We start from the raw sequence: 72089 nt of genomic DNA, 5'->3' as shown, positions 1-72089 counted from the left end.
CCGGTCCTCCGAATAAACTGGATTAGGAGAAAAGTAGTCACTGAAAAGTCGTTCTGCAGTTTCTTCACGGTCACGTCTCACATATTTGTTGAAACACTTTTCCACGTGATTTTCATTTGACAAAATTATTTAAGTTAATCCATGATTAAGATAATTAAATTTATGTGCTTTGATTTAATTGTACTAATGCGTTTGTTCAATGTTGAGAATAAAAATATATACATATAAGAACAGGAATCAAAGTAAGACAGAACGTAGTCAGCATGATAACATAGCATGAGCTGAGTAAAGTATAACTCAGTATGAAAGAAGGAAAGTCTTCTTCAGAACTGAAACTTGCAGATAAAGCTGACCACAGAAACTGAGGAGAACTTAACTCAGAAAAGTCTTCTTTGGAACAATATCTTGCACAACGAAGCTGACCATGGAAGCTGAGTAAAAAGCAACTCAGTATCGTAAATAGCAACGATCAAAGACAACGGCTATCAAAGTAAAGTTGAGTGCTCTTCAGGACAGCACCAATGATCCGTTTGCTAAAAGACAAGATCCGATAGTGATCTGCGCCAATTCAGAAGCTTTGGAATCATGCATGGATATAGTTTCGAGACGCATGGGTCAACTGTCCTCTAACTAAAAGACGAAACTGGCGCTAGAAGACGAACCTGCGAGAAGAAGACAAGCCTGACACCTGCCAAATTCAGACAACATGATTGGCCTACAAATCTGAAGCTGACCAGAACATTGTCGCATGAAGAGCCGTTTGAATCCAACGGATAGATCCAGATTCAAATGATTTAGTCTTCAGATTTCAACTATAAAAGAAAAAGTTCATTCTTGGATCCTAAGCCGAATTACAAAGAAAAAAAAACAATATACATAAAAAGCACATCAAAACAAGAAAGAGATCTTACACCAAATTTCCATTTCTGTGTAAAAGCTAGATTGATTTTATAATCATCTAAAGTGTTCTTTGTCTGAGAAAAGAACAAATTTTTATCAATTGTAAAATTGAGAGCGTGGTGCTGAGTACTCGGTTTTAAGTACTCAGTGGTAGAGAAAATCTAAGTGCTGGGTTGTAGCGCTTAGTGGAGTTGAGTAGACGAATAGAGGACGGTACTCTTGCATATTCAACTGCCTTGTAAACGGTTTGTGCTCTACCTTTAAAGAGCTCAGTAGTGGATTGAAAAAGCCCGGAAGGATTCTGGGGACTGGACGTAGGCGGAGAGGCCAAACTAGGATAAGTCTGCTGAGTTATTTCTAACCCTTTCTCTCATTATATATCTGTAGGTGTTGCTTGCTATATTTACTCAGTACATAAATTGTTTAAGCTGACACTGAGTAAATCAAAGTGCTGAGTTGGAAGCTGACCACAAAGTGTCAATTCCCAACTCACAAGTAAAACAGTTCTAGTCAGTCTTGACTAAAGCTGTCTTACATCTCACTCGGCCGTGCTGACCAAAACTGAGTTAAGAAACTCAAAGCATTATTTTAAGTCAACATAATTAAAACGAGAAAAAGTATATTAGTTCCTAACCCCCCCCCCCCCCCCCCCACTTGGAACTAATCACATGAGACCAACAAGTGGTATCAGAGCTAAGTAGCTCACTACTCAAAGATATAACTATCTTGAGCTGATCCCGATAAATGGCTGAGAACAGCACTCGTTTCCTTCCAAGAAATCAAACAACACAGATACTCCCTGAGGGATTATCAATTAGTCAGCCACCCTTGTTTTTCGGATCAAATTATACATTTTGGAAAAACAGGATGAAGAACTTTATTCAAGTTACAAACATGAGTGTGTGGCTTGCAATAGTTCAATGCCCATATGTGCCTTACAAAACTGTTGATAATGAAAAGGTTGTCAAGAGTGAAACTGAGTGGTCAGAATATGACCTTAAAAAATTACAAAATAATGCTTCGGCTATCAATATGCTTCATTGTGCACTAGATGCTGCAGAATACAATAAGATTTCAGGTTGCGAGTCAGCACAGGAAATATGGAAGAAGCTCGAAGTGACCTATGAAGGCACAAGCAAGGTCAAAGAGTCCAAAGTGAACCAACATATGAGATTATACGAACTATTCGAGATGAATGAAAACGAAGACATCTCGGAGATGAACTCAAGGTTCACCAATATTATAAATGAGCTTCAGAGACTTGGAAAGAACTTCATAGAAGAGGAGCAGGTGAAGAAAATCCTAAGAAGTCTCCCTAAGAGCTGGCAAGCTAAGAAAACAACTGTGAAAGAAGCTCAGGACTTGACTACGTACAAATATGACGAGCTGATCGGATCTCTGCTGACTCATGAGATCTCTATGAAAAATTTTGAAGCTAAAGAAAAGTCAGAGGACAAGAAGCAGAATTCACTTGTCATGAAAGCTGACTCAACCGAAGCTGACTCATCAGATGATGAGGAGATGGCCATGTTTGTTGAAACACCTTTCCACGAGATTTTGATTTGACAAAATAATCCATGATTAAGAGACAATTAAATTTAAGTGCTTTGATTTAATTGTACTAATGTGTTTGTTCAATGTTGAGTATAAATATAAATACAAATAGAAATAAAAAGTAAGACAGGACGAAGTCAGCATAAGATCACAGCACAAGCTGAGTAGAGTGGAACTCAGTGTACGAGAAGTTAAGTCATCTTCAGAACAGAAGCTTAAAGATCAAGTCAATCAATGAAGCTGAGTGGAACGGAACTCAATATCAAAAGAAGAAAAGACTTCTTAAGAACTATGTCTTGCAGAATGAAGCTGACCATGGAAGCTGAGTAAAAGAGAACTCAGTATCTGAATTGGCAACAATCAAAAGACAACGAATAAACAAAGTCATGCCGAGTGGTCTTCAGGACAGCACCAATGATCCGTTAGCTAAAAGACAAGTCTGACAACTGTCTGAACCAATAATAGGAACCTCAGAATTACGCACAGAAATGATTTCGAGACGCATAGGTCAAACGTCCGTTAGCTAGAAGACGAAACCTATACAAGAAGACAAAACTGCAAGAAAAGGACAAGCCTGGCACCTGAGGAAATCAGACAACAGGATTGGCCTGCAAGCCTGAAGCTGACCAGAGCCTTGTCTCCCAAAAGAGCCGTTTTGGATTCAACAGACAAATCAAATTCAAATGATTTGATCCTCAGATTGCAACTATAAAGGGACAAGCATACCTCTTGGATCATTGCCGATTCGCAGAAAATACAAGAGAGAAAAATACAAGCAAAAAGCACGTCAAAACAAAAAGAGATCTTACACCAACTTTCTATTCTTGTGTAAAAGCTAGAGTGATTTTTGTAATCATCTAAAGTGTTCTTCATTCGAAAAGAACAATTTGTATCAATTGTAAATTGAGAGTGTTGTGCTGAGTGTTTGGTTGTAAATACTCAGTGGTAGAGACATCTAAGTGTTCGGTTATAGCACTTAATAGGAGTTGAGTAGACGAATAGAGGAAGGTACTCTTGCATATTCAACTACCTTGTAAACGGTTTGTGCTCTACCTTCAAAGAGCTCAGTATTGGATTTAAAAAGCCCGGAGGGATTCTGGGGACTGGACGTAGGCGGAGAGGCCGAACCAGGATAAGTCATACTGAGTAATTTCTAACTCTCTCTCAATATATATATATATATATATATATATATATATATATATATATATATATATCTGTATGTGTTGCTTGTCATATTCACTCAGCATATAAAATTGCTTAAACTGACACTGAGTAAATAAGAGTGCTGAGTTGGAAGCTGACCACAACAGTGTCAATTCCCAACTCATACGTAAAGTAGTTTTAGTCAACATCTGACTAAAGCTGTCTTACACTATAATCGGCCGTGCTGACCAAAGCTGAGTTGACTAACTCAAGAAAATAAATTAAGTCAGCTTAATCAAATTACAAAAAAAAAAGTTATATTAGTTCCTAACCCCCCCCCCCCCTTGGAATTAATCACACGGGACCAACAAGTGGTATCAGAGCTAAGTAGCTCACTATTCAAAGATTTAACAATCTTGAGCTGATCCCGATAAATGGCTGAGAACAGCACTCATTTCCTTCTCGGGAACCAAACAACACATATACTCCCAGAGGGATTATCAATTAGTCGGCCTCCCCTATTCTTTGGATCCAATTATACATTCTGGAAGAATAGGATGAAGAACTTTATTCAAGCCACAAACATGAGTGTCTGGCTTGCAATAGTTCAAGGCCCATATGTGCCATATAAAACTGTTGATAATGAGAAAGTTGTTAAGAGTGAAACTGAGTGGTCAGAAGATGACCTTAAAAAACTACAAAACAATGCTTCGGCTATCAATACGCTTCACTGTGCGTTAGATGCTGCAGAATATAATAAGATTTCAGGTTGCGAGTCAGCACAGGAGATTTGGAAAAAGCTTGAAGTAACCTACAAAGGTACAAGCAAGGTCAAAGAGTCAAAGGTGAACCAACATATGAGATTATGCGAGCTGTTCGAGATGAACGACGATGAGGACATCTCCGGAATGAACGCTAGATTCACCAATATCATAAATGAGCTAAAGAGGCTCGGCAAGAACTTCACTGAAGAAGAGCAAGTGAAGAAAATCCTGAGAAGCTTACCAAAGAGTTGGCAAGCTAAGAAAACTGTCATGGAGGAAGCTCAAGACTTGACCACTTATAAATATGACGAGCTGATCGGATCTCTGCTGACTCATGAGATCTCTATGAAAATTTTTGAAGAAAAAGAAAAGTCAGAAGACAAGAAAAAAAAATCACTTGTCATGAAAGTTGACTCAACCGAAGCTGACTCATCGGACGATGAGGAAATGGCCATGTTCACAAGGAAGATGAAGAAGCTGTTTAGAAAGAATGAAAAGAACAGCAAGAGGCCATTCAGAAGAGGCGACAGGTACAAAGCAGAGTCCAGTGACAAATACAAAAAGGACAGCTCCAAGCCTGTCACGTGCTTTGAGTGCCATCAAACTGGACACATTAAGTCAAGATGCCCTAATCTAAAGAAAGACAAGAAGGGAAGCAAAAAGGCTACGGTGGCCACATGGAGTGACAGCGACGACTCAACATCATTTGAAGCTGATGCCACCGAGTCAGCAAACATATGCTTCATGGCCGATGACGCTACTGACCACACTCGATCTGAGCAAGCTGACCTCTCTGAAGAATCTGAACAGGAGGAATACTCAAATGAGGTAACATCTATACACTTGCTTAGAAATGAAATGATTAACGCCCTGAGTGATTTATATACACTGACTAAAAAGTATAATAAGAAAATAAAAGCACTCAGCATGCGATGTGACGAGATTGAAGAGGTCAAACTTAGTGACCTTCGATATCTTCTGCAAGACAACTCAGCTTTGCATAGTAACATGGAAATTATGCACAAGTTCATCTCGGAGGTCCAATCAGATTCAAAGAAACTGAAAAAGGATGTCACATACCTACAGAGCCAATCTAAAGGCTCAAACAAAAATAAATCCCATGCTGAGTACTCAGGTACTAGTCAGCATAGACAGTTCACTCAATGTAATTGTTGTGGGAAAAGGGGGCACACAAGAGATGTGTGTTGGTATAACAAGCGGATTGTCCAATGTGACTTTTGCGGAAAGAAAGGGCATACCACTAAGGTATGTTGGCATGCTCAGCACAATGGTGCTGACCAAAAACTGAGTCACCCAAAAAGGGTAACTTCTGTGGTAAACAAGGCAACACCATAAATATATGTCGTCACAAGTTGAAACATGACATAGCACCTGCTTATGCTAACAAACGAGGACCCAAAAAGAATTGGGTACCTAAATTTGAATGGTTTGAAATACATTTGAGCCTGAGATGCGTGGAGAAGTCAAAGCTTTGGTATATTGACAGCGCATGCTCGAGGCATATGACTGGTGATGAAACTCAGTTCATCACACTTGAGCTTAAACGAGGTGGAAACGTAAGCTTTGGAGACAATAAGAAGGGTAAGATAGTAGGGTCAGGTACTATCGGAGGTAACCCCACTATTGAGTCAGTCTCCTTAGTTAAGGGTCTCAAATATAACCTATTGAGCGTAGCTCAGCTGTGTGATAGCGGTAGACAGGTTATATTTGATGCTACTCAATGTCGGATACTCGAGGGAAACAAACTGATTTTAACTGCCCCTCGTGTTGACAATGTATATATGTTGAGTTTAGAAAAACAGTTTTCAAAAAATATATGCTTAGTGTCTAAAGAGGATAACTCCTGGCTATGGCATAGGAGACTTGGTCATGTAAGCATGGACCTCCTAGCCAAATTAGCTAGAAAGCAACTAGTTAAGGGTTTGCCCAAATTGAAATTTGAAAAAGATCAATTATGTAATGCTTATCAGCAAGGTAAACAAACGAAAAAGTCTTTTCAAAGTAAAAACATTGTCTCAACCAAGAGACCATTGGAATTACTACATTTGGACCTTTTCGGACCTGTCCAGCCACTCAGCTTGGGCGGTAAGAAATTCTCCTTAGTCATTGTAGATGATTTCTCTCGGTATACTTGGATCATCTTGCTGAGTAGCAAGGATGAAACGTTTGAGATGTTCACAACATTGATTAAAAAGCTTGAAATGACAAAGACCTAAAAGTAGCTTATATTAGAAGCGACAATGGTGGAGAATTCAAAAACCAACAGTTTGACGAATTCTGCGAAACCAGTGGTATTGACCACAATTTCTCTGCTCCTAGAACTCCTCAACAAAATGGGGTTGTTGAAAGGAAAAACAGAACAATTGTCGAAATTGCTAGGACAATGCTGAGTGAAAATAGGCTTCCAAAGTATTTTTGGGGTGAAGCTGTCCACACAGCATGCTACATACTCAATAGGGCTTTAGTTAGACCTATTCTTAAGAAAACCCCATACGAACTTTGGAAAGGACGAAAGCCCAACATTGGCTACTTTCGTGCCTTTGGGTGTAAATGTTTTATACTCAATACAAAAGATAACCTTGCAAAATTTGATGCTAAAGCTGATGAAGCGATCTTTTTAGGGTACTCAACTAACAGTAAAGCATATAGAGTATATAATAAACGAACTCAAGTTGTTGAAGAGTCTGTCCATATAGAGTTCGATGAAACTGACCCTGCAGGAAAGACAACTCAGTCCGTCGAAGATGAACCAAGCTCAGCTTCCGCTGACCAAACAGGAGCTACTGAGTCATCAGTACAAGGGCTGACCAAAGGTAAACACAACCCAAAATTACCTTTGATGACCAATCTATTCCTGTAGATGTTGTAGAAACACCTATTCAAGACAACTCAACATTACCTAAAGAAATAAAAATCCCAAGAGGACATTCGGAGAAGTCCATTCTTGATGCCGCTGACAACAAGCTGATGACAAGAGATCAGCTTAGAAAGTATCTCGGAAATGTTGTATTCGTCTCAGTAAATGAGCCAAAGAACTTTGCTGATGCTGAGCATGATGAATATTGGATCAATGCTATGCAAGAAGAGCTTGATCAATTCATAAAAAATGAGGTATGGGATTTAGTACCAAAACCTAGGAATCAAAAGACCATAGGAACTAAGTGGGTCTTTAGAAATAAACTAGATGAGCAAGGCAACATAGTCAGAAACAAAGCCCGACTTGTAGCTCAAGGCTATAGTCAGCAAGAAGGCATTGACTACGGTGAAACCTTTGCACCCGTTGCTAGGTTAGAGGCTATACGTATATTGTGTGCATATGCTAGCTATATGAATTTTAAATTATATCAGATGGATGTTAAAAGTGCTTTTCTTAATGGCTTTATAAACGAAGAGGTATATGTTAGTCAGCCTCCAGGGTTTGAAGATCCAAAATTTCCAAACCACGTTTATAAACTCAAGAAGGCCCTATATGGCCTAAACAAGCTCCAAGAGCTTGGTATGAGAGGTTGACCAACTTCCTGCTGACCAGGAATTATGTCAGAGGCAAAGCTGACACAACCTTGTTCATTAAGAAAAAGGGTAAACATACCCTGTTGGCACAAATTTACGTAGACGATATAATCTTTGGTGCTACTGATGAATCCTTGTGCAAAGAATTTAGTAAACAGATGCAAACTGAGTTCGAGATGTCCATGATGGGTGAACTCAACTTCTTCCTTGGACTTCAAATCAAGCAAGGTAAGAACGACATCTTCATTAGTCAGTCCAAATACGCCAAAGAAATGCTGAAGAAGTTTGATATGAAAGATTGTAAACCCATATCAACCCCAATGGGTACTGACACTGTCCTATGCAAAGATGAGAAAGGTAAATCTGTAGATAGCAAGCTATATCGAGGTATGATTGGCTCTCTACTTTACCTTACCGCTAGTAGACTTGATATTCAGTACTTAGTATGTTATTGTGCAAGATATCAAGCTGACCCCAAGGAATCTCACCTTATAGCTGTAAAAAGAATCTTTAGATATTTGCAGAGCTCAGTTAATGCAGGTTTATGGTATCCAACCTCAAATGACTTCACACTCATTGGATACACTGATGCTGACTATGGATGAGATAAGCTTGAACGTAAAAGTACTTCAGGAGGATGTCACTTCCTTGGAAGTTGTGTGGTATCTTGGTTCAGCAAGAAGCAGTCATCAGTTGCCCTGTCTACAACTGAAGCTGAGTACGTAGCTGCTGGAAGCTGTGTTGCACAAGTTCTATGGATTAAGCAATAGCTTGAGGATTATGGAGTCAAGACGGAAACAATTGAAGTCAAATGTGACAACAAAATCGCCATTGACCTATCTAAAAATCCAATCCAACACAGCACGATGAAGCATGTCAGCATAAGGCATCACTTCATTAGGGATCATGTACTCAAGGGTGAGATCAAGCTGACCTACGTTCCAACAGATGAATAGCTTGCAGATATCTTCACCAAGCCTTTGGCTCGTGAGCAATTCAACAGACTAAGGGAAGCTATCGGTATGTCTAATCCTCTTCAATAGAACGATGTGCTTAATTGAATGTTGAGTGATATGTGCTAAATTAGTAACTTCTACATGCTGAGCTTAATATGCGTTATAGAAAATCACCCTATGCTGAGTAAGACATACATGCTGAGTGATTATTCTAGGCTGAGGTACTAAAGCAGTATGAAAACCCCCTACGTAAAAACTATGCACTCAGTACCACAAAACGTTTAATATTCTAACAAACTGAGTAAAAATCACTTGCCCAATTAATGCTAGCACACGTGCCATAAATAGCCACCTAGGGTAACGTAATCGCAATAATGTAAACGCACCGAACATGTCATAAATGCCAGAATCTTTATCGATTGATCATCTCGAGGTAAAACGGCTAGTTCAAACGTTTAGGATCATTCGAAATTCTATAAATAGTGGAAGAATCCCCACTTATCAATCTTTACACTCAAAATTCTTGGTAAAAAGATTATCTTCTCTCTCACTCTCCAAATCCCAAAACCTCTAAAAGAATCTCTAATCATGTCGGATTCACAAAATCTCTCCGGTGGTGATTACGACAGAAATCACTCCGATGAAAATCCATCGTAACAAACTGAGCAAGAACACGAGGATACTTCAACTGAATCTCAGGAAGAAGGTCAACATGACCATTCTAAGGTCACAACACCAAGCAAGAACCCCCAAGCTGACCTCGCAACCTCTTCAAAGAAGAAAAAGAAAAAGAAGGACAACCAGCCCAAAGAAAAATTTTTCCTCAAGGTTTACAAAAGTGTTAAGAACCACGAAGTACTCCGCTGTCGATGGTTTTCTCCGAGCTTTGTAACGGTTGAGCAACCGTTTTGTGAATGGATCTCGAAGAACGAATGGGCCGGACTCTTCTCCCTTCCTGGTAAAGCCTACCCGAGGTTAGTAAGGGAATTCTATTCCAACCTTTGTGTTGACGAAGAAGATGCTGACCATCTGATAACTCATGTCAAAGGCCAGAAAATAACGATTACCCCATCCTATTTAGCAACCCTGCTAAACCTGCTAGCCAAAGGGAAAGAATTCAGAACAACAAAGGAGAAACTTGACCACCCCGTGATGTTCTGTAAGCCGAAGGACCACAGAGGGGAAATTTCTAGTACATGCATGAGCCAGAATCAAAAGATGGCTCACTACCTACTGACCAACTTCATCTTCCCTAAAATCAACTCAGCATCATCAGCCTCAAACTTCGAGCAGTGCTTCATTTGGCACATGATGACCTATCAACCACTCAATATGCCGGTATTTCTTATTGGAGCACTTCAACGAAGTACTGGGAAGCTCAGGTTGGGGTCTCTCATTACCAGAATACTTGAAGATCATCAAATAGACCTGATTAATGAAACAGAGACTTGGGGAACTGAAATCACAGAAGCGTTGCTGTTTGGGTTAGTATACAACCAACCACTCAAGCCTAAAAAGGGAAAAGGGGCTATTGAGGAATATGAGGAAGAAGCTGATGTTGCACAGGAGGTGCAAACCAAGAAAGAAAAGAAGAGGAAAGCTATCCAAACTTCTTCCAAAGATGTTGATGCTGTTCCGAAGAAAATCAGGTTTGTGTCAAAGGGGAAGAAAGTTGATGCTGAGCAAACTCAGGACACACCTAAGTCAGCAGAGAAGTGAAAAAGGCAAGATGAGCCTGAAGAAGAGAGTGAGGAAACTCCAAAGTAACCACTACAGAAAAGGAAAAAGAAATCCTCAGGGTTAAGTCCTATTGACGCTGCCCCTCTGGGTTTAGTGATCTCCGATGACTCACACTTCGCCAAAAGTCAAGACATTGATCTTGAGAAAATCCCTGCTGACCAAGATGAAGATGAATTGGGTAATCTTGGAGGACAGTTTGATGCTGAGGAGACAGCAAATGTTGAGCAACATGAGAACGTGGATGTCGAGCCAACAACAGGTGCTGAGCATGAACAAGAAATCAATACTGAGCTGATTGAAGAACAAGCTGAGCCTACAGCAAATGAACATGCTAACCTAGGGGTACATTCACTTTCTGACTCTCTTAATTCTATTCAAGCTGACCCCTCTCCTCCAAAGGCTAAGAAATTGAGAAGGCTTAAGAAAAAGGCTCAGAAGTCACCAGTTATTGATCTCTTAGGTGATTCTCCTCTGCGGGATCCCATTACTGACCTATCGGATATGCAGTTCCAATTCTTCTCAAATCCCACTGAGCCTTCTCCAACAGACCTTCAGAAAAATCAAGCCTCTGTTACTCATCCTGAGGAACAAGCCAAGTCTCCTGAAAATCCAATTCCTGCCGAGCAAGAGCTCGAAGTCCAAGCTGCTCCAAGAGAGAAGCATGCTAAGGAAAATCCTGCTCAGCCTGAGTTAACTCCTCCTGCACCAACTCAAACCAACACTGAGCAGGTCAATATCTCTGTCGATCCATCTCCTTCCCATCCAATATCGCAGAATGTTGAGCAGTCAGTTCCTGCTGCTAATCAAAGTCCAGTTGTTAACCATGCTAGCCCCTCTACTTCCACCAGAATTCCGGCAACTGAGTCAATTCCTGAAACAACATATACCTATCTTCATGCTACTGAGTCCGGACGTCGCATTATTGACTCCGCTCAAACTATTCTTCAGGATTTGAATACTTCTCATGCCGATGCTGTTGGGTCTGCTAATATTCAGTCACCCCAAATCTCATCTATCACTCAGCTCCTCAATGAGATCAAGGGTCTCAAAGATCTGGTAAGTGTAATGGCAACGGTCCAAACACAGCAACCCAAGCAAGAATCCATCGTCAAGCTGGCCGAACTGCAGTTAATGATGGTAAATCACTTGAATTCCCTTCAAGGCCAAATTAATGCTCTTTCTGCAGTCAACACGGGCTATGCTACCTCTGCTAAGTTGAATCAACATTTTACCAAGTTGAACTCTGAGCTGATCGGCACTCACGAGCTAATCTCCTCAACTTCTCAATGTTCGGTCGAACAAATTAGCGAAGCTGTACGTCTACTCAACTTGAGTAAAGAGGAAATGGAAACTGATCAACTAAAGACCAATGAACTATTGCAATACTCTCGAGCCACTTACAAACATGTGCGTCACACAAACGCTCAACGTCAGTTTTATGATTCAGGTCTGCTTAAAATGTACTATCAAGCCTATGCCCAGCTGACTAACACAATCACATGGCTTGGAAAATCCCAGGAGTATATACTCAGTATGTTCAGTGCCTCCATCCGAATTCCCCATGATACATTGGACGATGGCATTCCAGTTTTTGATGGGTTAAGGGAAAGCACAAAAAAGCTTAAGGCTTATTCAATGAGATTAACTCGTGCTGTTCTCAATGCCACTTTCGTTCCTCCTCCGCCTGATGGTGGCAAAACGGGGGAGAAAGAACAAGCTGATAGAACTCAGCATGCAGGAGAAGCGTCTGGCAGTCAACAGCAACAAAAAGGAAAAGGCAAAGTGAATCCTGCCCAAGTCCAAGTCAATAGGAAGAAATAGTCTGGCTAGATTTGCTAGGATTTATTCTTGACCTGTATTTTTTTTTGCGCATGTTGTCTTGCTGACTAATCTATAGAACTTATGCATCTCTTATTTCAAATTGATTAATCTTATGCGATGCTAACTTCCGTATTATGCTGATCTGTCTTAATTGAACAAACAAACAAAAGAAAAAGAAATGAACTCAGTAAACGTTAGACTTGATACATTTGCTCTGAAAAAGTTTTCCCATAACTGTGTTATCAAACTAACCATGTATCAAAACTGAGTTAAAACACATTGACCTCTTCTGAAAAGCTGACCTAGGCTCATCTGAATTAGATTTTGGAAGGTCTAGAATTGAACTAAGTCAGTATAAGCATGCCTTAATTTTACTCAATTGAATCTTAGAAGGTTTAGAGTTAAGTTAAGTCAATAGATGCAACCCTTACGGGGGAGTAATTTCAGAAGCATAAAAAGAATTTCAATCATGGGGAATCTCAATGCTGAGTTCCATCAATTAAATATTTTGCCAACATCAAAATGGGGGAGTTCATTGAAACACCTTTCCACGAGATTTTGATTTGACAAAATAATCCATGATTAAGAGACAATTAAATTTAAGTGCTTTGATTTAATTGTACTAATGTGTTTGTTCAATGTTGAGTATAAATATAAATACAAATAGAAATAAAAATGTAAGACAGGATGAAGTCAGCATAAGATCACAGCACAAGCTGAGTAGAGTGGAACTCAGCGTAAGAGAAGTTAAGTCATCTTCAGAACAGAAGCTTAAAGATCAAGTCAATCAATAAAGCTGAGTGGAACGGAACTCAATATCAAAAGAAGAAAAGACTTCTTAAGAACTATGTCTTGCAGAACGAAGCTGACTATGGAAGCTGAGTAAAAGAGAACTCAGTATCTGAATTGGCAACAATCAAAAGACAACGAATAAACAAAGTCATGCCGAGTGGTCTTCAGGACAGCACCAATGATCCGTTAGCTAAAAGACAAGTCTGACAACTGTCTGAACCAATAATAGGAACCTCGGAATTACGCACAGAAATGATTTCGAGACGCATGGGTCAAATGTCCGTTAGCTAGAAGATGAAACATGTACAAGAAGACAAAACTGCAAGAAAAGGACAAGCCTGGCACCTGAGGAAATCAGACGACATGATTGGCCTGCAAGCCTGAAGCTGACCAGAGCCTTGTCTCCCAAAAGAGCCGTTTTGGATTCAACGGACAAATCAAATTCAAATGATTTGATCCTCAGATTGCAACTATAAAGGGACAAGCATACCTCTTGGATCATTGCCGATTCGCAGAAAATACAAGAGAGAAAAATACAAGCAAAAAGCACATCAAAACAAAAAGAGATCTTACACCAACTTTCTATTCTTGTGTAAAAGCTAGAGTGATTTTTGTAATCATCTAAAGTGTTCTTCATTCGAAAAGAACAATTTGTATCAATTGTAAATTGAGAGTGTTGTGCTGAGTGTTTGGTTGTAAATACTCAGTGGTAGAGACATCTAAGTGTTCGGTTATAGCACTTAGTAGGAGTTGAGTAGACGAATAGAGGAAGGTACTCTTGCATATTCAACTGCCTTGTAAACGGTTTGTGCTCTACCTTCAAAGAGCTCAGTATTGGATTTAAAAAGCCCGGAGGGATTCTGGGGACTGGACGTGTGTTGCTTGTCATATTCACTCAGCATATAAAATAGCTTAAACTGACACTGAGTAAATAAGAGTGCTGAGTTGGAAGCTGACCACAACAGTATCAATTCCCAACTCATACGTAAAGTAGTTTTAGTCAACATCTGACTAAAGCTGTCTTACACTATAATCGGCCGTGCTGACCAAAGCTGAGTTGACTAACTCAAGAAAATAAATTAAGTCAGCTTAATCAAATTACAAAAAAAAAAGTTATATTAGTTCCTAACCCCTCCTTGGAACTAATCACACGGGACCAACAATGTTCACAAGACAGAGGAAGAAGCTGTTCAGAAAGAATGATAAGAACAACAAGAGGCCATACAAAAGAGGCTATAGGTACAAAGCTGAGTCCAATGACAAATACAAAAAGGACAGCTCCAAGCCTGTCACGTGCTTTGAGTGCCATCAAACTGGGCACATTAAGTCAAGCTGCCCCAACTTAAAGAAAGAAAGGAAGGGAAGCAAAAAAGCAATAGTGGCCACATGGAGTGACAGTGATGAGTCAACCTCATCAGAAGCTGATGCAAATGAGACTGCAAACATATGCTTCATGGCCGACGATGCTGCTGACCACAGTCAATCTGAGCAAGCTGACCTCTCTGACGGTTCTGACCAAGAGGAACATTCCAAGGAGGTAAAATCTCTACTCTTGCTTAGAAATGAAATGGTGAACGCCCTGAGTGATCTATATACACTAACTAAAAAGTGTAACAAGAAAATAAAAGCACTCAGCAGGCGGTGTGATGGGATTGAAGAGGTCAAACTTAGTGATCTTCGATATCTTCTCCAAGACAACTGAACTTTGCATGACAACATGGAAATCATGCACAAGTTTGTCTCGGAAGTCCAATCAGATTCAAAGAAACTGAGAAAGGATGTCACAACACTACAAAACCAAATAAAAAGATCAACTAAAAATAAATCCCATGCTGAGTACTCAGGTATTGGTCAGCATAGACAGTTCACTCAGTGTGACTGTTGTAGGAAAAGAGGACACACAATAGATGTGTGTTGGTATAATCGACGGATTGTGCAATGTGACTTCTGCGGAAGGAAAGGTCATACCATTAAGGTATGTTGGCATGCTCAACACAATGGTGCTGACCAAAGACAAAGTCACCCTAAAAGGGTAACTCATTGTGACTTCTGTGGTAAACAAGGCCATACTATAAATATATGCCGTCACAAATTAAAATATGATGTAGCACGTGTCTATGCTAACCAACGAGGACCCAAAAAGAATTGGGTACCTAAAGATGAATGATTCAAAATACAGGTGAGCCTGAGGTGCGTGGAGAAGTCAAAGCTTTGGTATATTGACAGCGCATGCTCGAGGCATATGACTGGTGATGAAACTCAGTTCATCACACTTGAGCTTAAATGAGGTGGTAACGTAAGCTTTGGAGACAATAAAAAGGGTAAGATAGTTGGTTCAGGTACTATCGGAGGTAACTCTACTATTGAGTCAGTCTCCCTAGTTAAAGGTCTCAAATATAACCTATTGAGCGTAGCTCAGCTATGTGACAGCGGTAGAAAGGTTGTATTTGATGCCACTCAGTGTCAGATACTCAAGGGAAAAACAAACGATTTAATTTTAACTGCCCCTCGTGTTGACAATGTATACATGTTGAGTTTAGAAAAACAGTTTTCTAAAAATATATGCTTAGTGTCAAAGGAGGATAACTCCTAGCTATGGCATAGGAGACTTGGTCATGTAAGCATGGACCTCCTTGCCAAATTAGCAAGAAAGCAATTAGTTGAGGGATTGCCCAAACTTAAATTTGAAAAAGATCAACTATGTAATGCCTATCAGCAAGGTAAACAAACGAAAAAGTCTTTTCAAAGTAAAAACATTGTCTCAACCAAGCGACCATTAGAATTACTACATTTGGATCTTTTCGGACCTGTCCAGCCACTCAGCTTGGGAGGTAAGAAATTTTCCTTAGTCATTATAGACGATTTCTCTCGGTATACTTGGATCATCTTGCTGAGTAGCAAGGATGAAATATTTGAGATGTTCACAACATTGATTAAAAAACTTGAAAATGACAAAGACCTAAGAGTAGCTCATATAAGGAGTGATAATGGCGGAGAATTAAAAAACCAACAGTTTGACGAATTCTGTGAAGTTAGTGGCATTGATCATAATTTTTCTGCACCTAGAACGCCTCAACAAAATGGGATTGTTGAAAGGAAGAACAGAACAATAGTTGAAATTGCTAGGACAATGCCGAGCGAAAATAGGCTTCCGAAGTATCACTACACCATAGATAGTCTATTGCAACGCTACATAAATGTGTTGCCATTAATATGTTGCAATTTTTATGATTTAATTCGAACAATTGCAACACTGTTTGAAAGTGTTGCAATTGAAATGTTAAATAACAACTCTAATATTTTGGAACATTATTTATGAAGTGTTGCAATAGATGTTCAAAAATTTGAACACTTTTTATACAATACATTTGTTTTAATTCTAATATATAGATGCAAAACAACGCGGTTTTTGTATCTTTAAGAATTAAAAAAAGGATAAATAATTTATTAACCGCTACATTGTAACCTAACACACTTTTCAGTACTAGCACAAAATACCCTTATTAAAAAGCACATTTTTTTTTAATACATGTATAAGATAAATTATGCAGCTCTATTATTTTTTTTTGAACCTGAAAATGAAACTTAAATAGATGATGGATTTGCATCCATATGAATAGTGTTCACGAGCCAGTCTGGCACAACAGTAGAAACAAAATCGCTAGCATTGGAACAGGCAAGCCTAGCTACCAAATGAGCCGCACTGTTCGCTAAGCGAGAAATAAAAACTAATTTAAAAGAAGGGGTGGATCTTAGCAGGATTCGACAATCTTCCACAATCATACCAAATTCAGAAATGTCCTGCTTGTCAGAGTGAATGACATCAACCACAACCTTAGCATCAGATTCAAAGATAACAAAAGAATAGCCCAAATTAGCAATCCATAACAAACTCGTGCGGATTGCAAGAGCTTCAATGACACGTGGTTCCTTAATGCTTAGGATAAGACTGCTGCTACAAAAGAGAAAAGCTCCATTTTCATCCCTAATCACTGCTCCCATTCCACTACTATTTAATTCTTTGAAAATGGCCCCATCTATATTGCATTTGATAAAGCCCGGGCTAGGCGTATACCATTTATGTTGAGGGATTGGCAAATAGTGGTTACCTCTAATGTGTGTGCCTTGTGCTTGCGGGAGTGGCTGTGCGGTTGCCGTCTGTATATGTGTTGCTTGCGTGTGTCGGTTGCCCAAGGATGGCGCCTTCTGTTGATAGGCCTTCCAGTCCTGAACAACCTCTAAACTGATTCGCCAAGCCGTGTATGCCGGCCACCATCTCATGTGCCACAGGACTCTGTTTCTGTGGTCCCAGATTGCTTTGAGTGCATAATAGGTTCTAACAATTTCTTCCAAATTCGAGTTGCTCAAGGCTTGGAGAAACCACTCGTCAAGGTAACTGTTACCCACTCTCGGCACAGGAATGCCTGCTACACGCCAAATGTCACCTGCGAAACAACAATCAATAAATAAATGGTTATCCGTCTCTACTTGCTCCACACATACTGGGCATTCAGCTGAAATGGGGACTCTTCTCTGGACCAACCGAGCTCTAGTGGGTAAGCACTTTGAACACAGACGCCAAATAAACTGTTTCAGTTTAGGGGGGATCATCAACTTCCACAACCTCTTCCAACCTTCATGAACTCTGCTAGCTTCTACTAGCCCTATACCTGACAAGTAGCCAGAGTGAACATTATAGTGTCCATCCCTTGACCAATGCCAGATCCTCCTATCTTCCCCTGCATTGTATGGCAAGATAATATCACAAATGGCCTGCACTTCCACTTCGCTAAAGCAGCCGTTTAGTCTCTGCATATCCCACCCTCTCCCATTTTCAAGGAGCAAGTCCGCCACCATCAGATTTTCCATTCCAGGGACCAAAAAGGAATTTATGCAAAAACCCTCTAGATTAGGAACCCACTCATCCTCCCACACTCTGATTGATCTACCATCCTCCACTCTCCATCTAACCCCTGTTTTCAGTATACTAATGCCTTCCCATATGCTTCTTCAAACCATACTAGGATTATTGCCTAATTTGGAGATAAGTAAGTCCTCCCTAGGGTAATATTTAGCTTTGAACATTTGACTCACTAAAGTATTTGGGAATTTTAGTAATTTCCATCCCTGTTTACCTAACATTGCTAGGTTAAACACATGTAGATCCTTAAAACCCATCCCACCTGAATCTTTAGATCTACACAATTTACCCCAATCAAACCAATGAATGTTTCTTCTACCCTCAGGTTTCATACCCCACCAAAAAGAATTCATTATTTTTTGCAGCTCATCACAGGTAGATAAAGGTAAAAGGAACGTACTCATACAAAAGGTTGGCAAGGCTTGAGCCACAGACTTAAGAAGCACCTCTTTCCCAGCCTGGGACAGGAATTTGAGACCCCACGCACCAAATTTTTTGCGAAGCCTGTCAATCAGGAAAGCGAAAATCCTGTGTTTGGAACGCCCAATGAGAGATGGTAAACCCAGGTACCTGCCTGTGTCGAGAGGGGTGCACACCCCTAATAATGCTTTGATCTGTGATCGCAAAGGTTCAGACACATTTAGACTGAAGAAAACCCTTGATTTGCTCAAGTTTACTGCCTGGCCCGAAGCCACTTCATAATCAGACAGGATGTTCATGACCTTTCTAGTCTCATCGATAGTTGCCCCAAAGAACAAAAAGCTGCCATCAGCAAAAAAGAGGTGTGTTACTGCCGGAGCCCTTCTGCAGATCTTACACCCTGAAATAAGCCCTTCTTCTTCAGCCTTTCTGATAAGTTTAGATAAGACTTCAGCACACAGGATAAACAGGTAGGGAGATAGGGGATCCCCTTGCCTCAATCCTCTACCAGGGACAACTTGGTCAGAGCACTCCCCATTCACTGCCACCTTGTATTTCACAGTTGTTATGCATAGCATCATCCATCCAATCCAGGTTTCATGAAATCCCATTCTGCCCATAACTGCTTTGAGGAAGTCCCAATCCACTTTGTCATAGGCCTTGCTCTTGCCCAATCTATTATTATTAGACAATATGATGTTTCATAAAACTCAAAATCAAGTGCTGAAAAAATAAATACTAAATTTTTAAGTGTTGAATATTATAAATGACAAAAATATTAAACGACACGATTGTTTGATAAATACTAAAAGTAAGTACTGGATATTAGTTAATAATGTTTACTTAATATTTGAATTAAAATCTTCTGACTTATCAAAATAAGTGATTTTTAACTTAATTAAATAATTTAAGTGGTTAAAAAATAACAGTTATTAAATACACTTAAATTAAATAAGCGCTAATTAAGTTATTAAGTAAACATGAGATAAAACAAACTTTTGCTAAATTTTACTAAAAAATCCCTTTATTAATTCATTTCAATTATAACCCCTTAATAATTCTAACAAAAAAAAAATCTAATTTTCTAAAAAAAAACTAATTAATTCAATTTGAGTTTTAGCGCCATCCTGAATTGTTTTTCCCTCTTAGAATTTAGGTTACCCCCAAAAATCAGACAAAATTTACGGTGCCCATTAGGAAAAAACCCTCTTCCCATTGCCCATCGTTCCTTCGCCAGTTCACACAAAACCCCTCGTTCCTCACTCCCTTCCATCTAAAATCATCACCATCGGCCACATCTATGAAGCTCTCAGGTCAATTTATCGGATTCCTTAGCTTTATCAGAAGCCCCGACCTGAAACTGATGCCGATATCTTCTGCTGATGCGGTTAGTTTTCTTAATTTTCTTCCATCTAGGGACACGACTATGAGTTTGATTTTTGTGATTGATTTCTCGATCTGTCTAGTCGTTATTGTGATGATTTTATGAATGTTATGTTTCTCATGAATTTGGTTGATATAGAGATGCATCCTTATCTTCCTCATTATTCTTGGAATGTTTCTTGTTATTACATTCCAAAATATAATCTTAGCAATTTTTATAGTTTTCACGATGTGATAAACTAATTTTCCTTAGCTAGAATAAGAATTAGTATTCTCTGGAAGAATACAATTTCTCTGTAAATTAAGCAGCCCCAAGAATGAACTCTAGATCTATTCAGTTATAGTTTGTTTTCAGAAAAAACTATCACTATAGAAACGTATGCCCTTTACTAATAGAAACTACTGTTTTTGCTTGAGTAACCGTTAATGGAGCAATTGTTCTTCATTACTCATGTTTATGGTTTCCGTATGGCACCTTTGCTTTAACAAATGTATTTTAAAGTAATGGGTTGGTTTGGGTCATTGATGGAAATAGTCTAGATTTGGGATATGGGCAGCCTAATTAATATCCTACATGTAAATATTGGAATAAGAATCTCTGTGTGTAATGTAGTAGCATTGGTACCTAATTTATAGAGGCTTAATGAAGTTAAGATTTATTGTGATTGTATGCAGAGTACATGAACTGGAAGAGGGGAAAAGATTTATGTTTTATGCAACTCTATACTTCTCCTGTAAAAGGAACCATGTTCCTTGGTTCTCGGAAGGAATTGGTTATACTTGTAGTGAAAAAATGCAACTTGTTGGAGTAGTACTTGTGAAATTCGACTCATTTTAGGATTGCATTGTCTGCTCTAGAAAAGAGCAGACAGAGCGGGGAAACGCCTAGCCGAGGTGTTACTGAATGGATCACAAGGGAACATATAATCAGGTCAAAGTTTAGTTCAAAATGTTGTCATCTTACTGTCTTAAAGGTTTTTTTAATAACAAGAAAATGGATATTTTCTTTACTTTCTGCTTTGGCTATCTGCTGATCTTTCAGGCCTGTGACACTTGTGGGTTTCTCACTTGGAGCTCGAGTGATCTTCAAGTGTCTTGAGACTTTGGCTGAAACTGAACATGATGCTAATGTAAATTGATCATATTTGTAGTGTGATTATAATTGAGCATAACGGTGAATTGAGTTCAATTTTGTTTTGTTTGTCTTAAAATCTAAGAAAACCGAACCCAGCCAAAATTAAACTACATGAAAAATACAAATCAAACTGACCGAACTTTACTATAAATCGGTTCAGTGCAGTTTGCATAGGTTCGGTTTTTCGGTTTTCGATATAGTTTTGCTCATCCCTAATCGCAAGTACCACTTCATTAATAAATACTTGTGTGATGATTCTAAGTACTTGATTTGTATGCTTATAACCGCACTACAAGTGCCGTGACAATGATGAGCACCATCCGAAGGCTTAGAGAGCAGACATAGAGTTAGTTATGTCAATATCCTCCCTATGGTTGTTTTCATTACAAAAATGTCTTTTTTAGGTTCTATTCTGTCACTTGCATTTGAGCTTGAAATATTTCGTTAAATGAGAATATTACTTTGAAGAAAGTGAGATCGTTAAATTCGGTTCCATAGTTATTCGGAAGAGTCGATATAGTTTCCATGTATAATTTTATGTTTAACTTTAATTAGATGGTGTAATTTCAAGTTACATTAATAGAAAATGAGTTTTTTTTTATTAATAAAAGATATACAATTTCAAGCTTTATTGGATGGATGGTCAGAACACTGATGATTGAATAGTGACAAGAACATGAAATTGCACATCTCTTATTAACAAAAAAAAACAATCATATTGCATTGATGAGGCCTGAAATTGCATCATACTAAGACTTGCTAGCATTATGATTAATTTGTTTATCACGTCTCCTGTTTTTGCTGCTGATTAATATTCCTGACTGTATATGTGAAGCTTTTGCAATGGGGTTAACTCTTCCCCGTTTTTCAAATTCCTTATAGGTGCTGGTTTTTCTATTTTTCTTATCCAATTAGAAAATTGGTTGATTAACTAGAAACCTTTTAACTTATGTAGATTGATGCAACACGAATTCGACTATAGAACATAGATGGTTGTCTGAAACTGATCTTCTTAGTACTTATTTTTGTGCAGATCTTTGAAGGATTGTGAAGAATGAAGACCATTGTATTGTTTATGGTTAGGGGCAGTAACGATCATTGAATTGCATGTCATGGCCTATAACAGACTGTTGTTCCTACGGGTGATTAATTCTAGCAGGTAAGATTTTCACCTCTTTGGTGGTTTGGCATATTTATTGAAATTAGATCAAGGAGATATAACATACTTTTAAGATAGAAACTACCTGGCTAGAGGAAGAACCATAATTATTGAAAAGGCTTAATACTTCATTAGCCTCCTGAACTTGTCCAAAAAGTTTGATTGGCCCCTGAACTTTTTCAAAGTGTCCCGATAGTCCCCTCAACTTGCATAAAATATCCAGTTAGCCCTCTGAACTTGCGTAAAATGTAATAAATTGATCACTCGGTTGCAAAAAAGTGAGTTAAGTGCAGAAGATGTATTGTCCGTGTCTTAAAAAAAAGTAAAACGACCAAGGTTGGAATATGCGGTTCTAATATTAGAGAAGACATGTTTTATAGTTGAGCGAGTAAGAACTTCCATTTTAATCTATTCTGTGAATTATGTAATAATATTCTAAGACGCGTGTAATATATATTCCGCATTTAACTTACTTTTTTTGCAATCAAGTGACCAATTGATTACATTTTACGCAAGTTCATGAGGCTAACTGAACCTTTTATACAAGTTGAGGGGATTATTGAGACACTTTGAAAGTTCCGGAGGCCAATCATATTTTTTTGAACAAGTTCGGGGCCAAATGATGTATTAAGCGTATTTGTGTTCATCCTTACTGCTTATCCTTTGTGTTCAATCCTTCCATGGGTTGTTTAAATTAAGTTCTAGTGACTAGACCTTTTCTTGCATGGATTTTGAATTTGAATGGTCTATATGTGTATATTATTGTTTGTGTATACGGCAACAGATCATGGATGGTTTTATGTGCATATGTGTTTTATGGTGTGGTGTTTTGTGCCAAAACCAATACAAAAATAAATTGCAAGTCTCGGATTATTTTAGAAAGCTTATTCAACTTCAAATTTTTTCGATAACACTCAACTTATATTTCATTTTAGTAAAATAATACAATCCAATTTGTACGTTTAAACACACTCAAATACAGAAGGCAATTGATTATATGAAATTATAGACAATGTATGCTTCTAAGAGCTTGAATCTCTATCGATTTTTTAGGAAACAACTATAATTTCCTAATGCTTTATGCAGATGCAGATGAATATTGTGGATGATGAACAAATTGAGAGAAGCTAATCCCAAGTTGATATGGAAGAAATTTGTGATGGCATATAAAGTGAAAATGACAATATTGCAGTCTCCTCTAAAGATGACGCTTCATATGAATGGATGGAACCATAAGCTATATTATATTTGTATGACATTATAATACTTTTAGATTTGTTTTTTTAGATCATATGAGAATGTTAAATTTTATTGTTCACATATTGACTTATTATGATTGTACTTGCAATTAAGTATATTGCTATCCTATTATTTAAATTAAAAATGACTTAAAAAAAATTTGTGTTGTATAAGTTAAAGAATGTGTTTCATATATTAAGGTGTTATATTAAAAGGTTTTACACCGGAAAAGAAAAAAATGATGAACATTCACAAAAATATGTAGCAATAGGATATAAAAGAGTTGTTTTAAACAAAAAATGTTAAATTTAAAAAGTGTTGCAATAGTGTACAAAAGAGTTGCTAGTAAAAAAATGTGTTTGCGTAAAATAGTGTTGAAATAATGTACAAAAGTGTTATATCTTTTTCGGCAAAAAAGTTACATCATCTATGGTAATGGCAACACTTATATTAGAGTTACCTTAGGGTATGAAAAGTGCTGCTGTAGGTACGAATAGTAACACTTATGTTGGTGTTGCTACAGCTACGGAAAAGTGTTGCTATAGAAATCTATAGCAACAAGCAAAAATGCAACACATGTTTTTGGTCTAAAGTGTTGCCTATTTGTCTAAGGCAACACTTCTACAGTCAAAGCCAACATTTAACGGGTGTTGCAGTAGACCATATATGGTGTAGTGTATTTTTGGGGTGAAGCTGTCCACATAGCATGCTATATACTTAATAGGGCTTTAGTTAGACCTATCCTTAAGAAAACCCCCTATGAACTTTGGAAAGGACGAAAGCCCAACATTGGCTATTTTCGTGCCTTTAGGTGTAAATGCTTTATACTCAATACAAAAGAAAACCTTGCTAAATTCGATGCTAAAGCTGACGAAGCGATCTTTCTCGGGTGCTCAACTAACAGTAAAGCATATAGGGTGTACAATAAGCGAACTCGGGTTGTAGATGTTGGGGTTTTAGTGTCCTATAGACAATTGTTCTATGATACAAACTTAATGTAAATGAAGTGTTCTTTATATCATTTGTTTTAATGAGATATGGTTTCATAACTATATAAAGGCAATCCCTTTTAAGAACTAAATAAAGTCTAATAAAAGGAAATCCGTAAGTTTGTTTAAAGTGATTATAAAGTGTTCATACAAGCATGAAGTGAGACGATACTTTATAATAAACTAATAAACTTAAAACCACCCCAAGTCAAGTAATATGTATAGGATTGACATATCACTGCTGAGACTTGCATGTAACAATGTCTTCTGTCGCGACAGAAAGCTGATCTCACAAGCTTCATATATACAGATATCTGGACAGTTACATGGATCCAATGAAAAGGAGTTCATTAGGATTGGGGACCCGACTTGAGATAACAGGATGGGTAGATTCATCCTTGTCACCTGTTTATCTCATTGGTATTAATAGGTATAAGTAATCCTCAGACTCAAAGGAATGTTAATTAGTAATTCTGGATTACGGAATGTGACGCTTTGATCCTGTTGTAACACGATCCTTAACAGAGATGACTCTGGGGTGTGAACGGCAGACGTTGGGTATCACAGGAAGTAATTGCAGGATAGTTATACATTGGATTGAGCATTTATCACTCCCGATAAATGGGAGATATGTCCATGGATCGCTTGTGGAAGACTTGACTCTAAATCCTTGCAAGGTGATAGCTTAAGATTGAAATACAGATTTCTCTTAGCCTATCTAATTAGAGTTGACTCGGCCTGTACAAGTAAAACGAACGTCTCGCTATATGTGACTTGACATTATCCATAGTCATAAGATTCAGTTCAAGGATGTAGTTGATAAAGGATCGAATTATACTATAACTAATACGGAAAGGTCAACGACAGAATCAATCTGTCTTCTTATAGCTCTGGGGGAATGTTTCGGATTTGCCAATCACATTTTGCGTACTCATTCTGTTATGCAAAGATTAAATATAATTCTGTGAAAATTAATTTAATAGTTGCATACGGCTAGAAGCAATAAGAACCTAATGGAACCCAAAAGGGAAACAGATGTTAATTAATTGATGGAAGCCCAACTGAGCCCAATAAGGCCCAGTTAATAAGGGGGGCGATTTTATGTATATAAAATACATAAATAATTAATTTGATTTTATCAATTCTAATTAGATTAGGATTATGAATTAAATTAATTGAAGGATAAATAAGTTAGGAGTTTTTATTAGATTATATTACTCCTATTATTATCATATAAGGTTACTAATATTATCTTTATATTTAAGATATAATTATAGATAATAATAAGAATTATATTCCGAATTAAATTCTTATTCAGTAACCTAATTCTATCTAACTAGGGTTTAGATACAAGAGGATATAAATACCCTCTTATATGCAATTTTCGAAATTGACAAGCAAGCCGGGAGAGAGAATTTCGACCCACACCGTAAGGACGAGATTATCTACCGCTTTCTTCTGTTCAATTGATTTTCATCTCTTTCTCTTTATCTTTGATCTTGTGTTGATTAATTAGAGACAATCTATTTTGGTTGTTATAAACGTTTGTATGCTAACTTGATCTTCGATTGTTTTGTTTTGTGCTCGGGAACTCAAAGTAAGAGTTGTGGGCACTTCGTTTGCAACGGTAGATAGAACTTCTAAAAGGTATTTCTTTCTATCCCTCTTTATATGAAATAACGATTAACGGATCTTGGGTTTATGGAAATAGGTTAAAATTTTATATTTCCGCTGCCATACGTTAGTCTATTTTCCTTCAGTGGTATCAGAGACTGCGTTAAATCTGTTATTTCATATATGAAAATTTAGAAGTTTTTCAATCAGGTTGAATAAATATTTATAGTTAGGTTAATTAACAAAACTGTTTTGATTAATTAGTTCTAAAGATAAATAAGTTTTAATTAATTGTTAATTAAAAGAGTTTATGCATATGTTCCTAATTATTTCGGTTGATAATCATTATAACAAAATCTATTAGTTTTATAGTTAGATTGATAAAAGTTAATTTTATTGATTCTAAAGATAAAACAGAAAATCTATAATAGGTTTTCTTACTTTCTGAAAATCGTTTTAAAACCGTTTTGAAACTGATATATATATATATATAAAATTATTTTAAAAAAAATTGGATAGCAGCTCGGGTCGCGCTTCACGGCGCGACCCGGTTGCTGTCGCACGGTTGCTGCCTCGCGGCAGCAACCGCGCGGCGTCTGGCTGCCGCTGCCGCAAGGCAGCAGCCGCGTCCTCGGGCCCGGTCCGAGACCCACCTAATTTTAAATCATTTTAAAAATTAGTTTTAAATATATTTATGTATATATATGTTTCAGAAATTAATAGTTTTCTGTTTTGATTATCGAATGAAAATTTATTTAAAAGTTTGTTTTACCTATTTGTAAATCAAAAGTATTAAATGAATTGAAATCAAAATAATTGGGACATGCATAAATTAAAGTTTTGTATAGTTGTATTAATCTAAAAGGTTAATATAGAAGATATGAAACTATTAGAAGTAAAATTGGATGAAAGTTAATTTAATGTGTTAATGTGATTAACCTAAATATTACATAAAGTATTTATGTAATCAACCAATTAAATTTATTTAATTGAGTCTATGCATGTTTGGAGTTATGGATATATTTGGACCCTCTTTTAGTCTTTTGGTATTTTTGAAATAGGGCCTGCGAGTCCTGCCTTTCTACTATCTATTGTAATTTCTCCTCTCATCTAATTCCCTTCAATTTAATTGAAGTTTTCTTTAGTAGAATAGAAATTAATATGTAATTTCAAGGCGCCATGGAGAAGACGGAGGACCTAAAGAGAAATATGTAATAGTTAGTATTTCCCTAGGTTTGGCCTTTTGTTCCGTCTCTGGCTCGACGGAATAATTTAGATAATATGTCCATAGCACCAATGTATGTGTCTGATGTATGCTAAAGCAAATCAAGACTAAGTTAGATTATGAGACTTAAAATAAAAATCTCTCACTTATTAAAAGTTAAGTAAATAAGCAAGTTATTAAAATCGGTTGCCCCTCCCTAATATTATAATTCAGCCGGCAGTACTGGGGGCATTTGGGTTGTTGAGTAAACTCAAGCTCGGGGTCTTATGGTAACACCTGAATTATTGAAAATAATCTTTTCATGAATATGGGGTAATACTTAAATTAGATTATGATAATTGGATGAGTAAACTCATGTTTTCATAAACTAATGGGCAATATGGTTGGGATTAATATGAATAACATATTAAGTTACTAATGTGGTTAGTAACCCAATAACCTAGGAATCACATCAAAGATGTGATTGATTACATGAATCTACCTAACAAATGAGACTAGCTTGTTGAGTAAACTCAAGGCGAAATCTCAGGAGTTAGGATCCTAGCTCACTAAAGGATTTGTGAAATTCTTCGAATTAATATGGAGGGCTATTAATTCGGCAAAATAGTGGAAGCAATCTAAAATAAACAAAAGGCCTATAATTTTAGATTGATGTATTTTAAAGCAAATGAATAACGTACGTTTACTCTTTCTCACTCTCAAGTTATATTAAAACACTCTTAAAATCATGACTAACACCAATCTGCAAAATATACTTACCGATAACAAGTTGAACAGTTCAAACTTCACCGACTGGTATCGCAACCTCAAAATCGTTTTGAAGTTCGAGAAGAAAGGGTATGTACTTGATACACCGATACCCCCTTACCCGGCGGATGGTGCTCCCTACCAAGAATTTTATGCTTACTTGAAGCATAAGGCTGATGACGATCATGCGGGAGACATCATACTTGCATCAATGACACCGGAATTGAAAAGGTGATGGGTGTCGAATCCACCAAAAATAATTAATACTTTACTTGACCGAAATATGGATTTGTAACAAGGGTAAGCAAAGGTCGAACCCAAGGGAATATTACTGACTCAAAACAATAATGACTTGATAAATAAACAAAGTAAATAAACAGGGGGTTTTGATTTGTGAGATTTAACCAATTGAGAATTTCAAATAAAATAAAATTAGCAAGAGTAAATATGATTTGTAAACAACGTTTTGGAGAAATCCGATCAAGGGGGTTCGCAGGTAGGTAATTCACTCAGTATCGATCACAGACAGATAAAATAGACTCTTATACACATACCGGATCGGTTTGGAGTATTCTTCCTTAATATTAAACTGGTCAAGCACGCGCATATAACCAGTTCCTAATCAATAAATAATCCTGCCTTAGCGGTCAAGATTTAATCTATTGACAGCCTGATGAATTAGAAAAACCCGACCTTAGCCAACCGACACTCAGCGTAGACGATTCAGAAACTAAATTACTTGTTCATTCGACTCAAATAAACCTAATTAATTTTGTATTAATGTCACATGAAAGACAATCTCAGGTTGTCAAATCTGAATCTATTCTTTCAAATACAAAACTAACCTAATTTAGATTATCGATTGCTACTATGATTGGTTCGTTTAGGTGAAACTCTAACTTTACCAATTCAGCCGTATGACAATCCAATTCAAAGAACGACCTGCAGTTATCATTCGAAGATTGAATAATCAATTGAGAATAAATCCCTAAATGCAATGAACAAATAAACGGTACATTAATAAGAATAATTAAAGCGCAACAGTCTCACGATAATGAAGAAAAACCTCCTTTGAATTAACCCTTAACCGAATATAGAAGTTTAGCTACGAATAGCCATGGAAGAACACATGTTTCTGCTTCAAAGAGAGAACAAAATAATACTGAAAAATAAAGCCTAAAAAAGAACCCATTTTAAGAACGTAAATCATGCCTTTTGTAGAGAAAAGCCTCTCCTAAAAATTAGCTAACAAAAAGATAATTTTGTTTTAAAAATACAATCAATATCTTTTCTAATCTGTCATATCATATCTCCTAATTTCGTGCATGCTTAGTCATTCCCAACTGTCCAGGTTCATTCTTGATAGAATAAGGGAGAGTCCTGGTCAATCTGAACATCAGCAGATTCGGAGGTCCTTAGTCTTGGGCAAGACTAACTCCATTTTCGTTTTAGCTCCTCTGAATCAGCTCCAAATTCCCTTTTAGTCCAAATTTGCTTCAATTAAGTCCAATTCTGCTCCTTTTAATCATTTGAGTCCCGTGGAGGAAAATCAAATCAAAACAAGCAATAATACCCAAAATAACACCAAATTAATTAAATAACCTAGCATTAAAGTGGACATTTGAACGTTGAATTGGACACTTATCAAAAGGCAACATGTAGAAATGGATGCCTATTCCATGGTCGCGCACCTGAAAGAGTTGTTTGTGAATCAAACTCGGTGCGAACGCTACGAGATAACAAAGCAGTTATATAGATGCAAGATGCAGGTGGGCACATCTGTAATGGCATATTGTGTCAAGATGATTAGCCTTATCACCAAGTTTTCTAGTATTGGAGATGCGATGGATCATGAACTAAGTGTAAACTTACTTCTTCAGTCCCTCCCCGAGAGTTACTCAAAGTTCATCATGAACTACCAAGTGAGTGGCTTGCAAACCTCTCTTGAAGAGCTTGCAAATATGCTCGAGACAGTCGAGCCCAATATGAAAGAAAACGAGGGGATACCGGCCCTTGCTATTGAAGGATCAAAGAAGAGGAAAGGGAACTCTCCCAATCCAAACCATCCTAATAAGGGCAAGGGGGCCATGCTCACCGAAACAAAGGGAAAGGAAGTGAAGAAGCCCAAAGGAGAGTGCCACTTTTGTGGTGAAGAAGGGCATTGGAAAAGAAACTGTTTGGTGTACCTAGCTACCCTCAAGAAGGGGAAACCCGGGACTCCAACATCTGGTATGTTCTATATTTCGATAAAGAACAAACATTGCGATTTTTATAGAGATAGGATTTTCTATTTTTCAGGAATATCACAAAATGGGATTTATGTGCTGGATGACAAAATTTCTATTTTCGCAATTAATACCAAAAGACATAAGCTAGATAATTCAATTTACTTGTGGCATTGTCGTTTATGCCATATAAACAAAAGACGCATGCTTAAGCTACATCAAGATGGGCTTATAAATTTAATTGATCCTGAATCATTGGAAACATGCGAAGCATGTTTAAAAGGTAAAATGACAAAGACACCCTTTAGCAATAAAGGTGAGCGTGTATCAGACGCTCTAGGATTAATACATTCCGATGTATGCGGTCCTATGTCAGTCCAAGAAAGAGGAGGATTCAGATACTTCATAAGCTTCATAGACGACCATACCCGATATGGTTATATCTATTTGATGAAGCACAAGTCCAAAGCTTTTGAGAAATTCAAATGCTTCAAAAATGAAGTAGAAAATCAATTAGGAAAGAAAATCAAGATACTTCGATCCGATCGAGGTGGCGAATATCTTTCAGATGATTTTCTGAATTATCTAACTGAATGTGGGATATGCTCACAATGGACACCTCCCTATACACCACAACACAATGGTGTATCCGAGAGGAGGAACCGTACCTTACTAGATATGGTACGATCCATGATGAGCATAACATTACTTCCAAAGACATTCTAGGGCTATGCCTTAGAAACTGCCCTTTTCACCCTAAATCGAGTACCAACTAAATCCCCTAGTTCCACACCATATGAATTGTTCGTTGGTAGGAAACCCGTGTTCTCATTCATGAGAGTATGGGGTTGTTCAGCATTTGTCAAACGCATTGCGTCTGACAAACTAGATTCTAAATCTGATAAATGTTTCTTCATTGGATACCCCAAGGAAACTATGGGATATTACTTCTATCATCCAGATGATCAGAAAGTAATAGTATCCAAGCACGCAACCTTCTTAGAGAAAGAGTTTCTCGAAGAAACAGAAAAGGGAAGCATGATTGAACTTGATGAAGTTCAAGAACAAGAAACACCGACTGAAACAACAGAGGCGGTTGAGGAACCCGATGCAGTCCCATTAGATGAGACTCAAGTGCCACCCATTCGTAGATCACAAAGAGTTCGTGAACTCCCTATTAGATATGGTTTTCTAGTGGGAGATGATGATGAGGTTCCCGTGTTAGACGATGAACCCGAAAACTACGAAGAGGCTCTTAACAGTCTAGATTCTAAAGCATGGCTCGAAGCCATGGATTCTGAGATGGATTCCATGTACACCAACCAAGTGTGGACTTTGGTTGATCCACCCGAAGGGATAAAACCCATTGGGTGCAGGTGGATCTTCAAAAAGAAGACTGACATGGATGGAAAGGTTAGCACCTACAAAGCTAGGTTAGTAGCGAAAGGATATCGTCAGAAACAAGGAATTGATTATAACAAAACTTTCTCTCTTGTGGCTATGTCCAAATCAATCAGAATAATGCCCGCTATTGCCGCTCACTACGATTACGAGATTTGGCAAATGGATGTGAAAACAGCTTTCCTAAACGGAAACCTGCTTGAGGATGTATATATGATGCAACCTAAAGGTTTCACATCAAAGGATGCAAACAAGGTTTGCAAACTTCAGAGATCCATTTATGGACTCAAGCAAGCATCAAGAAGCTGGAACAAGCATTTTGACGAAACCATAAAACAATTTGGTTTCGAACAAAATTGCGAAGAAGCTTGCATTTACAAGAAAGCAAGTGGGAGCTCAGTAGCATTTCTGATATTATATGTGGACGATATATTATTAATGGGAAATGACATAGCTCTACTACAGTCGGTAAAAGTATGGTTATCTGGTAACTTCTCCATGAAAGACCTTGGTGAAGCAGCTTATATACTTGGTATAAAGATCTACAGAGATAGATCAAGAAGACTGTTTGGTCTTTCACAGGCTACATACATCGAAAAGGTGCTAAAGCGGTTTAGCATGCTTGAATTGAAGCGAGGTAACTTACCCATGATATATGGAGTAAAGTTAAGCAATCATCAATGTCCTAAAACCGAAGATGATAAGAAGTGCATGGCTGTAGTCCCGTACGCCAGCGCAATCGGTTCGATTATGTATGCATGCTATGCACTAGACCTGACGTAGCGTTCGCGTTAAGTATAACGAGTCGTTACCAAGGTAATCCGGGAGACGAGCACTAGAATGCCGTCAAGAACATTCTTAAGTACTTGAGCAGGACTAAAGACATGTTCCTAGTGTATGGAGAAGGGGATCTGAAAATAGAAGGATTTTCAGATGCCAGTCATCTCACAGATGAGAACAATTTTAAATCCCAATCAGGATACCTGTTTATCTTGAATGGGGGCGCGGTCAGCTGGAAGAGTTCCAAGCAAGGAAGCGTAGCTTTCTCTACGACCGAGTCAGAGTATATCGCTGCTGCGGAAGCAGCAAAGGAAGCGGTTTGGATTAAGAAGTTCATTACTGAACTTGGTGTGGTGCCTAACATTGTAAATCCTGTTACACTGTACTGTGATAACAATGGAGCCATTGCGCAAGCAAAGGAACCACGGTCTCATAATGCATCCAAGCATTACCTGAAGCGATACCACATTGTAAGAGAAATTGTGGCAAGAGGAGATGTGAGAATAGAAAGAGTACCTACTGAGGAAAACGTTGCAGATCCGTTGACAAAGCCCTTAACCCAGAAAGTACATGATCGTCATCTAACTTCTACTGGGATAAGTTGTAGAAACAATTGGCTTTAGTCCAAGTGGGAGTATGTTGGGGTTTTAGTGTCCTATAGAAAATTGTTCTAGGATACAAACTTAATGTAAATGAAGTGTTCTTTATATCATTTGTTTTAATGAGATATGGTTTCATAACTATATAAAGGCAATCCCTTTTAAGAACTAAATAAAGTCTAATAAAAGGAAATCCGTAAGTTTGTTTAAAGTGATTATAAAGTGTTCACCAAGCATGAAGTGAGATGAAACTTTATAATAAACTAATAAACTTAAAACCACCCCAAGTCAAGTAATATGTTTAGGATTGACATATCACTGCTGAGACTTGCATGTAACAGTGTCTTCTGTCGCGACAGAAAGCTGATCTCACAAGCTTCATATATACAGATATCTGGACAGTTACGTGGATCCAATGAAAAGGAGTTCATTAGGATTGGGGACCCGACTTGAGATAACAGGATGGGTAGATTCATCCTTGTCACCTGTTTATCTCATTGGTATTAATAGGTATAAGTAATCCTCAGACTCAAAGGAATGTTAATTAGTAATTCTGGATTACGGAATGTGACGCTTTCATCCTGTTGTAACACGATCCTTAACAGAGATGACTCTGGGGTGTGAACGGCAGACGTTGGGTATCACAGGAAGTAATTGCAGGATAGTTATACATTGGATTGAGCATTTATCACTCCCGATAAATGGGAGATATTTCCATGGATCGCTTGTGGAAGACTTGACTCTAAATCCTTGCAAGGTGATAGCTTAAGATTGAAATACAGATTTCTCTTAACCTATCTAATTGGAGTTGACTCGGCCTGTACAAGTAAAACGAACGTCTCGCTATATGTGACTTGACATTATCCATAGTCATAAGATTCAGTTCAAGGATGTAGTTGATAAAGGATCGAATTATACTGTAACTAATACGGAAAGGTCAACGACATAATCAACCTGTCTTCCTATAGCTCTGGGGGAATGTTTCGGATTTGCCAATCACATTTTGCGTACTCATTCCGTTATGCAAAGATTAAATATAATTCTGTAAAAATTAATTTAATAGTTGCATACGGCTAGAAGCAATAATAACCTAATGGGTCACACATAAGACTTGGAACCCAAAAGGGAAACAGATGTTAATTAATTGATGGAAGCCCAACTAAGCCCAATAAGGCCCAGTTAATAAGGGGGGCGATTTTATGTATATAAAATACATAAATAATTAATTTGATTTTATCAATTCTAATTAGATTAGGATTATGAATTAAATTAATTAAAGGATAAATAAGTTAGGAGTTTTTATTAGATTATATTACTCCTATTATTATCATATAAGGTTACTAATATTATCTTTATATTTAAGATATAATTATAGATAATAAATAAGAATTATATTCCGAATTAAATTCTTATTTAGTAACCTAATTCTATCTAACTAGGGTTTAGATACAAGAGGATATAAATACCCCCTTATATGCAATTTTCGAAATTGACAAGCAAGCCGGGAGAGAGAATTTCGACCCACACCATAAGGACGAGATTATCTACCGCTTCCTTCCGTTCAATTGATTTTCATCTCTTTCTCTTTATCTTTGATCTTGTGTTGATTAATTAGAGACAATCTATTTTGGTTGTTATAAACGGTTGTATTCTAACTTGATCTTCGATTGTTTTGTTTTGTGCTCGGGAACTCAAAGTAAGAGTTGTGGGCACTTCGTTTGCAACGGTAGATAGAACTTCTAAAAGGTATTTCTTTCTATCCCTCTTTATATGAAATAACGATTAACGGATCTTGGGTTTATGGAAATAGGTTAAAATTTTATATTTCCGCTGCCATACGTTAGCCTATTTTCCTTCAGTAGAAGAGTCTGTACATATTGAGTTCGACGAAACTGACCCTGCAGGAAAGACAACTCAGTCCACCGAAGATGATCCAAACTCAGCTTCCGACCAAAATGGAGCCACTGAGTCATCAGTACAAGGACTAACCAAAGGTAAACACGAAACCGAAATTACCTTTGCTGACCAATCTACTCCTGCAGATATTGTAGAAACACCTATTCCAGACAACTCAACACTGCCCAAAGAAATCAAAATTCCAAGAGGACATTCGGAGAAGTCCATTCTTGATGCTGCTGAAAACAAGCTGATGACGAGAGATCAGCTTAGAAAATATCTCAGCAATGTTGCATTCGTCTCAGTACATGAACTAAAGAACTTCTCAGAAGCTGAGCACGACGAACATTGGATCAATGCTATGCAAGAGGAGCTTGATCAGTTCAAAAGAAACGAGGTATGGGATTTAGTACCAAAACCTAGGAATCAAAAGACCATAGGAACTAAGTGGGTCTTTAGAAATAAACTAGATGAGCAAGGCAATGTAGTCAGGAACAAAGCCCCACTTGTAGCCCAAGGATACAATCAGCAAGAGGGCATTGACTATGGTGAAACCTTTGCACCCGTAGCTAGGTTAGAGGCTATACGTATATTATGTGCATATGCTAGTTTCATGAATTTCAAGCTATATCAAATGGATGTTAAAAGTGAATTTCTTAATGGCTTTATAAACGAAGAGGTATATGTTAGCCAGCCTCCTAGGTTTGAAGATCCAAAACTTCCAAACCACGTTTATAAACTCAAGAAGGCCCTATACGGCTTGAAACAAGCACCACGTGCTTGGTATGAGAGGTTGACCAATTTCCTGCTGACCAGGAACTATGTCAGAGGTAAAGCTGACACAACCTTATTCATTAAGAAAAAGGGTAAAAATACTCTGCTGGCACAAATTTACGTAGATGATATAATCTTTGGTGCCACTGATGAATCTATGTGCAAAGAATTTAGTAAACAGATGCAAACTGAGTTCGAAATGTCTATGATGGGCGAACTCAACTTCTTCCTTGGACTTCAAATCAAGCAAGGGAAGAACGACATCTTCATTAGTCAGTCTAAGTACGCCAAAGAAATGTTAAAGAAATTCGATATTGAAGATTGTAAGCCCATATCAACCCCAATGGGTACTGACACTGTCCTGTGCACAGATGAGAAAGGTAAGTCAGTAGATAGCAAGCTATATCGAGGTATGATTGGCTCTATACTTTATCTTACTGCTAGTAGACCTGATATTCAGTACTCAGTATGTTATTGCGCTAGATATCAAGCTGACCTCAGAGAATCACACCTTATAGTTGTGAAAAGATTTTTTAGATATTTGCAGAGCTCAGTTAATGCAGGATTGTGGTATCCAACCTCAAATGACTTCACACTCATTGGATACACTGATGCTGACTATGGACGGGATAAGCTAGAACGTAAGAGTACTTCTGGAGGATGTCACTTCCTTGGAAGCTGTCTAGTATCTTGGTTCAGCAAGAAGCAGTCATTAGTTGCCCTGTCTACAACTGAAGCTAAGTACATTACTGCTAGAAGCTGTGTGGCCCAGGTCCTATAGATAAAGCAATAGCTTGAGGATTATGGTGTAAAAATAGAAACAATAGAAGTCAAATGTGACAACAAGAGTGCCATTGACTTATCCAAAAATCCAATCCAACACAGCAGGATGAAGCATGTCAGCATAAGGCATCACTTTATAAGGGATCATGTACTCAAGGGTGAGATCAAGCTGACCTACGTTCCTACAGATGAACAGCTTGCGGATATCTTCACAAAGCCTCTGGCTCGTGAGCAATTCAACATACTAAGGGAAGCTATCGGTATGTCTAATCCTCTTCACTAAAATTATATGCTTAAATTGAATGTTGAGTAATTACCATGCTGAGTGAGTTGTGCTAAATGAGTAACTATTGCATGCTGAGCTAAATATGAACTATATCACCCCATGCTGAGTAGACATACATACTAAGTGATTAACATATGCTGAGTTACTAAGCACGCGAATATTCCTTCTACATAAAACTGACTTCCTAGAATCTCAAACGATTAGGCTTCTCGAAACTGAGTAAAACTCTTATGCACAATAAATGCTAGCACGCGCATTAATAGCTGTTGGTCCCTAGTAATTAGTTCCAAGGGGGGGGGGGGGGTTAGGAACTAATGTAACTTTTTCGCTTTTAATTATGCTGACTTAATGTTATTTTAAGAGTTTGATAACTCAGCGTGTTGGTCAGCACGGGCGTTTGATTAGTCAGACAGCTTTAGTTCTATGCTGACTAAGACTGCTTGACTAGAGAGTTGGGAATTGACACTTGAGAGGTCAGCTTCCAACTTAGCACTCAGATTTACTCAGTTTCAGTTTTAACAATTTATAAGCCGAGTAAATACAACAAGCAACACATGCACACACATATATATATATATATATATATATATATATATATATATTGAGAGAGAGAGTTTAGAAGTTACTCAGCACGACTTATCCTGGTTCGGCCTCTCTGCCTACGTCCTGTCCCCAGTTCCTCCTGGGATTTTCAATCCAATACTGAGCTCTTTCAAGGTAGAGCACAAACCCTTTACAAGGCAGTGAGTATGCAAGAGTACGTCCTCTATTCGTCTACTCAGCTCCTACTAAGTACTACAACCCAGCACTTAGATTTTTCTACCACTGAATACTTACAACCAAGTACTCAGCTCAACACTCTCAATATTTCTATTGATCACACACTTGTTCTTTTTCAACTAAAGAACACCTTAGATGATTACAAAACAATCAATCTAGCATTTACACAGAGAATAGAAAAGTTGGTGTAAGATCTTTTTGTATTTGAGTGCTTTCATAATTTTCTCTCTTGTATTTTTCTTTTGATGCTTGAGCAAATGATCCAAGAACTCTCATTGTCCTTTTATAGATGAATTTCTGAAGATTGGATCATTTTGAATTGGTTTAGCCGTTGTGTCCAAAACGGCTCTTTTAGGAGACAGCTTCTGGTCAGCTTCAGACTGTTCCGCCATTCCCTTCTTCTGTTTTCTTCAGGCGTCAGGTTTTGTCTTCTTGCATCAAACTTGTCTTTTTGTGCCAGTTGTCTTTTACCAATAATCCACAGACCCATGATTCTTGGAATTAGTCTTCTGTGTGCTTTCGAGGCTTCAATTATTGGTGCAGAAGATTGGCAGACTTTGTCCTTTAGTGAACGGATCTTTCATGCTGTCCTGACTTTTACTCAGCTACATCCGTTATCTTCGAATGTTCAACTTCTATGCTGAGTTCCTTCTTAGTCAGCTCCGTTCTTATTTATTCAATTCTGAAGGAGTCTTCTAATTTAGTTAGCTTCGTTCTGGCAACTTTGAAAGAAGTTTCTGATGCTGAGTTCTACTTTACTCAGCTTCTATCCTTTCATGCCGAGTTCCGCTCCACTCAGCTTTTGGCTTATGCTGACTTCTGACCTGTCTTACTTTATATATATATTTTTGCACTCAATATTGAACAAACACATTGTTGAAACACCTTTCCATAAGATTTTGATTTGACAAAATCATCCATGATTAAGAGGCAATTAAATTTAGATGCTTTGATTTAATTGTACTAATATGTTTGTTGAATCTTGAGTGCAAAATTATATAAGGTAAAAGACAGGACAAAAGTCAGCACAAACAAAGCTAAGTAGCAAAGAACTCAGCATGACAGAATAGAAGCTGAGTGGAGTTAAAGGTCAGAAACAAAACAAAGCTGACTAAAGCTGAAGACCTCGTCAGGAGCGTTTAAACAAAACGGAGCTGACCTTGGAGGAACTCAGCATGAACCATGAACAAACGGAGCTGAGTATTCATCAGGACAGCATGAAGGATCTGTTCTACTAAAAGACAAAGTCTGCTAATCATCTGCACCAATAATTGGAACCTCGAAGATATCTAAGAAGACTGATTCCGAGAGTCATGGGACGTTGGATTATTGGAAACAGACAACTGTCACAAACAAACAAAACAGACGCTAAAAGACAACCTGACGCCTGAAGTAAAACAGAAGCAGGGAATGGTGTGCAGTCTGAAGATTTCCAAAAAATGTTCCCCAAAAGAGCCGTTTTGGTTGCAACGGTCAAGACATTTCAAACAATCAAGTCCACAGTTTTCCGTCTATAAAAGGACAATCGAAGAACCAAAATAGTAAGAAGACAGAAGCATAAAAAGAAAAATACAAGAGAGAAAGTTTCAAAAGCACTCAAATACAAAAAGAATCTTACACCCACGTTTCTATTCTATGTGTAAATGCTAGATTGAGTTGTAATCATCTAAAGTGTTCTTTAGTTCAAAAAGGAACAAGTCTGTGATCAATAGCAATATTGAGAGAGTAAAGCTGAGTGCTAAGTTGTAAGCATTTCAGTAGTAAAGAAATCTAGGTGCTGGGTTGTAGCACTTAGTAGGAGTTGAGTAGACGAATAGAGGAAGGTACTCTTGCATATTCAACTGCCTTGTAATTGGTTTGTGCTCTACCGTTAAAGAGCTCAGTATTGGATTCAAAAAGCCCGGAGGACTCTGGGGACTGGACGTAGGCAGAAAGGCCGAACCAGGATAAGTGATACTGAGTAATCTCTGAACTCTCTCTTATATTGTATGTGTTATTTGCTAAATTTACTCAGCATATAAATTGCCTAAGCTGACCTTGAGTAAATAAGTGGTGCTGAGTTAGAAGCTGACCTCCAAGAGTGTCAATTCTCAACTCACAAGAAGACAACTTTAGTCAACATCTGATTAAATCTGTCTTCGAACATATCTCACCAAGCTGACCAAAAGCAGAGTTAATAAACTCTCAAAAATTACTTCCAGTCAGCTTAATTAAATCGTGAAAAAGTTATATTAGTTCCTAACCCCCCCTTGGAACTAATTATCAGGGACCAACAAGTGGTATCAGAGCGCAAAAGCTCACTACTCAGAGATTTAACAATCTTGAGCTGATCCCTAAAAATGGGTGAGAATAGCACTCGTTTCCTTCCTGGAAACCAAACAACACAGATACTCCCTGAGGGATTATCAATCACTAGACTACCCCTATTCTTTGGATCGAATTATACATTCTGGAAGAATAGAATGAAGAACTTTATTCAAGCCACAAACATGAGTGCATGGCTTGCAATTGTTCAAGGTCCACATGTGCCATACAAAACTATTAACAATGAGAAAATTGTTAAGAGTGAGGCTGAGTGGACAGAGGATGACCTCAGAAAACTACAAAATAATGCTTCGGCTATAAATATGCTTCACTGTGCGTTAGATGCTGCAGAATACAATAAGATTTCAGGTTGTGAGTCAGCACAGGAGATCTGGAAGAAGCTTGAAGTAACCTATGAAGGCACAAGCAAAGTTAAAGAGTCTAAAGTCAATCAACATATGAGACTCTACGAGTTGTTTGAGATGAAAGAAAATGAAGACATCTCAGAAATGAACGCAAGGTTCACAAACATTATAAATGAGCTAAAAAGGCTTGGAAAGAGCTTCACTGAAGAAGAACAAGTGAAGAAGATTCTGAGAAGTCTGCCCAAGAGCTGGCAAGCAAAGAAAACAGCCGTAGAGGAAGCTCAGGACTTGACTACCTACAAATATGATGAGCTGATAGGATCCTTGCTGACCCATGAAATCTCTATGAAAAACTTTGAAGCCAAAGAAAAAGAAAAATCAGAGGATAAGAAACAAAAATCCCTTGTCATGAAAGCAGACTCAACTGAAGCTGAGTCAACCGATGATGAGGAATTGGCCATGTTTACCAGAAAGATGAAAAAGCTGTTCAGAAGAAATGATAAAAATGGCAAAAGACCATTTAGAAGAAATGATAAGTACAAAGCTGAGTCAAGCGACAAGTACAAGAAGGACAGCTCGAAATCTGTCACATGTTTTGAGTGTCATCAAACCGGGCACATCAAGTCAAGCTGTCCCAATCTCAAGAAAGAGAAGAAGGGAAGCAAAAAGGCTATGGTAGCCACATGGAGTGACAGTGATGAGTCAACATCATTTGAAGCTGAGCAAAATAAAACAGCCAACATATGTTTTATGGCAGATGATGGAGCTGACCAATCCCAGTCTGAGCATGCTGACCTTTCTGATGGAACTGACCAAGAGAACCACAACAATGAGGTAACATCTTTACTTTTGCTTAGAAATGAAATGGTGAATGCCCTGAGTGACTTATATACACTTACTAAGAAGTGTAACAAAAAGATTAAGGCACTCACCAGGCGCTGTGATGAGATTGAAGAGGTCAAGCTGAGTGATCTCCGATATCTTCTCCAGGACAACTCTGACTTGCATACCAACATGCAAATCTTACATAAGTTTGTCACGGAGGTCCAATCTGAGTCAAAGAAACTTAGGAAGGATATCACACACCTACAAAGTCAAGGGAAAGGCTTAAACAAAGCCCATGCTGAGTACACAAATAATAGTCAGCATAAGCAAGTCACTCAATGTGAATGTTGTGGAAAACGTGGACACACAAAGGATGTGTGTTGGCATAACAAGCGGACTGTCCAATGTGACTTCTGCGGAAGAAAAGGGCATACCACAAAAGTATGTTGGCATGCCCAACACAATAATGCTGACTATACTCAGTTCAACCCACAAAGGGTACCTTTTTATGACTTCTGTGGTAAACCAGGCCACACCATAAAAGTATGCCGTCATAAGCTGAAACATGATTTTGCACCTGTCTACACTAACAAGAAAGGACCCAAAAGAAATTGGGTACCTAAAAATGAATAGTTTGAACTGCAGGTCAGCTTGACATGCATGGAGAAGTCAAAACTATGGTATATAGACAGCGCATGCTCAAGGCACATGACAGGTGATGAAACTCAGTTCATCACACTAGAGCTTAAACGAGGTGGAAGTGTAAGCTTTGGAGACAATAAGAAGGGTAAGATAGTCGGCTCAGGTACTATCGGAGGTAACCCAACCATTGAGTATGTCTCCTTAGTTAAAGGTCTAAAATACAACATGTTGAGTGTAGCTCAGCTTTGCAAAAGCGGCAGAAGGGTTGTATTTGATGATACTAAGTGTCAAATACTTGAGGGAAATACAAATGAATTGATTTTAACTGCCCCTCGTGTAGAAAATGTATATATGTTGAACTTGGAAAAACAGCTTTCTAAAAATATATGCTTAGTATCTAAAGAGGACAACTCCTGGCTATGGCATAGAAGACTTGGGCATGTCAGCATGGATCTTCTTGCCAAATTAGCTAGAAAGCAATTAGTTGAGGGATTACCCAAATTAAAGTTTGAAAAAGATCAGTTATGTAAAGCCTGTCAGCAAGGAAAACAAACTAAAAAGTCATTTCATAGTAAAACTGTCGTCTCAACCAAAAGGCCATTGGAATTACTACACTTAGAACTTTTCGGACCTATCCAGCCACTCAGCTTGGGAGGTAAGAAATTTTCTTTGGTTATTGTAGATGATTTCTCTCGGTATACTTGGACCATCTTGCTTAGTAGCAAGGATGAAACCTTTGAGATGTTCACCATATTGATCAGAAAACTTGAAAATGACAAAGACCTAAAAGTAGCTCACATTAGAAGCGACAATGGTGGAGAATTAAAAAAACCAACAATTTGATGAATTCTGTGAAACCTGTGGTATTGACCACAACTTCTCTGCTCCAAGAACACCTCAACAAAATGGGGTTGTTGAAAGGAAAAATAGAACCATTGTTGAAATAGCTAGGACGATGCTGAGTGAAAATAGGCTTCCAAAGTACTTCTGGGGTGAAGCTGTTCACACAACATGTTATATACTGAACAGGGCTCTAGTCAGACCGATACTTAAGAAAACCCCATATGAACTTTGGAAAGGTCGAAAGCCCAACATTGGATACTTTCGTGCCTTTGGTTGTAAGTGTTTTATACTCAATACAAAAGACAACCTTGCTAAATTTGATGCTAAAGCTGATGAGGCGATCTTTTTAGGGTACTCAACAAACAGTAAAGCATATAGAGTATTTAATAAAAGAACTCAAGTTGTAGAAGAGTCTGTACATGTTGAGTTCGATGAAACTGACCCTACAGGTAAGTCAGCTCAGCCTGAAGAAGAAGAATCAGGCTCAGCTTCTGCTGATCAACCATAAGCCACAATGCCTAACATACAAGAGCTGACTCAAGGTAAGCAAGAAATTGAAATATCATTTGCTGACCAATCTATTCCTGTAGAGATTGTAGAAACACCTCTTCCAAACGACTCAGCACTGCCAAAGGAAATAAAGATCCCAAGAGGCCATACAGAACAAGCCATTCTTGATGCCGCTAACAACAAACTGATGACCAGGGATCAACTTAGAAAATACCTCAACAATGTTGCATTCGTATCAATACATGAGCCAAAGAATTTTGCTGATGCTGAGCAAGATGAGTATTGGATCAATGCCATGCAAGAAGAGCTTGATCAATTCACCAGAAATGAGGTATGGGATTTAGTACCTAAACCTAGGAATCAAAAGCCCATAGGAACTAAGTGGGTCTTTATAAATAAGCTAGATGAACATGGGAATGTGATTAGAAACAAAGCCCGACTTGTAGCTCAAGGCTATAGTCAGCAAGAGGGTATAGACTATGGAGAAACATTTGCCCCAGTTGCTAGATTAGAAGCTATACGAATATTGTGTGCCTATGCCAGTTACATGAATTTTAAATTATACCAAATGGATGTAAAAAGTGCATTTCTTAATGGCTTTATAAACGAAGAGGTATACGTCAATCATCCTCCTGGATTTGAAGACTCAAAATTTCCAAATCATGTTTATAAACTCAAAAAGGCTCTGTACGGCCTAAAGCAAGCTCCAAGAGCTTGGTATGAGAGGTTGACCAACTTCCTGCTGACCAGAAACTATGTCAGGGGAAAAGCTGACACAACCTTGTTCATTAAGAAAAAGGGTAAAACATACCCTACTTGCACAGATATATGTTGATGATATAATCTTTGGTGCTACTGACGAATCTTTGTGCAAAGAATTTAGCCAACAGATGCAAACTGAGTTCGAAATGTCCATGATGGGTGAACTCAACTTCTTTCTTGGACTCCAAATCAAGCAAGGCAAGAACGGCATATTTATAAGTCAATCTAAGTACACCAAGGAAATGTTAAAGAAGTTCAGCATGGAAGAATGCAAACCAATATCAACCCCCATGGGTACTGATACTGTCCTATGCAAGGATGAAAAGAGTAAGTCAGTTGATAGTAAACTCTATCGAGGTATGATAGGTTCATTACTCTACCTCACTGCTAGTAGACCAGATATTCAATACTCAGTATGCTATTGTGCTAGATATCAAGCTGACCCCAGGGAATCTCATCTAACTGCTGTAAAAAGAATTTTTAGATACTTGCAAAGCTCAGTTGATGCAGGTCTATGGTATCCAACCTCAAATGACTTCACACTCATTGGATATACTGATGCTGACTACGGACGAGATAAGCTAGAACGAAAAAGTACTTCAGGGGGATATCACTTCCTTGGAAGCTGTCTAGTATATTGGTTTAGCAAGAAGCAATCATCCATAGCTCTGTCTACAACTGAAGCTGAGTACGTGGCTGCAGGAAGCTGTGTTGCACAAGTCCTATGGATAAAGCAACAGCTTGAGGATTACGGAGTCAAAACAAAGACAATAGAGATCAAATGCGACAACAAAAGTGCCATTGATCTATCCAAAAATCCCGTCCAACACAGCCGGATGAAGCATGTTAGCATAAGGCATCACTTCATCAGAGATCACGTATTAAAAGATGAGATCAAGCTGACCTATGTGCCAACAAACGATCAGCTTGCAGATATCTTCACAAAACCCTTGGCCCGAGAGCAATTCAACACACTAAGGGAAGCAATTGGTATGTCAAATCCACTGTAACTAAATTTTGCATTAAATAATTATGAGTGGAACTTTGAATGACTGTACGAATGCCATGTTGAGTGAAATATCTATTCCCTACTAAGCTTAGGTTGAAATAGCCACCATGCGTACACATAGTAAGCAACAATACTGAGTTAGGCATAAAGGTTAAGTAAACATCCCATGCTGAGTAGATAGACAAATCACTTCATGCTGAGTAAAGACACACGCTGAGCACGTAACCTATGCTGAGTTAATAGGAGATAGAGAGATCGTCTTAACAAACGATAGGCACTCAATATTAATGACGCTTCGAATTTCGGCAATAACCCATTTGTATAAAATAAACTTACACGTGTAAATTCTGACACATTGGGAAGACGCACATTAATGGCAAAAACCCATGCGCCGAAGATGTCATAATTAACAGAGTATCTGACGCTTGAACGTCCCTAGGAGAAAAACGGCAAGATAATGATTTAGGATCCTCATTGATTTATATAAAATAGTTGAACCCCCACTCGTCCTTTCTCATTCTTGCAACCCCTAAAACTCAAACTTCTTCCGTTCCAAAAATCTCAAATTCGTCAAAAAAAAAAGTCTCCCAGCAAAAAGAAAACCCCAGAAGCGCAAAACACACTCACTGACCATGCTAGTCCTTCAATGGAAAAGGAGAGGATAATGCTGAAAGTACACTCGAAGGTTAACAACATGGAGGTGTTAAAATGCCGGTGGTTCTCTCCGAGCTTCGTGTCGACTGAAACACCATTCTGTGAATGGATTGCGAAAAACAACTGGACAGGTCTCTTTTCCCTTCCAGGAACAGCCTACCCAAGGTTAGTTCGAGAGTTCTACTCAAATTTACGAGTTGATGCAGATAACTCAGATTACTTGGAGACAAATGTGAAAGGTCAGAAAATCGTTATTACCCCTGCCTATCTAGCCACACTATTAGAGATACCGAACGAAGGAATCCAATCTCGAACAACAAAGGAGAAGATACCTAAAGCCACGTCTGAAAAGTTAAAAGGGTTCTGTAAACCCAAAGATCACAAAGGAGAAATACCCAGTACTTGCATGGGTAAGGATCAAAAGATGGTTCATTTCATGCTGACTAACTTTATCTTTCCCAAACTTAGCTCTGCCTCCTCCGAATCTAATTTCGAACAATGCTTTATATGGCACATGTTGACTTCAACTCCATTCAATCTCCCTGTGTTTCTAGTTGGAGCCCTTCAACGAAGCGGTAGGAAACTACGTTTGGGTTCACTTATCACGAAAATCATACAGGACAAGCAAATAGAGACAGTGGACGAGACAAGCTCATTGGGAAGTGAAATCACTGCAGTCCTACTAGATGGACTATTGTATAATCAACCCTTGAAGGGGTATGAAGGAACTGGAGAAGCCGAGGAAAATGAGGAAGAAGAGCAAGCAGAAATGGAACCTGAAGTTGAGCCTGCACAAGAAGTTGAGGCTCATACTGAGTCACCCAAGACAGTTGAGCCTGAAAAAGGGAAGAAGAGGAAGGCTGCAGAAGTTGGCTCCAAAGATATCCATTCTGTTCCAAAGAAAATAAGGCTTTCATCAAGACAGAAAGCCCAAACTGACAAGGTTGATGAGCACATTGGGAAAAGAAAGAGGCCAGAAGTGCCTGAGGATGAAAACGAAGAAACTCATGAGACCCCGTTAAAGAAGAAGAAAAGAGGTCACTCCTTGAAAATAGTGGAAGCCGTACCACTAACCTCTCCTCAAACTGAAGGTCATGAGATTGACCACGAAAAAGAAGATGTGGAACACGTTGAGCAACAAAAAGGTAATACTGAGGAGGAAGCATGCCCTCGTGTGATGCTGAGCAAACAAGGGAAGAAGGTAATATTGAGCAACTTGTAGGGGAAGGAACTGTGGCTGCTGAGTCAAGTGAAGGTCTTCAAATTGACCATTCTCCGCCAAAAACTGAGACCCGGCGGAGATTAAAGAAGAAAGCGCAAAAACACCTTGATCTCATGAATGACTTTCCCCTTGATGAGCTAGAAACTGACCTGTCTAAAATTCAGTTCAAGTATTTCTCAACTGCCACTGAATCTCCACCAGAAGATCTAGCGGAAAAGCAAGACACTGTTACTTAACATGAGGAACATGCCAAGAACCCTACAAATCCAAGTCAAGCTGCACCAATTGAGCCAACTCATACCTCAACTCCACCTCCATCACAAAATGTTGATAACTCAACTCAACAACTTCATAACAGTCTAGGTACTCAGTCTGGCAAGGAACCAACACCTCCACCATCAGGAAATCCTACACCAGCCTCTGAGTCCAATGCTGCAAAGTTTGCATACCTGAATGCAACTGAGTCTGGCCGTAGGGTCATTGATTCAGCTCAGTCTCTACTTCAAGACTTTCATTCTACTCACGCTGAAGGTTGTCAGTCCACTCAAGAGCCCTCTCACCTAACCAGTATCACTCAACTTCTACAAGAACTCCGTAGCCTGAAAGATTTGGTTAGTATTATCACTGCAGTGCAAACCCAGCAGCCAAACCAAGAGCAAATGGCCAAACTGACTGAAGTAGTGCTTACCATGGCTACTCATCTGAACTCTCTTGAAGGAAAAATTCAACACCTATCTGAAGTCAATCCAAGGTACGTCACTTCCTCTGAGCTTCAAAACTATTTTGTTAAGCTGGCAGCGGAACTGACCCCCTCTAGAGCAACTGTACACACTGAGTCCGCAACATCTGCTGAGTTGCAAGATTGCTTCACTAAGCTATATGCTGAGCTAACTAAATCCAGTCCACCAAGCACTACAGAATCTGTCACCTCCACTGAGCTCCAACAATGGTTTGCTAAGATTCAAGCAGAGCTGACAAGTACCCGTGACCTTGTATCCTCCTCCTCTCAATGCACGATTGATCAACTGAGTGAGGCAGTGAGACTCTTGAACATTGATCGGGCCCAGATGGATGTTGATCCAGTATCCAACACAAAGCTAATGACCTTCTCTCAGGCTATCATGAAAGCAATGAGGATCAACAATGCACAATGAATGTTCTATGACTCTGCTCTGTTGAAACTATTTCATCAATCTTATGGTCAGGTCACCAACTCCATTGCTTGCCTCAGCAAAGCCCATGAATGTCTTCTTAGCATGATAAGCAGCTCCATTCGAGTCCCTAGGCACGTCCAAGACGATAGCGTTCCTATCATTGACAGTTTGGGAGAACGCACAAAGAGGCTTCAGCGCCATTCCAACTACCTCTCCTCGGTCGCCAGGAATAAAACCTTCCTTTATCAACCCGATGATGGCAAAACGGGGGAGACTAGTAAAAGAGGAACTCAGCCTGGAACTCAGCCTCTAACTTTAGGAACTGCGTCTGCCTCTGGGAGCAAAGGAAAAGGCATTGCTCATATTGACCCCTCAGCTCAAAGAAAGAAGAAGTGAATCTAGGATAATATGTTTTGTTGTCCAATGTTGTTTTGTTGTTGACTGTTATTCAGAAAGAGACAACATCTTTCCAAAAGTAAAGCCAGTATACACAAATATAACAAACCTAATAAAATTAGACCTTGGAAGGCTTAAGACAAAATGAATGCAACCCTTACGGGGGAGTCAATTCAGAAATATCAATCATGGGGCAACTTAAAACTGAGTCCCGTAATTATGTATTTTGCCAACATCAAAATGGGGGAGTTTGTTGAAACACCTTTCCACAAGATTTTGATTTGACAAAATCATCCATGATTAAGAGGCAATTAAATTTAGATGCTTTGATTTAATTGTACTAATATGTTTGTTGAATCTTGAGTGCAAAAATATATAAGGTAAAAGACAGGACAAAAGTCAGCACAAACAAAGCTAAGTAGCAAAGAACTCAGCATGACAGAATAGAAGCTGAGTGGAGTTAAAGGTCAGAAACAAAACAAAGATGACTAAAGCTGAAGACCTCGTCAGGAGCGTTTAAACAAAACGGAGCTAACCTTGGAGGAACTCAGCATGAACCATGAACAAACGGAGCTGAGTATTCATCAGGACAGCATGAAGGATCCGTTCTACTAAAAGACAAAGTCTGCCAATCATCTGCACCAATAATTGGAACCTCGAAGATATCTAAGAAGACTGATTCCGAGAGTCATGGGACGTTGGATTATTGGAAACAGACAACTGTCACAAACAAACAAAACAGACGCTAAAAGACAACCTGACGCCTGAAGTAAAACAGAAGCAGGGAATGGTGTGCAGTCTGAAGATTTCCAAAAAATGTTCCCCAAAAGAGCCGTTTTGGTTGCAACGGTCAAGACATTTCAAACAATCAAGTCCACAGTTTTCCGTCTATAAAAGGACAATCGAAGAACCAAAATAGTAAGAAGACAGAAGCATAAAAAGAAAAATACAAGAGAGAAAGTTTCAAAAGCACTCAAATACAAAAAGAATCTTACACCCACGTTTCTATTCTATGTGTAAATGCTAGATTGAGTTGTAATCATCTAAAGTGTTCTTTAGTTCAAAAAGGAACAAGTCTGTGATCAATAGCAATATTGAGAGAGTACCCCGTTGAATTGACTACCCCGTTGAATTCTGTAAACTGAAGGATCACAAAGGAGAAATTGCTAGCACCTGTATGGGTCAAAATCAGAAAATGGCCCACTATATCCTGACCAATTTCTTATTCCCTAAGGTCAACTCCCAATCCTCCGCATCCAACTTCGAGCAGTGCTTCATATAGCACATGCTGACCTACCAACCACTCAATATGCCCGTCTTTCTTATCGGTGCATTTCAACGGAGCACTGGGACACTCAGGTTGGGATCCCTTATCACAAAGATTGTCTAAGACCACCGAGTAAGCTTGGCAGAGGAGATTCAAGTCTGGGGTACGGAGATTACTGTCGGCATTCTATTCGGACTGGCCTATGACCAACCTATTGTACCAAAGAAAGGAAAAGGGGCTGCGGTTGAAGAAGCACATGATGTGCCAACCAAGAAGGGAAAGAAAGATGTGGTGAAACCTCCTGCTGACCGCATAAGACAGGATAAAAAGAGAAAAGCTGACCAAGTCGCTAAGGATATCAACACGGCTCCAAAGAAACTTCGGGTTATCTCAAGTGCCCAAAAAGCTGCTGCTGAGGAAGCTAAGTCAGCCGGAAAAAGGGCTGCTGAGCCTGAAGAAGAAGAAAGTGAGGATGCTCCGGAGACACCACTAAGGAAGAAGAAGAAAACATCTGATATAAACCCAATTGATGCTGCACCTCTTGACTTCGTCGTCTCCGATGATTCCCACTTCGTGAGAAGTCAATAGATTGATCTTTAGAAAACCCCTACTGACCAAGAAGATGAACTAGGAGATTTTGGAGGTCAGTTCGATGCTGAGAGAACAGCTAATGTTGATGATGAGCAAGATGATGATGATGCTGCTGTGCAAACAAAGTCGGTTGATGCTGAGCCAACTAAACAGCAAGCTGATCTCACAGTAAAAGCTCAAGCTGTCAAGGATCTTAATACCGCCCTAGGGTTAAACTCTTCGTCTGAGTCTTCTGACTCTATTGCTGCTGACCCCTCACCTTCAACCAACAAGGTCAGTTCTGAGAAACGTTTCAAATGTAAGGCTCAAAAGTCCAACTCTCTAGACCTGTTGGATGATTCACCACTCAGAGAACCGATAACTAATCTGACTGGACTCCAATTTGCATTCTTCTCCACCATCACTGAGCCCACTCCGGACAAATGTAAGGAAAAGCAAGCCACTGTTTCTCAAGCTGAGGAACAAGTCAAGACTCCTGAAGATCCAACTCCTACCGAGCAAGAGCTCGAAGTCCAAGCTGCTCAAGACAATGAGCAAGCAAAGGAAAATCCTACCCAAGATGGCTCTGAAGTGCCTCCTCCTGCACCAACTCAACTTCAGACCAATGTTGAGCAAGCCAATATCTCTGCCGATCCACCTTTTCCTAATCCTGTTTTGCAGAATGATGAACAGTCAGTTCCTGATGCTGACCTGAACAAAAGTCCAACTGCTGACCAAGCTTGCCCATCTGGTTCTAGAAAGCACCATACTCCTCCACCATCTGGTGCTACTCAAATTCCGACCGCTGAGCAAACTCCTGATGCAACTTATGCTTACCTAAATGCAACTGAGTCTGGGCGCAGAATCATTGACTCAGCTCAATCCCTACTCTAGGATCTTAACCAAGCTCATGCTGATGATGGTGAACCACATGAATTCCCTACAAGGACAAATCAACAACCTTTTAGCTGTGAACTTAACTTATGCAACCTCTGCTGAGGTTAATCAATATTTCACTCAGCTACACTCTGAGCTGACTGGAGCTCGTGAATTAATCTCCTCCTCCTCCCAGTGTTCCATTGAGCAAATTAGTGAAGCTGTTCGCCTACTCAACTTGAGTAAAGAAGAAATGGACACCGACCTGGTGAAGACTAATGAAATTCTGCAATACTCCTAAGCCACATTGAAACATGTCCGCTATACAAATGCCCTACGTCAGTTCTACGATTCGGCTCTGCTCAAGATGTATCATCAAGCTTATGCCAAGATGACTGACACCATCACATGGATCGGGAAATCACAAGAGTATCTTCTAAGTATGCTTAGTGCTTCTATTCGAATCCATGCTTCCACTCTGGACGATGGCGTGGCAGTTTTTGACGGTCTTCAGCTGAGTACGAGTCAACTCTAAGCATACTCAGCAAGACTGACTCATGCTGTTATTAACGACACCTTCTCTCCTCCTCAACCCGATGCTGGTAAAATGGGGGAGAAAGAACAAGCTGATGGAACTCATCAAATGGGGGAAGCTTTCGGCAGTCAGCAACAAAGAACTGCCAAAGGAAAAGGCAAAGTTAATCTTGTTCACCAAGCTCAAGTCAACAGGAAGAAATAGACTGTCTAGTTTTAGTACTTGACTTGTAGTTTATCTGACATGTTCTTTCGTATTTTGTATGCTGACAATCTATCTATTTTAAGCATCTTTTCATTCAACTGACTTATCTATATGCGATGCTTACTTGTTGTGCTATATGCTGATCTGTCTTAAGTGAACAAACAAACAAAACTAAGAAGGGACATACAAGTAAAATATACTCAGTACACATTAGCTTTGATACATCCTTTCATTTGCTCTGATACATGATTCAATTAGCTCTGACATAATCCTTCATAACTCTGATACCTAAAACTAAACCATGTATCGAACTGAGTAAAAATATGTTCCAAATTTTGAACTCTTCTGAAAGCTAACCTAGGTTCATCTGAATTAGATCTTGGAAGGTCTAGAATTGAACTAAGTCAGTACATGCATATCTTACCTTTTACTCGATTAAATCATAGAAGGTTTAGAGTTAAGTTAAGTCAATGAATGCAACCCTTACGGGGGAGTAACTTCAGAAGAATGAAAGATAACTCAATCATGGGGAATTTCAAAACTGAGTTCCATAATTAAATATTTTGCCAACATCAAAATGGGGGAGTTTGTTGAAACACCTTTCCACATGATTTTGATTTGACAAAATTATTTAAGTTAATCCATGATTAAGACAATTAAATTTATGTGCTTTGATTTAATTATACTAATGCGTTTGTTCAATGTTGAGAATAAAAATATATACATATAAGAACAGGAATCAAAGTAAGACAGAACGTAGTCAGCATGATAACATAGCACGAGCTGAGTAAAGTATAACTCAGTATGAAAGAAGGAAAGTCTTCTTCAGAACTGAAACTTGCAGATAAAGCTCACCACAGAAACTGAGGAGAACTTAACTCAGAAAAGTCTTCTTTGGAACAATATCTTGCACAACGAAGCTGACCATGGAAGCTGAGTAAAAAGCAACTCAGTATCGTAAATAGCAACGATCAAAGACAACAGCTATCAAAGTAAAGCTGAGTGCTCTTCAGGATAGCACCAATGATCCGTTTGCTAAAAGACAAGATCCGACAGTCATCTGTGCCAATTCAGAAGCTTTGGAATCATGCATAGATATAGTTTTGAGACGCATGGGTCAACTGTCCTCTAGCTAAAAGACGAAACTGGCGCTAGAAGACGAACCTGCGAGAAGAAGACAAGCCTGACGCCTGCCAAATTCAGACGACAGGATTGGCCTGCAAATCTGAAGCTGACCAGAACATTGTCGCATGAAGAGCCGTTTGAATCCAACGGATAGATCCAGATTCAAATGATTTAGTCTTCAGATTTCAACTATAAAAGGACAAGTTCATTCTTGGATCCTAAGCCGAATTACAAAGAAAAAAAAAACAATATACATAAAAAGCACATCAAAACAAGAAAGAGATCTTACACCAAATTTCCATTTCTATGTAAAAGCTAGATTGATTTTGTAATCATCTAAAGTGTTCTTTGTCTGAGAAAAGAACAAATTTTTATTAATTGTAAAATTGAGAGCGTGGTGCTGAGTACTCGGTTTTAAGTACTCAGTGGTAGAGAAAATCTAAGTGTTGGGTTGTAGCGCTTAGTGGAGTTGAGTAGACGAATAGAGGACGGTACTCTTGCATATTCAACTGCCTTGTAAACAGTTTGTGCTCTACCTTTAAAGAGCTCAGTAGTGGATTGAAAAAGCCTGGAAGGATTCTGGGGACTGGACGTAGGCGAAGAGGCCGAACCAGGATAAGGCTGCTGAGTTATTTCTAACCCTTTCTCTCATTATGTATCTGTATGTGTTGCTTGCTATATTTACTCAGTACATAAATTGTTTAAGCTGACACTGAGTAAATCAAAGTGCTGAGTTGGAAGCTGACCACAAAGTGTCAATTCCCAACTCACAAGTAAAACAGTTCTAGTCAGTCTTGACTAAAGCTGTCTTACGTCTCACTCGGCCGTGCTGACCAAAACTGAGTTAAGAAACTCAAAGCATTATTTTAAGTCAGCATAATTAAAACGAGAAAAAGTATATTAGTTCCTAACCCCGCCCCCCCCTCCCCTTGGAACTAATCACACGGGACCAACAATATTTCCCCCGATGAGGTTCTGATTGCTGGACATGTTGTTCAATTATATTGAGATCCTCTAGATCATCTTCTTCCATCATTTCCACCATCCTTTGGCCTTGTGCCAAAAATTCTTCGCTATTATCGGAAGACATTTTGATACGAAATTGTGAGAATATTGAATTTTTTTATGTAACATTTCAAACTCAAATCTTATATATAGTTTTTATTTTTAATATGTTACCGTTAGATATCATTTCAAATTTGATATTACCGTTAGTATAAAACAAAAAAAATATTTGTTAAAATAAATATATTACCGTTTTTTTTGTATTGATGTAAATGCAAAGCTTTTGTATTGTTATTAAATATTTCAACATATATTTGAAATAAAAAAAAAAGAAGACCAAATGCAAAGCATTTATATTATTATTAAATTACTATTATAAAAAATCAAAAGTAAGAGGATGGCAACCGTTTTTTACTAGGACCCATGGTGTTTGAAGACAACCATTGCTTTTTTAGACAAGAATTACAGTGCGTACCAAGCCTTCTCTTTTTCTTTCTTCTTTTCATTTTTGACATAGATCAGAATTTGGAGGGTAACCAATTTCAGATACAATAAATTTTGTGTAATATAGTGGTTAGATACTTCAAAATAATTGCTAATCAGTCCCTTGGAAGCACCACTAGAGGTGCTCTTAGCATCATCTTTGAGTTGCCTGTTTTTGCATTCTTGTTCTCCAATAATTCTTTATTCATTATCTTTCTTCCTGATATGTAATTCTTGTATATTTATTTAAGGAATTAATCAAATCACAAGTATGTAATTAATTAAAAGAGTATTAATTAACTAATTACTTGTTGCCCAATTTAAAGTGGAGGTCAAAAATCAAAAGTTGTTCTTGTGGAGAAAGGTTTTTACGCTTCACATCGAGTTTAAGGTAGTTCAGCCATTGAAGTCTGCAACTTTTGCCTGTTCTTCTTAATCCTTTGCAAAAAACTGAAACCAATTATGATTAATTATAATATAATTATAATTAATTAATGTTAATGAATGAATTAAAATGAATACCAGCACTCCTTTTATATAAAAGGACGATCTAGGACTTAACGGGACGTTTGTCATTTGAGGGGATAGGGATAGAGATAAAGGTTGGGATAGGGATAAAAATAAGATGCTAGAATTATTTATCTCATGTTTGTTATGTGGGATAAGGATAAACATAAAATAATGCATTTTACTATATTACCCTTATCCAATTTTAAATACATTAAATTGAATTATCTTGCAGAATCTTTTCCATCTAACTCTTCTTATCCCGTATCTAATACCACCCCCTCCAGGTATAAGTTTGATGGGATAAAATCCTTATCCCTCTCATTATCTCACCCTCTATCTCATAAACAAACAAGGATAACTCATTTTAAATTTTTTATCCCTATCCTCATGCCTTTATCCCCTCAAGCAAACGGCCCGTAAGAGTCCGGACAACTTACACTGATTCATTGTTTGATTTCTTGCAATATAGACTCTGTTGCAAACAAGAAATGGCCACTGGTTGGTATATAGAACTTGTAATTATTCTCGGTGAAGGACTGCCTCTGGTGGAAAACAGAGCTGATTATTGCAGAACAGAGAAAGCTCCTTGCCTTTTGTGCAAACTGCATTTTGATGGAATGTACATAAAGTGCAGGTACATGTAGATGATTTCTAGAAATTATGAAAAATAGAAAAAGATATATTTAACCTTTTTAACCATTTGATTTTTAATATCACGCTGAGATTGCTTCAAAAGATAGAGAGAGAAGGGGAGAAAATAAAGAGAGAAAAGATTTGGAGGGAAAAAAATGAAAGATAGAGAGAAAGGGAAAGATGAAGAGATAGTGTTTTTTTCAACTATGAATGAGGATACTTTTGTAATTGTAATACGGGTCCTTTTTTATAGGGTATTGCTATATACCGCACCCAAATTCCGGTCCACCACATCCTCTTGACCATATTGTCCTTCTCATAATATTTCTTCCAAAACCTTAAAAGCTCTCTCTCTCTTTCTCTCCCGAGCACAAATTCCGGATTTTACAAAAATGGAGCCAAGCATTCCTGAAGATAATGATTTTGAACACGAGGTAATATTACGATTCTTAAATACGTGACTGTTTAATTTTTATTTTTTTTCGTTGGTTTTTGCCTGAACGGGTAGCATGTACTCCCGTTCCGTCGGCCGAACGGATGAACTACCCGTTCGGCCTAGGGACGGGAAGCATGCGCCACCCGTTCCACCGATGGAACGGGTGGTACGCGCCGCCCGTTCTCACCAATGGTGAAACGGACAAGCTACCCGTTCAGGCAAACACGGGCAGAAATTGCCCCGAACTATTTTGTTTATTATTTTTAATGTAAATTATGATAACCTATTATGCATTTTTTGTATATTCAGGTACCGTTACAAGATTGGAAACCCGATAACATTGATTATAGTTCGCATTTCATAATGGATACCGTTTTCCCTTCGTGTCAGGATGCTACTGATTGGGCAAAAAAGATAGCTATTCAGAATGGGTTTGAGATTGTAATATCTTCGCACAAACATGGGGGAAAACAGAAGCTGTTGCGATGTTCATGGGTGAACGCTATAGAGGTGTTGTGAGAATTGATGAAGATCCTACAATAAGAAAAAGTAAAACTAAAGCGTGCCGTTGTAAATTTCAGATTAAAGCCTATCAACATGCAGACCTTTCTGGATGGGGGATACAGGCTAAGGCTGGGTTAACTGGAATGCATAACCATACAATGCGTGTGTATCCAGAGGGAAGTCGGCAGATGAGCAGACTCGGTATCGCATCCAAACAAATTGTGTGTGATATGACTTCAGCTCAAGCAAAGCCCTGTGCTATTTTAGCAGCAGTTAAAGAAAAACACCCAGAAGACAACCCAATAATTAAACACATATATAATTACAGGGACAAGATGAGGAAGGACGGGTTTGAAGGTAGAGACTTGGCTAGTCAATTCTACCATATTGCTGTGGAGAACAAATATGTCAATTACACACAGGCTGATTCCGGTGTGACAACACATGTGTTTATGGCACATCCAGATTCAGTTGATATGTTTAGGACTTACCACTGGTACATCGGTATTGATTCAACGTACAAAACAAACAAGTACAAAATGCCGTTTGTTGAGATTGTGGGGATGACGCCATGCAATAACAACTTCAAGATAGCGTATGCTGTAGTTAAAGACGAGACTGAAGGGAGCTATCGTTGGATTTTGCAAAGGCTGAGGATTTTGATTGGGTTTGATCTTAACCCGACCGTTATTGTTAGTGACAGGGAGCTTGGGTTATTAAAGCCGATCAAAGAAGTTTTTCCACAAGCAGTGCACTTGCTATGCACTTGGCATATAAATAAGGATGTGGAAGATCGGGTGTATAGAATTTTGGGAGATAAAGGACATGCCTCTAAATTCAAGAATGGCAAATGGAGAACAATATTACAATCATTAACCATTGAGGAGTATGAGACCAATCTTAGCATGATGAAGGATGGGATGAGTAGGTACAAAAATCTTATCTCGTATGTTGAGGAGACGTGGTTGGTGCATAAGGAGAAGTTTGTTGTTGCTTGGACAAAGGAGTTCCTACATTTTGGCAACATACCTTTTTGTCGAGTGGAGAGCGAACATGCTAGTCTAAAGCAATGGCTCAATACGGCAACTGGCTCCCTCGACACGGTATGGCAGAAGGTTCACAAGTAGATTGAATCACAAGCAACTAATATAAGGTATTTGCAATTTGTTCTACTGCAATTTAGGAATTTGCATTTATGGCTGTATCATTTCACTAACTAATAGTAATTTTGTCTTCATCTCAGGTACATGCTTGAGCAGTGTTGGTCCCATGTAATTAGTTCCAAGGGGGGGGGGGGGGGTTAGGAACTAATATAACTTTTTCGTTTTAATTATGCTAACTTAATATAATTCTTTGAGTTTCACAACTCAGTTTTGGTCAGCACGGCCGAGTGAGGCGTAAGACAATTTTAGTCAGATACTGACTAGAGCTGTTTTACTTGCGAGTTGGGAAATAACGCTTTTGTGGTCAGCTTCCAACTCAGCACTCTAATTTACTCAGTGTCAGCTTAAACAATTTATATACTGAGTAAATATAGCAAGCAACATATACAGATATATATTGAGGTAGAGTTAGAAATTACTCAGCACGACTTATCCTGCTTCGGCCTATCCGCCTACGTCCAGTCCCCAGAATCCCTCCGGGCTTTTTCAATCCAATACTGAGCTCTTTAAAGGTAGAGCACAAACCGTTTACAAGGCAGTTGAATATGCAAGAGTACCGTCCTCTATTCGTCTACTCAACTCCTACTAAGTGCTATAACCGTACACCTAGATTTCTCTACCACTGAGTACTTAAAACCGAGTACTCAGCACAACTCTCTCAATTCTACAATTGATACAGACTTGTTCTTTTTCAGACAAAGAACACTTTAGATGATTACAAAATCAATCTAGCTTTTACACAGAGATAGAAATTTGGTGTAAGATCTTTTTCTTGTTTTGATGTGCTTTGTATGCATGCTCTTTTTCACTTGTATTTTCGGCAAAGGATCCAAGAAGTGTACTTGTCCTTTTATAGTTGAAATCTGAAGACACAATCATTTGAATTCGAATCTATCCATTGAATCCAAACGGCTCTTTCTTCCGACATTGTTCTGGTCAGCTTCATATTTGCAGGCCAATCCTGTCGTCTGAATTCCGCAGGAGCCAGGCTTGTCTTCTTTTCGTAGGTTTGTCTTCTAGTGCAGGTTTCGTCATTTAGCCAGTGGACATTTGACCCATGCGTCTCGAAACTGTATCCATGCATAATTCCAAAGCTTCTGAATTGGTGCAGATCACTGTCGGATCTTGTCTTTTAGCAAACGGATCATTGGTGCTGTCCTTAAAATCATTCAGCATGACTTTGATAGACGTTGTCTTTGATTGTTGCTAATTCCGCTACTGAGTTGCCTTTCACTCAGCTTCCACAGTCAGCTTCATTCTGTAAGATATAGTTCCGAAGAAGGATTCTCTTCTTTTATGCTGAGTTGCTTTTCACTCAGCTTCTGTTATCAGCTTCATTTGTAAGCTTCGATTCTGAAGAAGACTTTCCTTCTTTCGTACTGAGTTATTCTTTACTCAGCCCGCGCTATGTTGTCATGCTGACTATGTTCTGTCTTAATTTGATTCATGTTCTTATAAATATTTTTATACTCAACATTGAACAAACGCATTAGTACAATTAAATCAAAGCACTTAAATTTAATTGTCTTAATCATGGATTAACTTAAATAATTTTGTCAAATCAAAATCACGTTGGAAAGGTGTTTCAACAAACTCTCCCATTTTGATGTTGGCAAAATTTTTAATTATGGAACTCAGTTTTGAAATTCCCCATGATTGAGTTGCCTTACATTCTTCTGAAATTACTCCCCCGTAAGGGTTGCATCCATTATCTTAACTTAACTCTAAACCTTCTAAGATTTAATTGAGAAAAATCAAAACATGCTTGTACTGACTAAGTTAGATTCTAGACCTTCTAAGATCTAATTCAGATGGTCCTAGGTCAGCTTTCAGAAGAGGTCAATATGTTGGAACATGTGTTTACTCAGTTTGATACACGGTCAGTTTTAGGTATCAGAGAGATTATATCTATGAATTTTTGTATCAGAGCAAAATGTATTCTTGTATCAGAGTAAATGTGTGTTGAGAGTTTCATGCATGTTCCTTCGATTGTTTGTTCATTTAAGACAGTTCAACATATAGCATATTTAAGTAAGCATCATATGTAGATAAGTCAGTTTAAAAAAAAGATGCTTAAAATAGATAGATGGTTAGACAACATACAAAAAATAGAAAACGCCAAAACCAAATACAATACTACAAGTCAAGTTCTAATGACTAGTCTATTTCTTTCTGTTGACTTGGGCTTGGTGGGAGGATTAACTTTGCCTTTTCCCTTGGCATTTCTTTGTTGCTGCTGACTACTAGATGCTTCTCCTGCTTCCCCTGATTTGTGCTGAGTTCCATCAGCTTGTTCTTTCTCCCCCGTTTTGCCAGCATCGGGCGGAGGAGGAATGAAGGTGTCATTCAGAACAACACGAGTCAATCTCACTGAGTTCCATCAGCTTGTTCTTTCTCCCCCGTTGTGCACTAAGCATACTGAAAATATATTCTTGTGATTTCCCAATCCAGGTCAGCGTGTCTGTCAGCCTAGCATAAGCTTGATGATACATTTTGAGCAAAGCCGAATCGTAGAACTGACGTTGAACATTCGTGTGGCGCACATGTTTGAAGGTGGCTTGGGAGTATTGCAGGATTTCATTTGTTTTCACCAAGTCAGTATCCATCTCTTCCTTACTCAAGTTGAGTAGACGGATAGCTTCACTAATTTGCTCGATCGAACACTGGGAAGAGGAGGAAATTAGCGCACGGGTATCGGTCAGCTCAGAGTGTAGCTTGGTGAAGTGGTGGTCAACCTTAGCAGAGGTAGCATATCCCGTGTTTACTGCAGACAGAGCATTTATTTGGCCTTAGAGGGAATCCATGTGATTCACCATCATTAACTACAGTTCAGCCAGCTTCACTATGGAGTCTTGCTTGGGTTGTTGAGATTGAACAGTTGTCATGACACTCACAAGATCTTTGAGACCCTTGATCTCATTCAGGAGCTGAGTGATAGAAGAAATTTGTGTGGACTCAACATTAACGAACCCAGCAGCATCGGCATGAGAGGGAGTCAAATCCTGGAGAATGGATTGAGCTGAGTCAATGATTCGATGCCCAGACTCAGTAGCATTTAGGTAGGCATAAGTTGCCTCAGGAGTTCGCTCAGCGGCCGGTTTTGAAGTAGGTTGCTTTTCAGTACCAGATGGGCCAGCATGATCAACAGCTGGACTTTTGTTCAGATCAGTAGCAGGGACTGACTGTTCAACATTATGCGTTTCAAGATTAGGAAGAGGTGGATCAGCAGAGATATTGACCTGCACAGTATCATTCTAAAGTTGAGTTGGTGCAGGAGGAGTTACTTCAGAACTTACATGGACAGGATTTTCCTTTGCTCGCTCACCTTCTTGAGCAGCTTGAACTTCGAGCTCTTGCTCGGCAGAAATTGGATTTTTAGGAGTCTTGGCTTGTTCCTCAGTATGAGTAACAGAGGCTTGCTTTTGTGTGAATTGATCCGGAGTTGGTTCTATGACGGAGGAGAAGAATTCGTACTGAAGTCTAGTTAGGTCAGTAATTGGTTCTCTAAGTGGAGAATCAGCCAATAGGTCTAGGGAGTTGGACTTGTAAGCTTTGCATTTAAAACGCTTTTCAGAATTGACCGTTCTGGTTGGAGGTGAGGGGTCAGCAGCAATTGAGTCAAGAGACTCAGATGAAGAATTAAGCTCTAGGGCAGCATTAAGGCTTCTCACAGTTTGAACTCTTACTGTCTGGTCAGCTTGTAGTTCAGTTGGCTCAGCATTAACTGACTTGGTCTCCTCAGCAGCAACATCCTTAGCTTGCTCATCATCAACACTCACTGTTTTCTCAGCACCAAGCTAACTTTTGAAATTTTCCAAGTCATCTTCCTGGTCAACAGGGGTTTTCTCAAGGTCAATCTCTTGACTTCTCACGAAGTGGGAATCATCGGAGATGACGAAATCAAGAGGGGGAGCATCAATGGGACTCAGACCAGATGTTCTTCTCTTCTTCCTTAGAGGTGTCTCAGGAGTTTCCTCTTTCTCTTCTTCCTCAGGCACAGCGGGCCTTTTTCCTGCTGACTTGGCTTGCTCAGCAGCAGCCTTCTGCACACTAGATACAATCCGAATTTTTTTTAGGGCAGTATTGATGTCTTTAGCGGCTTGGTCAGCTTTCCGCTTTTTATCTTGCCTGGTGCGGTCAGTACGAGGTTGTTCCACAACCTTCTTTCCCTTCTTGGTCGGCATAGCTTGTGCTTCTTCAACCGCCGCTCCTTTTCCTTTCCTTGGTACAATTGGTTGGTCATAAGCCAAGCCGAATAGAATACCTGCAGAAATCTCCGTACCCCAAACTTGAATTTCTTCTGCTAAGCTCACTCGATGATCTTGAAGGATCTTTGTAATAAGGGACCCCAACCTAAGTGTCCATGTGCTCCTCTTAAATCCGCTGATAAGGAATACAGGCATGTTGAGTGGCTGGTAGGTCAGCATGTGCCATATGAAGCACTGCTCGAAGTTAGATGCAGAGGATTGAGCATTGATCTTGGGATAGATGAAGTTGGTCAGAATGTAGTGAGCCATCTTTTGATTTTGACCCATACACGTACTGGCTATTTCTCCCTTGTGCTCCTTCGGTTTACAAAATTCAACGGGGTAGTCGATTTTACCGGAATCGTTTGTGGTTCTGAGTTCGGCTCCTTCGTTCTTTAGATTTAGCAGTGTAGCGAGATAAGGAGGGTTAACAAAGATCCTCTTCCCCTTGACCTCAGTGACCATGTAATCACTGTCATCGTCAGCAACTCGCAAGTTGGCATAGAATTCCCTTACTAACTCAGGATAGGTGGCTTCACGGATAGAGAACAACCCAGTCCAGCCATTCATAGAGATCCATTTGCAGAAGGGCTTTTCAGCTTCGACAAACCCTTTAGAGAACCAGCGGGAGCGATCAATTTTCCATCCCCTAACGCTGCCGAAAACTGGGGAATAGGTTCTTTCTGGTTCTTTCTTTTCCTTCTTCTTCTTCCTTTTCGAAGAGGTTGCGAGGTCAGCTTGGGGGCTCTTGCTCAGAGTTTGGTCATGCTGACCTTGTCCTTGTGACTTGGTGGGAGTCTCGACGTATTCCTGCTGAGCAGGAGATGGAGGGTTTTCATCGGAGTGATTGCCGTCATAATCAGCTCCAGAGATGTTTTGGGAATCCGACATGATTTTTAGGGATTCTTTGAGAGTATTTGAAGATTAGGGATTTAGATAGAAATCAATTTGCCAGAGATTTCAAAGTGTAAAGAGATGTGAGTGGGAATTCGTCCACTATTTATAGAGGGTCGAGTTGATCTGGAACGTTGGAGTAGTCGTTTTACCTCGAGATGATCAAACGACAATAATCTGGCATTTATGATATGTTCGGTGCATTTGTTTTCTTAATTATTGCGATTACGTCATCCTAGGTGGCTATTTATGGTGCGTGGGCTAGCATTTAATGTTAAATGGATTTTACTCAGTATTTGGAATTCTAAATGTTTGAAATACTGAGTGCTCAGTTTTACGTAGAAGAGATTTTCATACAGAAGTAACTCAGTCTGTAGTAATCACTCAGCATGTATATCTAGTCAGCATAAGGTGATTCTATGTTATTCAGTTTAGCTCAGTTTGAGTAAGTTACTTAGCATGCAATAGCTACTCGGCATATAGTATAATCAGTCAATGTTGATCAAGAATTTATTGAATGGGATTACACATACCAATAGCTTCCCTGAGTATGCTGAATTGCTCATGAGCCAAAGGTTTAGTAAAGATATCCGCAAGCTGTTCATCTGTTGGTACGTAGGTCAGCTTGATCTCACCTTTGAGTACATCATCTCTGATGAAGTGATGCCTTATACTGACATACTTCATCCTGCTGTGTTGGATTGGATTTTTGGATAGGTCAATATCGCTCTTGTTATCGCACTTGACTTCAATTGTTTCTGTTTTGACTCCGTAATCCCCAAGCTGTTGCTTAATCCATAGGACTTGGGCCACACAGCTTCCAGCAGCAATGTACTCAGCTTCAGTTGTAGACAGGGCAACTGATGACTGCTTCTTGCTAAACCAAGACACTAGACAGCTTCCAAGGAAATGACATCCTCCAGAAGTACTCTTACGCTCTAGCTTGTCCCATCCGTAGTCAGCATCAGTGTATCCAATGAGTGTGAAGTCATTTGAGTTTGGATACCACAAACCTGCATTAACTGAGCTCTGCAAATATCTAAAAATTCTTTTCACAGCTATAAGGTGTGATTCTCTAGGGTCAGCTTGGTATCTAGTGCAATAGCATACTGAGTACTGAATATCAGGTCGACTAGCAGTAAGATAGAGTAGAGAGCCAATCATACCTCGATATAACTTACTGTCTACTGACTTACCTTTCTGATCCGTGCACAGGACAGTGTCAGTACCTATTGGGGTTGATATGGGCTTACAGTTTTCCATATCGAATTTCTTTAACATTTCTTTGGCGTACTTAGACTGACTAATGAAGATGTCATTCTTCCCTTGCTTGATTTGAAGTCCAAGGAAGAAGTTGAGTTCGCCCATCATAGACATTTCGAACTCAGTTTGCATCTGTTTACTAAATTCTTTGCACATAGATTCGTCAGTAGCACCAAATATTATATCATCTACGTAAATTTGTGCCAGCAGGGTATTTTTACCCTTCTTCTTAATGAATAAGGTTGTGTCAGCTTTGCCTCTGACATAGTTCCTGGTTATCAGGAAATTGGTCAACCTCTCATACCAAGCACGAGGTGCTTGTTGTTGAGCGATTTCCGCACGTGCACGGTATACGCTTGTAGTAATAAAAGATATCAAACCCACATGGAACGCTTTTTAACTAAAACTTTATTTAATTCGGTTTTAATCGCGTGTTTAGGTTTAGTAAAAGAAATACGTTTAGTTGATGGAATTGGTTTTGGTAAATTAGGATTAGATAGAAGTATTATATCGAGTTTAGAGAACAGTTCTGTCTTGGGATTTTGATTACAAGACAGATACTACCGTAATTGGAATAAATAGAAGGTATAAAACTTATTTTCATAAAGCAAAGAAAGCAACTTTAACTTTGTAAAGATTATAGACATGTAATAATATAAGGATTTATTCAATTAAATGGCTTTGAACCGTAGAAATCCCCCTGATGTTGAGGTGATTTCTACCTTAATCAAACTAGTATTTTATGTCTGATAAGCCGCGATCAGCGATCATGTCATCCATAAAAACTAAATCTGTCAAGTGTTCAACAAAGTTCTTATATGAATAAGATGGAATAGAACGTTTAATAAAAACACCAATTTATCATTTTGAAAATCATTTTGTCAGAACAATATCAAAATAACAACAGTAAGAATGTATTGAATAAATAAGTATATCATTAATAAAATGTGAATTTTCACAAGTTAACAGAGAAGTAGAAACTTGGATAGTATTGTAACGAAAACTTTGAGATCCGGGTTGACAATCTTTCCCTCAAACTCCGTAGGTGCGTCAAACCTCATGCGCTTCAGCCGTCACTTCTTCTCACTGGATCTTCGGAATAGAGACTGCTAGGTCCACTACCAGAATGAAAACTTGTCTCTGATCAACCTTGGAAACTAAACTAATACTGTGTTTATAACTAATCTAATAACAACTTGTGTATAGCAAGTTTGTTTACACAGAAATGAAATCTAACTTTCTGACTCATTTCTGAGTCAGAAACTCAACATAATAACTTTCTTCTCTAATTTCTCTAACTTTTCCAACTTATCCAACATTGATTTCTTGAAATGGATCACTTATTTATAGTTGGTGAAGGGTTGTAATTGAAGGGTCGTGTCCGTTGGTGAAGGGTCGCTTTTATCCAAACGAACAGACGCGTTTCTCGGATTTAAACATGTGAAAACTGTGCAGAATTCTTCGCTGTCTCATATGAGATTCCGAGAATCTCAGTCGCGACAGGGGGTGCAGGAAAAGGCTGAAAACTTCGACTTTGGTGTTTGAGATTTAGAAAGTCGCGACTGAGATTTTGAGAATCTCAGTCGCGACAGGGGCTTTTCTCCCTGTCTCTCGACTGCTTCTTGTCCTTCTTGAGCGTTCTTCTAGATGTTATGCGTTCTCGGTACATTTTTTAGGTTTTTCCTCCATTTTAGCTCCTATTTGGATTTAACCAAATAATTAAGTACCTTGCATCAAAGAAGTGAATAAAGACGTAAAAGTATTCCAAATGAATATAATTAGCACGATTTCAATGTAAATTTAATGTATTTATGTATGATATTTTAGGTATATTTTGGGCTTAACACTTGTTTCAGGACGTACAAGGCCTTCTTGAGTTTATAAACGTGGTTTGGGAACTTTGGATCTTCAAACCCGGGAGGCTGACTAACATATACCTCTTCGTTTATAAATCCATTAAGAAAAGCACTTTTGACATCCATTTGATATAGTTTGAAGTTCATGAAACTAGCATATGCACACAATATACGTATAGCCTCTAACCTAGCAACGGGTGCAAAGGTCTCACCATAATCAATTCCCTCTTGCTGACTATAGCCTTGGGCTACAAGTCGGGCTTTGTTTCTGACTACGTTGCCTTGCTCATCTAGTTTATTCCCAAAGACCCACTTAGTTCCTATGGTCTTTTGGTTCCTAGGTTTTGGTACTAAATCACATACCTCATTTCTTTTTAACTGATCAAGCTCCTCTTGCATAACATTGATCCAGTGTTCGTCGTGCTCAGCATCAACAAAACTCTTTGGCTCATGAACTGAGATGAATGCAACATTGCTGAGATACTTTCTAAGCTGATCTCTCGTCATCAGCTTATTGTCAGCAACATCAAGAATGGACTTCTCCGAATGTCCTCTTGGAATTTTAATTTCTTTGGGTAATGTTGAGTTGTCTGGAATAGGTGTTTCTACAATATCTGCAGGAGTAGTTTGGTCAGCAAAGGTAATTTCGGTTTCGTGCTTACCTTTAGTCAGCCCTTGTACTGATCACTCAGAGGCTCCAGTTTGGTCAGCGGAAGCTGAGCTTGGTTCATCTTCGGCAGACTGAGTTGTCTTCCCTGCAGGGTCAGTTTCATCGAACTCGATATGGACAGACTCTTCTATAATTTGAGTTCGTTTATTATACACCCTATATGCTTTTCTGTTAGTTGAGTACCCTAAAAAGATCGCTTCATCAGCTTTAGCATCAAATTTAGCAAGGTTATCTTTTGTGTTGAGTATAAAACATTTACACCCAAAGGCACGAAAGTAGCCAATGTTGGGCTTTCGTCCTTTCCAAAGTTCATAAGGAGTTTTCTTGAGTATAGGTCTAACTAAAGCCCTATTTAGTATATAACATGATGTGTGGACAGCTTCACCCCAGAAATACTTTGGAAGCCTATTTTCGCTCAGCATTGTCCTAGCAATTTCGACTATTGTTCTGTTCTTCCTTTCAACCGCCCCATTTTGTTGTGGCGTCTTAGGAGCAGAAAAGTTATGGTCAATGCCACTGACTTCACAGAATTCATCAAACTGTTGGTTTTTGAATTCTCCGCCATTATCACTTCTAATATGAGCTACTTTTAGGTCTTTGTCATTTTCAAGCTTTTTAATCAATGTTGTGAACATCTCAAATGTTTCATCCTTGCTACTCAGCAAGATGATCCAAGTATACCGAGAGAAATCGTCTACAATGACTAAGGAAAATTTCTTACCTCCCAAGCTGAGTGGCTGGACAGGTCCGAAAAGATCCAAATGTAGTAATTCCAATGGTCGCTTGGTTGAGACAATGTTTTTACTTTGAAAAGACTTTTTCGTATGTTTACCTTGCTGACAAGCATTGCATAATTGATCTTTTTCAAACTTTAATTTGGGCAATCCCTCAACTAGTTGCTTTCTAGCTAATTTGGCGAGGAGGTCCATGCTTACATGACCAAGTCTCCTATGTCATAGCCAGGAGTTGTCCTTTTTAGATACTAAGCATATATTTTTGGAAAACTGTTTTTCTAAACTCAACATATATACATTGTCAACACGAGGGGCATTTAAAATCAAATTGTTTGTTTTTCCCTCGAGTATCCGACACTGAGTGGCGTCAAATACAACCTTTCTACCTCTGTCACATAGCTGAGCTACGCTCAATAGGTTATATTTGAGACCTTTAACTAAGGAGACTGACTCAATAGTAGGGTTACCTCCGATAGTACCTGAGCCTACTATCTTACCCTTTTTATTGTCTCCAAAGCTTACGTTTCCACCTCGTTTAAGCTCAAGTGTGATGAACTGAGTTTCATCACCAGTCATGTGCCTCGAGCATGCGCTGTTAATGTACCACAGTTTTGATTTTTCCATGCATCTTAGGCTCACCTGCATTTTAAACTATTCATCTTTAGGTACCCAATTCTTTTTGGGTCCTCGTTGGTTAGCATAAACAGGTGCTATATCACGTTTTAACTTGTGACGGCATAAATTTATGGTGTGGCATTGTTTACCACAGAAGTCACAATGAGTTACCCTTTTTGGGTGACTTTGTCTTTGGTCAGCACCATTATGCTGAGCATGCCAACATACCTTAGTGGTATGACCTTTCTTTCCGCAGAAGTCACATTGGACAGTCCGCATATTATACCAACACAAATCTATTGTGTGTCCTCTTTTCCCACAATAGTCACACTGAGTGAACTGTCTACACTGACCAGTACCTGAGTACTCAGCATGGGATTTAATTTTAGTTGAACCTTTTATTTGGTTCTATAGGGTTGTGACATCCTTTCTCAGTTTCTTTGAATCTGATTGGACTTCCGAGATAAACTTGTGCATGATTTCCATGTTGTCATGCAAAGTTGAGTTGTCTTGGAGAAGATATCGGAGGTCACTTAGTTTGACCTCTTCAATCTCGTCACACCGCCTGCTGAGTGCTTTTATTTTCTTGTTACACTTTTTAGTCAGTGTATATAAATCACTCAGGGCGTTAACCATTTCATTTCTAAGCAAGTGTAGAGATGTTACCTCATTAGAATGTTCTTCTCGGTCAGAGCCATCAAAGAGGTCAGCTTGCTCAGATTGACTTTGGTCAGCAGCGTCATCTGCCATGAATCATATGTTTGCTGTTTCATTTGCATAAGCTTCTGAAGAGGTTGACTCATCACTGTCACTCCATGTGGCCACTATTGCCTTTTTGCTTCCCTTCTTCTCTTTCTTTAAGTTAGGGCAGCTTGACTTAATGTGCCCATTTTGATGGCACTCAAAGCACGTGACAGGCTTGGAGCTGTCCTTCTTATATCTGTTGTCACTGGACTCAGCTTTGTACCTATCACCTCTTTTGTATGGCCTCTTGCTATTTTTATCATTCTTTCTGAACAGCTTCTTCATCTTCCTTGTGAACATGGCCATTTCCTCATCATCTGATGAGTCAGCTTCGGTTGAGTCAGCTTTCATGACAAATGATTTCTGCTTCTTGTCTTCTGACTTCTCTTTAGCTTCAAAAATTTTCATAGAGATCTCATGAGTCAACAGAGATCCGATCAGCTCGTCATACTTATATGTGGTCAGGTCCTGAGCTTCTTCCACAACTGTCTTCTTAGCTTGCCAGCTCTTGGGTAGACTTCTCAAGATTTTCTTCACCTGTTCCTCTTCGATGAAATTCTTCCCGAGCCTCTTGAGCTCATTTATGATATTTGTGAATCTTGATTTCATCTTCGAGATGTCTTCATTTTCGTTCATCTCGAACAGCTCGTAGAGTCTCATGTGCTGGTTTACCTTAGATTCCTTGACCTTGCTCGTGCCTTGATAGGTCACCTCCAGCTTTTTCCATATCTTCTGTGCTGACTCGCAACCTGAAATCTTATTGTACTCTGCAGCATCTAGAGCACATTGAAGCATATTGATAGCCGAAGCGTTATTTTGTAATTTCTTAAGGTCATCTTCTGACCACTCAGTTTCACTCTTAACAACTTTCTCATCATTAACAGTTTTATAAGGCACATATGGGCCTTGAACTATTGCAAGCCTTTCACTTATGTTTGTGGCTTGAATAAAGTTCTTCATCCTATTCTTCCAGAATGTATAATTAGATCCAAAGAATAGGGGAGGCCGACTAATTGATAATCCTTCAGGCAGTATCTGTGTTGTTTGGTTCCCTAGAAGGAAACGAGTGCTGTTCTCAGCCATTTATCGGGATCAGCTCAAGATAGTTATATCTTTGAGTAGTGAGCTATTAGGCTCTGATACCACTTGTTGGTCCTGTGTAATTAGTTCCAAAGGGGGGTTAGGAACTAATATAACTTTTTCGTTTTAATTATGCTGACTTAATATAATTCTTTGAGTTTCACAACTCAGTTTTGGTCAGCACGGCCGAGTGAGGCGTAAGACAGTTTTAGTCAGATACTGACTAGAGCTGTTTTACTTGCGAGTTGGGAAATAACGCTTTTGTGGTCAGCTTCCAACTCAGCACTCTAATTTACTCAGTGTCAGCTTAAACAATTTATATACTGAGTAAATATAGCAAGCAACACATACAGATATATATTGAGGTAGAGTTAGAAATTACTCAGCACGACTTATCCTGCTTCGGCCTCTCCGCCTACGTCCAGTCCCCAGAATCCCTCCGGGCATTTTCAATCCAATACTGAGCTCTTTAAAGGTAGAGCACAAACCGTTTACAAGGCAGTTGAATATGCAAGAGTACCGTCCTCTATTCGTCTACTCAACTCCTACTAAGTGCTATAACCGAACACCTAGATTTCTCTACCACTGAGTACTTAAAACCGAGTACTCAGCACATCTCTCTCAATTCTACAATTGATACAGACTTATTCTTTTTCAGACAAAGAACACTTTAGATGATTACAAAATCAATCTAGCTTTTACACAGAGATAGAAATTTGGTGTAAGATCTTTTTCTTGTTTTGATGTGCTTTGTATGTATGCTCTTTTTCACTTGTATTTTCGGCAAAGGATCCAAGAAGTGTACTTGTCCTTTTATAGTTGAAATCTGAAGACACAATCATTTGAATCCGAATCTATCCGTTGAATCCAAACGGCTCTTTCTTCCGACATTGTTCTGGTCAGCTTCAGATTTACAGGGTGAAGAGGGCAGTTTCTAAGGCATAGCCCCAGAACGTCTTTGGAAGTAAGGCCATGCTCATCATAGATCGTACCATATCTAGTAGGGTACGGTTTCTCCTCTCGGATACACCATTGTGTTGTGGTGTATAGGGAGGTGTCCATTGTGAGCATATCCCACATTCAGTTAGATAATTCAAAAAATCATCTGAAAGATATTCGCCACCTCGATCAGATCGAAGCGTCTTTATTTTCTTTCCTAATTGATTTTCTACTTCATTCTTGAAGCATTTGAATTTCTCAAAAGCTTCTGATTTGTGCTTCATCAAGTAGATGTAACCATATCGGGTATGGTCATCTATGAAGCTTATGAAGAATCTGAATCCTCCTCTTGCTTGGTCTGACATAGGACCGCATACATCTGAATGAATAAGTCCTAGAGTGTCTGATACACGCTCACCTTTATTGCTAAAGGGTGTCTTTTTCATTTTACCTTTTAAACATGATTCACATGTTTCCAATGATTCGGGATCGATTGGATCTATAAGCCCATCCGAATGTAGCTTTAGCATGCGTCTCTTGTTTATATGGCCTAAACGACAATGCCACAAGTAAGTTGAATTATCTAGCTTATGTCTTTTGGTATCAATTGCGAAAACAGAAATTTTGTCATCTAACACATAAATCCCATTTTGTGATATTCCTGAAAAATAAAAGATCGAATCTTTATAAAAATCGCAATGTTTGTCTTTTATTGAAATATGAAAACCGTCGTCAACAAGACGGCTAATAGAAATAATGTTGCGAGACATTTGTGGAACATACAAACAGTTCCTTAATTCTATTACAAGCCCAGAGGGCAAATTCAAAACATAATCTCCAATTGCGAGGGCGGCAACTCTTGCTCCATTTCCTACTCGTAAGTTTATGCTTTCATTCTTTAGTTCCTTAGTCTATTTTAGCTCCTGCATATTTGTACAAATATGAGATCCACATCCGGTATCAAGTACCCAAGATTCAGACTGTGAAACTGTATTTATTTCAATATAAAACATACCAGATGTTGAAGTACCGCTATTTCCCTTCTTGAGGGAGGTTAGGTACTCCATGCAGTTGTAGGTGCCGCGGCCTCACCCGGGCGGACCGGGGGGTGGACACCGTTGACGACAGATGCTGTGATTGGCGCCGAAAGCAACCAATCGCGGAATCAAGCTGCTCGACAGGACCGGAGCCTGGAGTATGGAAGAGTCGCCACCCACAAATGGGAAATGAACACCGATCCCTTGCGGGAGACCGGTGAGGGTTCGGGAAACTTAGGTACGAGCCGAGAAGGCTAGCTCCTTTCCGGAGAAAGGCTATTAGGCACCCCGACATCGCCCGGTTATGAACCACCGGCCTCCTACTTAGCATGTTAGGCGCTAACGGACTAATCGCATATTCCTTTAAGTTTAAAATTCATTTGAAACCTTTTCTTTCTCGCTTTGAAAACCGTTTTGAGCATGTTATTAAAAGCCATTTTAGTAAAGTATCAC

At 38.8% G+C, this 72089-nt stretch overlaps 1 long non-coding RNA gene across 1 annotated transcript; it reads left to right on the top strand.

Moving 5' to 3' along the window:
* The first annotated feature begins 19743 nt into the window (after window positions 1–19743).
* LOC136227903 (uncharacterized) lies at window positions 19744–23559 on the top strand. The gene is made up of 3 exons (XR_010688324.1): window positions 19744–19932; window positions 22097–22222; window positions 23309–23559. It is a non-coding gene; the product is annotated as an uncharacterized lncRNA (long non-coding RNA).
* The last annotated feature ends 48530 nt before the right edge of the window (window positions 23560–72089 follow it).

The sequence above is a fragment of the Euphorbia lathyris genome, chromosome 4 (assembly GCF_963576675.1).
Source record: "Euphorbia lathyris chromosome 4, ddEupLath1.1, whole genome shotgun sequence".
Taxonomy (NCBI): domain Eukaryota; kingdom Viridiplantae; phylum Streptophyta; class Magnoliopsida; order Malpighiales; family Euphorbiaceae; genus Euphorbia; species Euphorbia lathyris.
This window is presented reverse-complemented; position numbering and strand designations above follow the sequence as displayed.